This window comes from Varroa destructor, unplaced genomic scaffold, assembly GCF_002443255.2.
Source record: "Varroa destructor unplaced genomic scaffold, Vdes_3.0 BEIS01000859.1, whole genome shotgun sequence".
In the NCBI taxonomy this organism is placed as follows: Eukaryota; Metazoa; Arthropoda; class Arachnida; order Mesostigmata; family Varroidae; genus Varroa; species Varroa destructor.
The window spans coordinates 14-72,102 of record NW_019212312.1 but is presented as its reverse complement, the minus strand read 5'-3'; the positions used below and the strand labels follow the sequence as shown (position 1 = coordinate 72,102).

At 41.2% G+C, this 72,089-nt stretch overlaps 5 protein-coding genes and 1 long non-coding RNA gene across 12 annotated transcripts in view; 1 reads left to right on the top strand and 5 right to left on the bottom strand.

Annotated features, from left to right (window-relative positions):
- The window catches only part of LOC111255169 (uncharacterized), a 16,957-nt gene extending 1,010 nt beyond the window's left edge, over positions 1–15,947 (bottom strand). For 2 of the 4 annotated variants that reach the window (XM_086976439.1, XM_086976440.1), the window contains exons 1-3: positions 14,060–15,946; positions 13,230–13,697; positions 662–754 (exon numbers count right to left, since the gene is read on the bottom strand). In XM_086976439.1, the coding sequence (XP_086832565.1) occupies positions 712–754; positions 13,230–13,510 (324 nt within the window). In that variant the 5' untranslated portion in view covers positions 13,511–13,697; positions 14,060–15,946 and the 3' untranslated portion in view covers positions 662–711. Of the gene's footprint in view, positions 1–661; positions 755–5,609; positions 5,638–12,979; positions 13,698–14,059 lie in introns of those variants that run through there. The other 2 variants (XM_086976441.1, XR_015318214.1) reach the window with 2 other exon arrangements.
- An 8,954-nt stretch (positions 15,948–24,901) lies between these two features.
- Positions 24,902–31,044, bottom strand: LOC111255168 (uncharacterized). 4 transcript variants are annotated; one of them, XM_086976437.1, is made up of 4 exons: positions 30,602–31,043; positions 27,120–27,339; positions 26,668–26,918; positions 24,902–26,571 (listed from the first exon to the last, which is right to left on the bottom strand). In XM_086976437.1, the coding sequence occupies exons 3-4, from the start codon at positions 26,893–26,895 to the stop codon at positions 25,390–25,392; spliced, it is 1,410 nt and encodes a 469-aa protein (XP_086832563.1). In that variant the 5' UTR covers positions 26,896–26,918; positions 27,120–27,339; positions 30,602–31,043; the 3' UTR covers positions 24,902–25,389. The 4 variants fall into 4 exon arrangements, with proteins under 4 accessions (XP_086832563.1, XP_086832564.1, XP_022672574.1 ...); XM_086976438.1 differs by lacking the exon at positions 27,120–27,339 and having other exon boundaries at positions 30,653–31,044; XM_022816839.2 differs by having other exon boundaries at positions 26,668–27,339; positions 30,653–31,043.
- A 5,509-nt stretch (positions 31,045–36,553) lies between these two features.
- Positions 36,554–60,806, bottom strand: LOC111255167 (ATP-binding cassette sub-family C member 2-like). The gene is made up of 23 exons (XM_086976435.1): positions 60,655–60,806; positions 57,634–57,735; positions 55,588–55,778; positions 54,836–55,011; positions 53,622–53,795; positions 53,059–53,153; positions 52,512–52,718; positions 51,962–52,165; positions 51,578–51,797; positions 50,920–51,194; positions 49,738–49,853; positions 49,174–49,393; positions 48,507–48,660; positions 47,686–48,072; positions 47,153–47,345; positions 45,941–46,106; positions 45,385–45,584; positions 44,729–44,957; positions 43,920–44,031; positions 38,759–38,937; positions 38,250–38,394; positions 37,584–37,818; positions 36,554–36,707 (listed from the first exon to the last, which is right to left on the bottom strand). The coding sequence occupies exons 2-23, from the start codon at positions 57,706–57,708 to the stop codon at positions 36,596–36,598; spliced, it is 4,065 nt and encodes a 1,354-aa protein (XP_086832561.1). The 5' UTR covers positions 57,709–57,735; positions 60,655–60,806; the 3' UTR covers positions 36,554–36,595.
- On the top strand, positions 58,840–62,063 carry LOC147754110 (uncharacterized). Its single transcript, XR_015318215.1, has 2 exons — positions 58,840–59,833; positions 61,378–62,063. It is a non-coding gene; the product is annotated as an uncharacterized LOC147754110 (long non-coding RNA).
- Positions 62,064–62,741: 678 nt separating this feature from the next.
- On the bottom strand, positions 62,742–65,451 carry LOC111255170 (uncharacterized). The gene is made up of 2 exons (XM_022816840.2): positions 64,524–65,451; positions 62,742–63,602 (listed from the first exon to the last, which is right to left on the bottom strand). Exons 1-2 carry the CDS (start codon positions 64,533–64,535, stop codon positions 62,940–62,942), a joined length of 675 nt encoding a protein of 224 aa, XP_022672575.1. The 5' UTR covers positions 64,536–65,451; the 3' UTR covers positions 62,742–62,939.
- A 150-nt stretch (positions 65,452–65,601) lies between these two features.
- LOC111255166 (SH3 domain-containing protein 19-like) lies at positions 65,602–70,689 on the bottom strand (the record flags this gene model as incomplete). Its single annotated transcript, XM_022816832.2, has 5 exons — positions 65,602–67,865; positions 68,198–68,299; positions 68,437–68,598; positions 68,847–69,064; positions 70,371–70,689. Coding segments are annotated over 5 exons (897 nt in total), but the record flags the coding sequence as incomplete, so codon positions are not given.
- Positions 70,690–72,089: the final 1,400 nt, after the last annotated feature.

The window sequence follows — 72,089 nt, the reverse complement described above, 5'->3', positions numbered from 1 at the left end:
AAGGCTAACGACGATAACACCAGTTCAACTGAACATCGTGAGATTATGCTGCTTAATCAGACGTTTGAATATCTATATGGAATACAGGTCGTAATAATAAATCATTAGAATCTGTTGCAGCCCTTTTAGAACTGCTCTCCAGTCCGGTTTCGAGATACGGTTAGGTTGTTGTTTTGGTATTTGTGTATGGCAGCTCTTCGGGTAGCTAAAAAACGCAATGGCCGCTCGTATTAGCAGCACTCACGAGAAGTCTTTCGCTGCTGAAGTTCGAACTTAGAAAATTGTTCCGGTTCGTAACTGAAGAGTGCAGGACTCGCTCGATTCTCATGTCGTTATTGTTAGCCATAAACCCGAACCAAAAAGCGAGTGAGCAATTTTCTCTTCTGTACAACTAAAATGTTTGAAAGCTGCTCTCCATCAAACGAGAAACTTGATTGAGCAGAGGTTGCTTTGCCCTCAGCAAGCAATACAGTAGCAGTACAGAAAAATGATACTAGGCCCCCTGGGATTTTTTAATACGGGACAAAATGGTGACGTTTTTTGAGGGAAATATAAATGGGGCAACCTGTATTTTTTGTTTCTTTTTCTCAACATGATGAAGCGAACCAGGTTGCATGCGTGTACCGAGCACGTACATGGTCATCGGCGTCGTAAGCGGTACCTTTGTGCGAAAAAATGCCGCGATGATTACGATTTTTTCTGCTTCCTTGTTTACGTTGATTTGATATAGTGGGTACCACTACGAGCTATCCGCCTGCAAAAATACATATGCCTTATAATGTAGGTGCATCTAGAACCGTTACAGGCGCATCGTTTCTCACGCAGTCCAAATCATTGTGCTTGTATCCAGCCTTAACATTATACGATAACTTATAGTTCGTTTTATGTATATAGAAATATAGAAAATGACTGATTTGCGTAGCCCGTACAGGCAAGCATGTACGACTGTTTCATGTCGTGCTATAGCTGATTTTGTGCTAACGAAAACAAGAAGCTTTAGCTAACTGCTGGTTCATTGCCGCCAGCAGGACGTAGTGATTCACAGAACGCATTGGACATTGAAGGGAAAGCATCTGTCTATTTCCGTGCGGCGCGGCGCGACACGACACACGTCGCCTTGACGATTGCGGTAGATAGGTTAGCATCAACATCGCGTTCTGTTTAAGCAAGACGGATGTATTTAAGGAAACGAAACTACTGCGTCACCCCGCGTCAGGCGCTCCCTCCGACAGGGACAGAGAATCTTCGACGGTAGCCGGTATGCAGGCTGGCGGCCAAGCGGGAAGCTAGCCGCCGAGAAGCAAGTGGATGGCCTGCACAGTCACCAGCGCTGCCGATCGGAAACGGACGAAAAGAGACGAAGCGATGATTACACAAACGACCGAACAAAGCGGCGAGAAGAGAGAGGGAGAAAGGGAAAGAGGAAGGAATTTCAATGCGAGCGGTCGACATCAATGGAAACGCTAAGCTGCCCGAGTCACCTGCGTTGCTTTTTAGTGCAGCTCATCATTTTTCCTTGTTTAGCGTTTCATCTTTGACGCATGTGGTCGCCACGATCGTTTTCTTTTTTCTATGTTGCTACCTTTCACAGTACCCTCCCATCATACAATATTGTCCTGATTAGCTTTCTGTTTATTAATTAAAAACTCTGCTCGTAATTTAATCACGACCATCATGACGATACTTTCGCTGGACAAACGGAGTAGCTAGCCAGCCAGCCAGCCAGCCAGTGGAGCTGGCCGTCACGACATGGAATTGCTCTTTTTTACAGTTACATCTTTTCGTCCGTCGTCTATCCGTTTACTGCTACTGACGCTGCTGTTGCTGTTCGCCATATGACCAAGCACAGACGATCGTGCCTTCCTAGTAGGTATTTACCCGACTGTATGCATACGCAACGTGTGCATACGTTCAAGTAATGTACGTGATGGCCGGCTTGCCATGGTAAATCCCAGCAACTATCACCCTTGAGGAGGGACAGGAAGTTGCACTGTGGTTGCACAGTGGCAACGATAATCGATGAAGACGTGCATTTTAAAGATAAGAAGCAGAGTTTTTTTTTTTTTTAATTTGGGAAAAAATTCACTGTTCATTCAATACAGCATTTTACACTGTATTTTGCTTGGCTTTAGTACTGATAACTTAATCTGTGCATCCTTCTCCGCCAACGCTGACACATCGAAGGTTAGCGGCTCATTGAATAAGGCATGTGAAAGGACTGCAGGAGTGAGCTTTTTGCTTCGGCGACTGTCGAGACATTGTAGAACAATGCAAATATTTAAACTTTAAAACGCGCGAAACAGAGGCAGATTACTTGATGAGAGACATCCGAAGTTAGTATGTGCATATGAAACGATCCAAAGGGTACAGATTTGCATGTAATCCTCAACGCAATAAACCCGAAATTCCAGTAGAAGCAGGAACTATAATTCACTCAGCCACATCTAATGATGCAACACAGATCTTCTACGTTACCGCAAAAAATCGAAATAACGTCCGGTTCAGTCGGAGCGGCCTTCATGCCAATTGTTGGTGGCGATAAAAACCGATCGAGATCTGTTTTACAGAATCAGCTTTAGCGTAATGATGCCTACCCGATGCAAATATATCATCTATACCGCATTAATGTTTATTAGAAGCCTGTCGAACTATGTCGAGAGGGTTTTATGTCTGGAATTTGCTGATACTGCTAGGAATTAGGACCTGACTAAAACAAGTCGGTCTTTGCCTTTCTGATGAGTAAATGGTTGATAAGCCAACTCACGGAATCGGCTCGCACGCGAACGACATAGATATTACTTTGTATGTAAAATGTATTGTGCCGTTCTGGCTTTGGAGATTACATCGCGCCGTGTACGAGAGGACGAGCTCGCGTTAACCAATGAATTGCTTATGTTAAGCTTTCACAGTAAGCATCGGGGAAACGGCGAAGCGCTACGCCTTGAAACTTCATTAGACGACGATGATCGTCTACGTTAAGAGTGATATCAAGCATCAATTTCTCACAAATCACCGCACCGAGTCGTAGATTCTCAGCCGGCCTGCAAGCCGTAAGTAGCTTGTATTTGTTGGCCGGAGTGTTACAAGCAAATAGGCCCATCAATTGCTTTACAAAAACCACCTTTGATACACACGCAGATTAAAGACACATATAGATTCATTTTCTATATCGAACTGGAAATCCATATTATATTCGAAAAAAAAAAAGCCAGACTAGGTGCTCTTACAAGTCAGCTTGCGATCCGGAATTGAACACCGAACCCGGGTAGGATCGATTGCTGGTGACACAAGGATTTCGCGAGAGTACATTATGTCAACTTAATGGTGTTTACTCCCCCAAAGTTTATCTTAATCTGCCAAAACATTAACACATTTATGCAACAGAAGCCGCACACTATTGCCAAAAAGATGATGGAAAAAATCTATTAGTTAGTGTTGAATATATGTTGTTGATACCTAAATATAGCAAATTGGTCAACATAAAATGTTTGATATCTGTCTAACCGTTTGTTCTCGCTCCGTCAGCTAACAGTACAATCTCATGCAGAAAATATTTGTGCTAAGCTGATACTTAAACCCAGAGCAGTGCTATGACGAAAATCAAATATGGCTTAATCGGCCGGCATTGGCGAGACGAAGTCTTTTTGCAAAGGCTTGTTGGTGCTATTTGCTACCGCTTTGGGGCTCAATGAAAAGGAGGATAAGAGCATTGTTTTTACATTCGCCTAAAGCGATCTACCAGCACCTCCAGAATTCGGCATCGCAACAAGGTTCCGTTCGATACACAACCGAAACACACACGTATTATTGACGATGCAACTGCCCATTCTTGATCGTTCTAAGAAAGAAAAAAAAAAACACACGAAAAACTGGTACATCGAATGTTAGTTTTCAAATATCAAAATAGTGCTACGGTAGATTTATGACAAAATCCAAATATGAATTCATTGCAATTTTGTATATTTTATATTGTACGCACAAACAGCCACACAAAACTATTCTGAAGGGATTACTGAGACGTGTGCATAGATAGATAAACTCGTAATAGGATTACGAGAATAGCTCGCATAACAGCAGTGGACTTTAAGCGGACAGTCAGACCCACATTAGAAAAACGATTGTTGAAAACATTGCTGGGTGGGTAGGGATATTGAAATAAGCAGTTGACAGTTATAGTCCTGAAGATTTAGAATAAGGTGCTTCTCTTATAAAAAAGAAAAAAAAAAAAAAAAATAAGTAGGAAACAAGAATGGAAACAGATCACAACATAGTGAGGAAACAGGATTCCTCTGACGGTGTTATCAAAAGGACCAATTTCCCAGCCGCGTCAGAGGATGACAAAGCTCGGTGTACCTGTGTCTACACAGACCCTCCCACGTTGAAGCGGAAAGAGTAATTTCAGGTGTCGTAAGCCAAAAATACTTTGCTAAGCTGTACATGAAAAGTATTCACAGTTAAATAGACTAAACGGTTCCAAAGCCGGTCAGTGAAGGACCGGAAAGGGGTCTGTTTTTCAGACGAATCGCATTTTAACAGTAACGCTCAACGCGTTTACAGGATTTCTGGCGGAAGGTTCCATAAATTGTGTGTCATCGAACAGGTTAAACATCTGAGCAAGACAATGCTGTAGGTTACAGTTTCTATCTACGGCGGGATAGCTATACATTTCGGCTGTAAGATTATAGAAAAATGATAAAATTAATGTACAGTGATGTGAATAAGAATGTTGTCATCCCGTTCATGCGTAACAAGTTGCTATGGATGTCATACGGCAAAGTGCGTCTCTGGGGTGTTCATCATTAATGGCGTTGCGATTTTGGCACGATCTGAAAATGCGTCTGATCGAAAACGCATTACGCCAAAGGATGAACCAGGATCAGACAGGAAACCATGAACGTCTCACAGCTCAAACATACAGTGCTCCAAATATGAGTCTGGGACCCATGCGTGATAGAGATGCCATACCGATTTGCAGCAATCATCACAGAAGCCGGGGGGTGGGTGGACCAAATACTGGCCTCAATAAGTGCCTCCTCTTCCACCGCACTTTTAAAAATCCTCCTCTAATGTCACTACGTATGCTATCGTTGGAAAGCAGAAGGAGGAAGCCTTCGCATAAAAAACCGGGTGACATAGTTTGGACGAGGGGCTGTTTTCGATCAACGTCAGAATGTGTGAAACTCTTAGCTGGCCTTGTTGTTAGTTATCAGATGGTGACTACATATATTATACCTGTAATGTCTGTATACACGAAGGACACGATCACGATAGAAAGTCGATAAGTCATGATAGTGCAGTAATGCATGAAAGTACTTATGCGGCATAGATAATTGCTTTGTGCATCTGCGCACAATGTATACATCTACCTACATCTGGGGTAAGTATCAAAGTGAAGCTGTGTAAGCTTTATGCAGCGGTATGTATGACGCCTACCCGTTATCGGTGTTTACGTGAGAGCAAGGGCAGACGATCAGTCAGATGTCTGTCTATTCGTCTAACCGTCTTCCGAGACTGCTGTTGCTATTGAAATATTCGCCTTAGAGGTCGCTGTCGTTCTCATAACACTTGTTGTTTACCGCCTACGCGGTCAAGCGAAACCCAGTAGAGTGAAGCACGCCAGTTAGCTAGCACAGCAGCCTAGAATAAGGTAGGAGCACCAATATGTTTGCCTTAGAAGGAAATCGGGAAGACTGCTCGGATGCGGATGAAAAACATTATCTAGTATAGGCTTCGTCAAAGCTCATCACGTATCCAAAACGAAGAGCGCGGTCGGTGATAACGACAGACTTCGTTTGTATTTGTAGCGATTTGTAGAACTAGGAATGTCTGGCTCCTCGTTAACGAGTGCTTTCCTACCAAATGGATTCCACCATTTTGAGAAAAACAAATGTCACAATCCAGGTTTCTTTCTGCCCTCGCCTATGCAGACCTATTTTTGCTAGAACAAAAAGAAGCGGACGTTCAACACAGCACTCAACTTACTTCTAGTGCACATGCGTTGCTGCGACGTGGACCCCTTTTCCTCGAACCCCAGAGCTGAAACTGACTGATCTGTTAAAAGAAGGAAGCGAACTAATGCGACTCTTAAAAAGCGATTTTCGGGGCGTTATCTACGACTAAAATCGCGAAAAATATATTCAAAGCATATTAGACTGCACAGCACATATATATATATATATATTCGTATGCATTGGAGTGGTGGGACGCGAAAGGGTCGTTTATTATAATCGAAGACTAATCTTTTAGTTGAATAGGCTGTGAGAGTCTTATTATTGCCTCACAATTGAAATTTTCCGCTGTCGCAAAACGATCCCTAATATATATTATGATTCGTATTGCTTTCTGTTTAGTAATAGGCTTTTCGCCCCCGTGTTTGTTCGGTCAACGCATTTTTCATTAAATATTTTATATAGGCAAATAAATGGAAGTTTCGAAAAGCTTTTTATTGCTGAAAAATTGGCTACTCATACGCTTTACTACGGCTCGATTGCTCTCCGACTCACACTTCATATATCGTCCTGTTTTACTGGATGGCTGCCAGGGCTAAACCTCTATTGGTAAATTCGATCTACCTGACAAAGGCCAGCAAGTTTCACTAAACTGAGTTAATATAAATCTTATTTTTTGAATGCTTTTTGTACCAACCATACCTTCATTTAATTTCTTTTCTGCTATACCTACTGATAAATTCTGTCATATTTTCCCCACATTTCCCGGGGAAATCTGCATCGGACATCGAACAACTGGCATGGTTGTGTAGATTTCATAATAATAATAATAGTAATAATAATTATTCTGATTCAATTCTCTCGAATCCGGCCAGCGAGCTGCTCTACAGACTATGATGAAATGAAAGAAACACATATCCTGACTTAGGGAGACGTTGATAAGCTGTCTATCGCTGAAAGGAATGAATATTTGCTTGGACATACTAGGCCCATTTATTTACCACCTACGCTCGCACGTACGTGAGGGTGGTGACAGTGAGCCAACTTTCATCCAAATAGAAATGCGCTGTTTGATCAGAAAATCTTTATATGTCGGTTCTTTCTCAAACCAGGGAATAGGTCATCATTGCCCTTAACCTTTCAAAACTATACGATCATCATCTTGTTGGAGATGAGCTACGTCGCAAGTACACGGGGGTGCTAAAGAGGGAGTACTGTATAGACAATCTGTAAATGGTGTTATAAATTTGATTAGCTCTAGACATGGTTCGCCTACGTACGTACCTACCCTGTCACTTCATCAAACAGTCAAAACACATGGATGCGTCTGCCAACACTGACCTCACAGAACGAAGATGATTCGGATTGTCGTCTGCCACTTTGTGAGCATTTTCCAACGAATATAGACAAATTAATTGGACGCTTGAGAAAATCGAGTGTCTCGATGAAGGCCATGATTTAAGCACAAGTGCATTTTCCACTAGAGATGAACACTGTCCTACTAGAGTAACCAAGGCTGTACAAGGACAATATGTTCTTCCATTAACCGGCCGTATTAAACGGCTTCCATTAACCGTAAAGTCATTGTGCGTTCGTTTTTTAATGATGTTTTTTAATGATAGGTTATAGGTAATCGGTAGCTTGTTGAGGCTTAGAGAAATGGTGGTTCTCTTGATCAGAGTCCACTTCAATGGATTTTCATTTTGGTGTCTTCTGAACGGCAAAGTATTTGAGCGGAGATTAAAGTACATAGTTGAAGAAAATACAGGCCTATAATGTCACGCAGGCGACGGCAAGAGACGATGGATATTACTGGATATGTCTGAGTGTCGCATATTACAAGAATACTATTCTTGTAATATGTAAAGGTGAATAATTACTGGCTTACCTTTTTCTACCTGCGCTTTAGTGAGAAGTCTGTTTCTCTCGAAAAACCTAAGTTTGGTTTGCGGCTTGCGAAAACGAATTCGAATGTCATAAGGCCTACGAAAACAATACATTTCTATTCGCCAAATGGCCGAATAGTTTTGAAAAGCATTTAACGGTACGCGTATACCTGTATTGCCGCATGATGCCCATGAAAAAATGCCTTTGATCAAGCGAATTAGCCTGGATCCAACTGGTCTATCTCAGTACACTACTTGCTATATTTAGTCACACATATGAGAACAAGGCAAGGCAAAAATGTCTAGAAAACAGTATCGATTCTTTCTTTCTTTCTTTTTTTTTTTTTTTACTATATAAACTAAGTATAACAGGGGGCTACCGAGCTCGCGGCTGACCTTTCGTTGCATCTTGAACCCCCCCCCCCCCCGAAAAAAATTGAAAAAAATTTCAATAACGTCTTATATAAAATTTTAAGGGAGAAATTAACTATTCTTTATGTAAAAGAGGTGGAAAGTGGACTGGGTGTGACCCAGAGATCACGAAATGGAATGGCGTCATTGCTCCTTCAGGAGGAAAGGTGGCTTGTATCGCACCGAATACTAATGTTATTGGTACTTCAAATGTAGTAACTATGCAGCGTTTATGCAAGGATCTACCGGTAAAATAATTTGTATTTGTACATGTTGAACTTCATAAATAAATAAAAGATGAACATTATTCGTGGCAGCAGCGCAAGCTGTATGTAAAGTATCTCTATTATTTACTTTCCTCCCTTGGTCCCCACAATATCTTACATCATTTTACGCGATATGCAAATGTGATTATAGCAGGAAGTGTAAATATGACTGCTACGCGAGAAACAATAGTACTTTTGTTAGTACAAATTTATACAAGAGTAAAATCAGTGGACATTGGATTGTATACGTGCAGTCAACGAATACGTAAACGTACCATTGCTTCAAAAAACTGAAGTTAACCAGCAAGCAGTATTTTAAAATAAATCATTTAAAAACAAGGCGAACCTGCATAAAATAACGAATAAGGAAAATCTGCTGTTTACTGAGAGCGAGACTTTTCAACTATGTCTGAAGACTGTCTTAGCGGAAGGCTGCTCTGTCGCTCTAAGCTACATACAGAATACGATTTTAGGTAGGTCCTGTTACGAAAGTATCTGCTTCATGCTAGAAATTCGAATTTCTTGTTCTACTAATGCCTCTTTGTGTTAAGCTTGATATATGTTACAGATTAAAGCAAAATCTTTTTTAATTTCAATAAGTTGACTCGAACTTACTGAAAAATACACGACAGTTTTCTAGATTTACTGCAGTAGCAATTTTTCCTCGTGTCGATACCCTTTCTTAAGTTTCTCATGTTATCGAGGATTCTATGGGATACACGCAAGCAAATAACGACTCTGGTCGAGCTCGAGTAAGACGAGCAGGAACATAAGCGCAAGCATGGCTATGAGCTTCGAGCTCTCGAATTGCTGTTTATTTTACATTTGTTTCCTTGTACAGTTTCTTTAAGTTTTCGTTTTTTTTTTTCTAAATTACTCGAGCCCTTGTATAAAGGATCGAATCATTTACCCTTAGCCTGAATGCTACAGAATGTTTAAGCTAATAAATAAACGCTTAGACTTTTACGTCGAGACCTCGTAACTGGCATTTGTCGTACAACAGGCTTTGGACCAGCGTTACGTTACGTTACGTTACGTTCTCTATATTTAGCGCGCAAACACATAAGTATTGAACGTAGATTGGGATAATGGGCCGGACACGGTAAAAAAAGTCGGATATCTCTGATTAGAGATCGACGGCTCGTACTTGTTTGCGCAAGATATCTCTGAATAAATGAACCGTAATAATATAGATATGGCTAAATTGTACTTATGCAGCTGGTAATAACGATATTTTCAAAATGTACTAAATACAACGTCAGTAACAATTATAACAACAGAAAAATCTTCGTCTATGCTCCTGAGTATGACGTTTGTCTCTAATCGATGAACCAACTTGTCTCCGTGTCTCAGTAAACAAACACACAACGAACGCCCTTCTATTATCGTATATTGCTTCAAACTGTTTAAGTCGTCCATATTTTATTGGATCCCGCCGGTACTATCATGTTTGCAGCAATGGCCAGCTTCGATGGCTGCCGGTTAACCAGAAATACTTTTACTGTAGTTACATTTTGCGTGTCTCTTTTTAGGTAATAGCCGAAATAATATTTAAGACCATGCAGCTACCCATTATTGTTCGTGCTAGAAACACGATTGTCCTTTACGATCGTCTATAGAAAACCACTTGAACAACGATCAACACGATTTTTCAATGCCGTTACGTCGGACAGCGAATTACAGAGTTGCTCGACTGCACGTTATTGGACGGCTTTTGGAAGGTACGATACAAATTCTTGTGAGGAAAGGCGGAAGATCCGGGGTACGGGTTCAAATTCAAAACGCTAAAACGTTATCGAAAAGGTACAAAAAACTATACCTGATCATAGCAAAATTTACGCTGATTTTCCTTTGAGACTGCTTTGCAAGGCGCCATCGCGCCATTTTCAAGCCCTTTCGGACTCCTGGATTTTTGAAACCTTTGGTTTAACGTCAACTCAAAAACAAGTGCGCCAGCTTTTTTTTTTTTGTATGAGAGGAGTATTAATGTCCACTGTTATTATTAAGAAGTTATTTGTGACTTTTTAGGAAGGAGAATGACTTATGACCAGTTGAGGGCTCAAACTGAATTTTTGACCAAAGCAAATAGTAACCGTCAGAAACGGGTCTATGCAGAAAATGGCGCTCAAAAATCAGTTTTTATTCAAATTAACGTTATGTACAAGCGATATGAGTTTTGCCGTAATTTACACGCCACAAAAGTGCAATGATAGTTTTATTGTTTGCACATTTTGTAGTTAAGTATCTGTTCTTCTAACTGTCGCATATTGACTCAAATAGATGAGTTTGAAAGTAAAATCTGCGCCCCCACAGAGGCAAGTCATATAGTTTTAGTCAAGGACAAAATGGCTTAAAATTAGGATCTCCGCCTTCAAATACTACTTGTGTGCTTGACTCATTGCTAAATCTATTCTTGCGAACGACAATCTTTAAATGAATGCGTTCAGCCCTCAGAACAGACTGTTTACCTTATCTAGACTGCGCAGTTAGCGGCACATTTGGGTTCGCACGCACGCAATGGGATCAACTAAAAATAGTTTTCTGTCACTTTGCTTGTCGTGAATAAACAATTTTCGTTGTTAGGATCAATACTTTGTTGTTGTGGTAGCCGCTTTATTTGTTGTACTAATTTTTCCTCTAGGCACCGCTGATCACTGTTATTTTCATAGGTTCTATTGATCAGTGGCAGCTCCGAGCGGAGCCTCGAACAAATTTATCGAACGTCTTATTCTCGTATCAAAGCTTATTATGGCTCGATCGTAGCAGATCTATAGCGCAGCCTATCACATAGGTCACGATCAAATGGCTAGCAGCTCGACGGACCTCGGTACGACAAATATTATCATGCGCAACGTTATTCTGCTACGGCGTTTCTGATTAATTAGTCTTTGTGCGATCGGTCGCAGCACCGCTGCTCATATATGGCGCCATTATTATGTGTAGTAAAACTAGCAAAACCAAGGGTCTGCACCCATTATATAGCGCCCGTTCGAAAACGGTGAAGTGTTCATTGCGCTAGCCTCATTCTGCCATCGCCTGCAGCCTTGTCTCGTCATGATAACAACAACAATAATCTTCGTCAAGATGGCTATCAAAGACAGTGTAGCGCACTGCGTACGTTGAATGAGCCGTTAGCTACTTCAAAAACGGTCCACAAATAAGAAGACGAAAAACAAGGGCGTGACAATGTAAGTCAAATCGTTTGTATGCTTGTCTAGTAAAGCTAACATCTACTGGCAGTAAAAATAATAATGATAATGGGACGGATACAAACGAGAAGATCTATGAAGACACACATTAACTAAGATTCCACTAATAGCTGACTGACGTGACGATCGCGGAATATGCGCTACATAGTAGAGATGTACACATCTCGGAAAGGCTAAATGATGAAATCAAAGTCAGCCAGCCCTGTTGTTAAGCGAGCGCCTTATTTAAAAAACGTCACACTTGTACAGTATAGCTGCTGTTATAGGTGTAGTAGTGGTAGAAGTAGGTATTTGTTCGTTTATGTAGAATGAGTAAACATTCGTTGCGACACTGCTTGAGCCCAACGCATCGGCGCCCAGATTCAGCCGCTAGCAATTTCACTTGATCAATATAGACAGAGTAAATTACACCGATTACTGCTGCTGCATTCTAATCAGTACAATGTCTAGCCCCTTGTTAACGGCAATATAGCCTACAGCAACAGCTGATCGGAGACTGCTAGAGGGGTTCGACTATTACATGCAGCAAAAGAAAACGTTTGATCCGGCTTGAAGATCAGAGTGCCATCAGCATTGGCGCGTCATTCCGATATGCTTCCACCATATGACTGGCTCTTTCATTCCAGTACACAGGCCATTTCACGTATCTTGACTCTTAAGGCCTTTCATTTTACTACACTAGCTGTACGGTGGTGACGTTGAGCAGAAAAAGGTATCCAGCGGGTATCAGCCGCCTGTCCTGCCCCGGTAGGCCACGAACTATCGATACGACCGCCCGCAGCAGATTATATTTGTTGCAGTCGTTTGCTCACAGTTATTATTGATATGTTCGAGTGGCTAATGTTATCTGCTCGTATAACAGCTTAGGTACGTTGTTGTTTATAACAGCACAAAGCCCTCAGTCTTTTTAGCACCACGGTAACACTTTTTTCGGTGACAACTTTCCTACGACGTTCGCAACAGGGAGAGTAGATCTCGATTATGAATTTAAGAACTAGTCGTTTCGTAATAAGTACCGCATTTTGCAAAAGATAGTTTTGCGGCCCGTTTTTTCTCCGTAGTGCTTACATACTGGGACTAAGCGAGTAAAGCGAATATTAAGGGTAACGAACGGTGCCGACTAGTAGCTTCCCATTAAGACACACACATATAAGCCCTATAAAATCGATCAATTCCACTCAGCAGAGATGTTCACTATGAATTTTTTGACCTTAAGATTATCGAAAAGATCACTCCATAAAAGAAAATGCAAACAGCGCTTTCATTTTTGGCTATCCGTTGCTTATGTTCACTTTATTCGTTTATTGGGGCGGAACGATGGGGTATGCCGATATTCTTGGTTGCCCCCAAGCCATGAGCCAATTGTAGATTAACGTTCAAAGAGTCTGTCAGTGGCATATCCTAGCGCGAACGCAAACTTAGCAAATTATTATATGATTGTTGCAGATATTATGTTAACTAAAAATGTGCTCGTACCTAAAAATGAGGTAAACTCAGATATAAACTCACACTGCCGCTGGTGATGGTTCATTGCGACGTCGAGGATCGACGCCGGTGCAGTCGGGTCGTCGAGAGATAATAATGCCAAGTTTAACTTCTTTCGTTCGAAGTCTATTCGAAGGTTGTTGAAGTTTGGGGCTTCGGAGCGACTGCTGCAGCTGCTGCTGGCGGTTCAGCCTCAGCTGTTTTTTCGGATATCTATGAATATAATGATAATTACTGTCGTGTTGCTGGTTATGGTGGGGAATAATATGGCGTAAAAGAGGGGTGTAATCCAGCCTTTTATCCATCGCTGCAGCAGTTCATGTCACCCGACGGCGTCGGTCGAACGCCGCTTTCGTCGCGTTTGTATTCCGATCCGCTAATCGTCTCCTGGCTACTTTTCTACAGTTTCCGAGGATGTACCGTGTACATACTAGGCCTTCAGATGCTGAAAAAACGCCCGTAGGGAAAGTCGATTGGAGACGGATCCCATTTCTGTTTCCGGAGACCAACGCACAGCCAACGAATCGATGATTTGTCCGGGCGTATCATACAAACAAACAAACAAACAAACATCTTTAGCGATAGTGTGACTTTCGCCTAATGGCTTAATGAACAATTTAACTTGTCGCCGTTTCCGCTCTCTTTCCAAATTTCAGTCAGTTCATCGCCGTTGTCCTTTTCATGATTTTAAAGAAAACAAACTACTAAGTATCCTATGGCGCAGTTCTGATCGAGTTACACGTCTATGTCAATATCAATTTAGAAAAGCGTCTCCATGCTAGATAATTATTCATTTTGAGATGATTTTGTTTAGAATAGGCGTAGCTACGCCTACAAAGGCAAAAGGAAATTACTTTCAGACGGACCACTTCGCCATCCCGACCAGAGTCCCTACTTCGCCAATCCGATACAATGACGTTGTTACGTCGCTGTTTAGCTCGATCTCTGTGCCAACCTTATCACGGTTTTTTTCGGTTGGCTTTTTGTTTTGCGGATACGTAGGACAATTTGTTAACGCCAGTCTAAGCTAGGCAAGCACTGCGGTTCGTACGGCCATGAGAGTGACTTGGCGGCGGATTTGGCCGACGATTCTCTTCTTGGACATTTTATTGTCCGCTATCTTAAACGCTTCCTCGTTTTGTTTCAGATCAATCGGACACTTGCAAAAATATTCACTAGCTCACAGAAGGCGTGACGCGGCACTCAGATAACGCCGCCCCCGCTGTCACACGTCGCTTGTCAGTGGCTGCATAATAATTATAATATCGTTGTCACGTTGTTGCATTATTATCACTAGGGCAACTCACGCATTTACCCAAGACGCAGCTGAGCTTGCAGGCGCTGTTAAGTTCGTATGAGCGTAAACTTAATCGTTGACACCACTTTGCAATGCACGCGATCCGAACTTGAAGACCCGAAGATCTCACAGTGTCGTCGTTTACGCGAATTCCTGATTATACGTACACAAAGACGTCATCCACCTGCACGCGAATCAAGGCGCGTCCGATGATGCTTACCATATTCCCTGTTGTAATACTGAATCAAACGAAATTGTTGCCATTATTGGAAACGTGGTCGATGGACACGCACGCACGCACGCACGCACGCACCCAGACACACACCCCCAAACACACAAAAAACGTGCCAGACGACGACGACGATGACGCCTGTTTTCACGCCGGCACAACGCTGGTCACCCCGGCCGTTTTTATTGTCGGAGTTGTTACTCGTTCGAATGCTGGTGTTACTGTTGCAGGTGTTGTTAACGTTATTGTTGCTAATACTGCTGGCCTGACCGCCTTGTAACAATTTTGGGCCTGACTGTGGCGAGTCAGGATACTCTAGTGAAATTGTGTGTGCGTTGTAGTCAACTAAAGGTATCACAATGTATGCTTGCGCACGCAGCTAATAAGCAGAATGTGTATTTTCGAAGAAGGTGTTTTCTGCCTAGCTTGTTCGCTAATTAACGAATCAATAAAGCTGCTCGCTCAATAACGAGTATTAAACGTGAGGCCAACACATAATTTTAAGTGTTCAGTTTTCATAGGTGGCCGCCATTGTGAGTTGTCACAGATTGCTAGAACACGGAAAGATATGACATAAGTTCACCTTAAATGGGATCCTTGACTCACTCAGCACTTCTCTACCTCACTCCTCGGAGCGTCCCACAGCTGTCGGCTGTATAAAGTTTCGTCGGTCCTTCTGCTGTCGCGGACGCACTACTTCGACAGGCGTGCCAACATTAATACAATCTCGTTATTAGGAACTGTTATTAAAGACGAGTAACACTTCCCATGGCAGCAGTGCACAGAGAGCAGCACCTAGGTGTCGTCTGTCCTAGGCAGATTAGGTTGACGTACGCGGTGAGTACGTGCGATGTGACGATCGGCTATGAAATAGCTGCCGCGTGACTGGGGCACGCGTCGGTGTTCAATCAGTTCTAGTTTGTTGAAGCGTAATTCTGGCGCTTATTAATAGCGATCCGCTGTGGCTGTTCGTTCATACAGGCGCTTGAGCGCTATACCTGAAAGCTACTTTAAGCTAAACTAATTTGACTGGAGAGTTTTGCTATGAACGATGCTGCCTAAGTTTCGTGAGTATCGCCGATGTGGTCATTAGCGTTAGTTTATGCTGATGATTACTATCAATATAACGTCAATAGTGTGATTTGATGTTGTTGTTGTACTTAATGGCGCTGGGATATGTCTGTCAGTGTCACATCTCGTCTGGTAACTAGACCGTCTTACTTGGCGAGATTGCACGCCCCAGGGAAAGGGAAGCACCATTACTATTAGCGGCACTCGCGCGTCAGGGCGGAGGGTGAGGGTAGCAATACCAGGCACCCGACGACTAACGGAAAGGGCTACCGGCGGAAAGGGCCTCGACAATTAACAGTTTCTGCCCGTCGTTCATATAATAGTTCGTTGTTAGTAAAGTATGTCGCTGCAAAACAATATACTTTCAAGTAAAAAAAAACCGCATGCATCTGTGTGTTCCCTGTGAGATTATAAACGGGGAGCTTTAAATCGGTGGCGCAAAATATTGAGTAGTATTACAAGCTAAGCTGACATATCGATAAGATGGCTTTCACTTGCGCCGACCCGAATGTGCGAAAGAGCCCTTATGTACTGGGTAGGCTATTTTAAGCCTCATTTAACGGGGATGGCAAATAGTGAGGATAAGCTATTGCTACGCATATTCCACAGGTGTTTGAATGTCGGGGAGTTAGCGCACTCGGACAGGACGAAAAGTGCCAATGAGAGTACTACAAAACTTCAGCAGGTGAAATATTTTGAAGGCTATAAATTCTCTTTACCTAGATATTTCAAACACGTTCTAGAGACACCTTCTCGACCGGCGACCACTAAGTGAAATAGACCTTGCTTTTCTTACACCTATAATGCAAATTGTTGCATCTATCTTATAATAATACTCCAGCGATCAATCAAACTACAGCTTTAACGAGAAAATAAACTACACGGGGTAGGTACACGTTTAAAATAGGTGAGAATACGTATTTGGAACAACTAAATTGGTTCGTACGTCCAGCTGTCCTCCAGGTCATCATAGTTGCCGACATCAAAGGCAGCTTCATATACATTCTGCTTGCTGATACGTAACGTATGAAAAATAGCATGAAATACGCGGAAAAGATACACACGGCCCCTCCATGCGGCCACGTGGCTCGGTCTATTTGTTTTTCTAATGACACAAACGATTCGCTAGCGAGCTTAATCCCAATGAGTTTTTGATCTGAAAATTTATTTCACGAAGGAAAGCTTCAAATTCGGTTTTCAGCGACATTGCACGCACCACACATGTAAAAATCTTTCGTTATTATTGAAGATTTAGATTGCAACAGGGTTATTAAAGCCATTTGGTAGGCTGTCAGCGGTTAAGCAGAACCGACTAGGAGGGAAGACAGCCGACAGCGGTTTGTCAACTGTGCGGAAAAAACTAACTACATAGATCTATGGAATTTATTGGAAAAAAACAAAGTAACACAGCTTTTCATTGCGTCTCAAAGTCTTGCCCCGCTCTGTGCCATACGTGGCAGTGTTAACGGCCTTCACAGAATTGCTACCAATGACGAGAAATGGTGTCCTGACGTCGATGCAAAGCAGAGGGACTAATGAGTCGGTCCGAACCATATGGACCGCCATCCCAAAAAGAGAATGCGTTTGCTGGGATCGGATGGGTCTTATACATTGGGAAATGATTGAAAAGAACAAGGCAGTTTACAGGGACATTGTATATGGACTAACCATACCGGGCTAATGAGGCTATTCAACAGGACAAGCCAGAGTTATTCTTCGTCACGATAACACTAGACCGTGTATGGCAAGGGCTGTGAAAGTAGCCCCGCAAAAAGGCAGGTGAGGAGCTCATCTGCACTCGCCATAATCTTGACATAATAATTTCAATATTAGGTAACCTGAATCTCACGGGCACATCTCGTCTATCAGTTGAAGGTTCAATACGTAATCATTTGACGCGGTGCTGGACTCACACGTTGTAAGCGTCGAAATGCTCATAAATTTCGTGGTCTTCGAACCCCGCCTGTGCGTAGCACTGGAAAACGATTCCTACCATTTACGTAGTGTGCTTTCATGTGTTTAGATATACTATGGATTCCGTTAGGTTTGGATCCCCGTGGTGGCTTAGTGGGCAACATGTTTGCCCCGTACGTATCTTAGGGACGCGCTGTAATCTATGGATCTTTGAATCCAGCCATAGACAGACTTCATTTCGTGTTGGGAATCAACCATCTAATAGAATGCTTGACGGCGACACCATATGTACAACTCGAAAGGTAGAAGTTTGGGTAGCTATATCTTTTACTTTTCGTTGAAATTTGTCAAGATGCATTTTGTAACGGTTACCTAAACGTAATACTGGCGATGGCTACCTATCTTCGTTGCCAAACAAGTACTGTTTATTTTCGGCCAAAAGTCGAGCTTGTCTCATACGTCATACGAGTCGAGCAAAGTGAAATTTAGTGAGATTTCCGAAAATGAACATTTAGAAAATTGCAATCCTGGGCTAAGTGAATTCATTAAATGACGCATCATAACCTAGACACTGTTAGCCAGACCGCCTTTGTCCTACTTCAGTTTCTGCCTCGACAGTCAACGAGTTATCCCAATGCAAAGAAGTTAACATTAGCTAACTTTCCGTAATATAAAATAGCAGTATTATATAACTCCTATACCAAGTTGGACCTCCGAACTATGAACCTTTTCAATACAGATTCCTCTAGGCGCAACTTTCTTTTTCCTAAAAAGCTCTTCGCACATAGAAGGAAATTTTGTCCCAGTTCGCTTTCAGCTGGTTCCTTCTAATAGGCAAAATAACAATTTTCCCATAAGAGTTTCTGCGTTCGCACAAACTTTTTGCCGGGATTAAGTCCAATGTAGCTATTAACATACACTGACGTAAAAAATTCGAGCTATATATAGGGTTCGACGCGACAATGTAATATCATTACCGCGACAGCGAGCCCGGCGGCCCAATCGCCAGATAAAAGCAAGATAAGAAATGCTATTATAAATCGCTTGAATGCAGCCATAGTCAGCGGTTCCTCAAGAACAGATGCTGGAAAGTGTAGGGCTATACGCTTATTACTATTATCGAAAATTACCGGTGCTACTGGAAACGTTTGTCAAAGCCCCATCCGTTTTATAGGCTAATTATATGGGTTATCATTCATTCAATATAGCCAATGAGCTACTAGCTGATCTCTAAGGCAGCGATAATAAAAATGCAAGTTTATAAATAAATAAATAAATAATTAATAGAGAATATAGATAAAAAAAGAGTAAGGGTCCGTTCAATGTCTGGCTGTATTTAAAGGTTAAGTTTGAGTTTACGGTGTACAATATGTAAAACTATAATGCAAACATGACAGTTTTACATGTTACATACATCGTACATAAAGTCAACAAAGTAAGTTTAACCAATATTTACTGTTTCTATTTGAAAATTACTTGTAGATGTAGGCGCCTCATGTCGATGTGTTCATCTATTCAATCATTTTACAGTAGCTAGAGTATAGACACCTTTACCTATGAGTTTTAAATGTGCATCGACCAATGTGTAGTTGACGATCGTCTCTTTCTACTTGGGATATGCGTGTGATTTTTTTTGTTGATACACAGGTTCACCGAAAAGATAGAATTTCTTTCTATCTTTCGGTAAGCTATATTCGACTAGAGGATTGAATCGTTTAAAATTTTAATAGCACTATCTAAAATCTTGCCAGATGGCTAACGCCTACCTTTCTGAGATTATCAGTCAGGCGAAGATTTTTCCATATTTTCACCTCCTTCACTACAAATAAATAAAAACAAAAAACTATCGTCGCATTGACAAATAGCAAAAGTGCTAACTCGTACAACGTCCATTGATTACTTCACTCGAACAGGATAACACGTAAACTTCGACTCGTAGAACTCGTACGATGACTGATTAATTTGTCACAGTTGTAGAGTATTTACAAAGTGGATGTCTGCTGACACTATGACAGCGCCCAAAGGAAACCTTTGGAGAAACATCGTTAAAACTCAGGAATCGGCCGTGACTGCTGCACAAACACATACGTATTATTATTATTATTCGGGTCTGTCCAGTTTTTGACTAGAAGAAGAAATGCGTTCAGGCCTCTCCATCACAAACAATCACAACGAAGCCACTAGCCGATATAAGGTTTTTCACTTTTTTTATATATGTGTATGTGTGTATATATATATATACATATATATACACACATATATATACACACATATATATATGATATATTCTCTGTGATTTACATTGAATACGCATACAAAACCTCTCCTGTTGCTTTCGCAGATCTAGCTCGCTTAGTTCTTTGAATTTGTCTGCAAAATTAGCATTGGCAATAGTCGCTCTCATGCATGCTCGAACTGCAGTGGCTCCTATAGCCCCACGTCACCCTAACTCATATGGCTTTCAAGGTGATCATATGATATCTATTCAATTTGCCTTCGTTTGTCGCCTTTAAAATGTAGCTTGAGAATACCCCGAGCGCGATGTTATTTCTCTTTTCCATTGTCCAAACGTTAGTCTTCCTTTAAATTGGCGTACATCTAAATGAAAGTTGGTATTAGCGTTCTATTTCTAGATAAAACACCGCCCGTTTCAATCCGCCATATTTTTTCCCCTATACGCACCAATAGAGAGGCACACACGTATGGAGCTACTTTTTAAGCCTTCTGCACGAAGTTAAAATGGCGACAAGTTGTCCCTACGTAAAGGTATAAAAAGAGTAGAAAAATAAAATTACGGTTATTAAATATAGCAACACTGACATATCTCTATTTGGTTATAATTTTAGGTCTTGCGCAGAACAGGGTATAATGCGATGTCTAGCATAGAGTTAGGTAACTTTGCTACAATCTTTCAGTTTATCCGAAGGCACTGCAGGCTGATATTTAATTCGTTATATTGCTTGAGTAGTTATGACGATTTCCTTGAGTTTGCGATCAAGATGGATAGCTGTTTCCGTTGAGAAGTTATGAGAGGATTACGAGTGGAGCAAGGCCCCATAAATATGTGCCTTTGATGCATTTCCTCTATACGCTTATGTCCATCCGGCCAATAAATATAATAGTCATAATAAGCGGATGCAAATAAACACTGACTGTTGTCGTATTTCTGCTGAGATTTTAAGAGTTGTAGCCGACTTTAAACGATCAACATCTCCGGCGCAGTTTTTTAGGACGATACCGTATTCGTGGCCTATAATAGTATAGAGAGGAGAAACGATGGATAAAACACGTGCTGCCGAGAGTGTGACAGCCTTCGTTCAATTACCTCTCAATCAAATGAATGTTGACTAATGGCACGGTAACAACAACACGTAGAGAACACGTGTGCTGATGCCCGTAGCTCCATGTGTGTGCGCGCGCGCGAAGGCGGGGGCTAACGTAGGTTTGCCGACCTTTACACACACGTAACCAGTTTACTCGCGCCACGCGCGTTTCAGCGAGCCGCGGACATGAGAAAATTGCCCTAAACCAAACTGTTCCTTCTCATAAAGAACGGGTACATTTATGATCACGTTGATATTTACTCGTTATCGGCAAGCTCTTTTTGTCATGGTTTGAGAATGATACCTGACATGAACATATACTAAATCTGTACAGATGCGTTTTAAATGTTCTCGTCAACTATCATCTAATTACATATTCATGGGCTGACTTGGTGCGCTCATATCATCATCAGATGGGTGGTGATCTCATCGGGGACAGACTTTGTTTTCCTTAGCACCGTCCTGGTTGTCTGGTTAAGCCAAGGTAGGCTCATTCGCTACTGTCACTGATGAGTTAATATCGGATGTATTTCTCCGCATCGCCACGGCACTTGATGGCCATTCAAAGTTGGAAATTTGACAGACATTAGCAAATATCGAATCTACACATGTGCGGAATAGCCTAAATGGTACTAGATAAACGAGTGTTTACTTTTTTTTAAAACAAAAAATCTGCATCAGTCCCTTGGGTCATCGTTCATTGCGTGCGTCATATTTGTGATTATGCTCTAAACAGGTTATGTTAAATAAAGCCAGTTATTTTAGCCTTACGTCCTAAACGGCCATGAGGCAGGCATTCGGATGGCTAGGTTGCAGCTGACGACAGCAAACTGAACGCCATATACAATCGTCTACGCTCTCCATAGGTCGTCCGAAAATCATGTGGACTTCATTTTATATATATATATATATATATATATATATATATATATATACGACCGTTAGGTCATAGGAGATTTGTCAGCCACTCTAACCAATTGCACATCTGGTGTACGGACTCGAAACAGATGTGTCATTTGTGCCGCGACAGTTTACTAGTAGCTGCTGGCTGGCCGATATCGCCCGATGGCAACAGGCCGTCGAGCTCAGCGGTGTCCTTCATAGAAGTTTCGCACACTGGAAAGCCGGACGAATGAGGATCTTTTGCTTGCTTATCGTTGGGTAAGTCGCCACGCGGCGAACACCACATGAACTGCGGACGTATTCGACTTTGGCGGAAAACACGAACTGGAAACTGATAGGTCAGAGCTGCCTGGCACCAGCAACCTGTATTAACCTGCGGTTTAGTGGCCCTCGAACACTGAACGAAGGATTGCTAACCTACCTATGATTAGTGCAGGATGAATAGCACACTCGCTTTCTACTTCGCCGTTTCAATGAGCGAGCCATCCGAGAATCTAGCAAATAATAAATATCGACAGCGCTTGTATGAAAATGATGTAAAACACCGGTTCTAACTATATCATATATATATATATAATCTAACTATATCATATATATATAATATCAATGTAATATTTCAATGCGTTGCTTCCGTTTAACTGTCAGATTAATGAAGTCCTGTCTTTATACCCAAATAGGTCAGAGGATTTGACTGCGTCAAAATAAATATCATCTGAACATTTCACAGAAACCTAAATATGAATGAATAATTATATTGCTTGCTACGAGGTAAGGTATGGTACATAAACGGGTTAAACCGATAGGAGTTTTTAGCCATGCGTTACCTAATGTCCTGACCCCGTACTCTCCAATGACGCTGACCTATTTTATTTTATGGAGTAGTTTAGAAGGGTCGAACAGATCTACTGAATTACCTGGCAGTCTCGAATATTGTCGATAACACAGTGGGAACACAGTTTCGGTGTTGCTATGTAAGGAAAAAATTAAACAAGAGAAAAAAAACAGAGCTTTCAGAAACCAGCGAGCTTATTTTGCCTTGAACTTACTTCTACGATGATAATCTTGTATCAATAGACTCTATGGAGCAGCGAACATGTAGATCTAGCAAATCAGTCATAGAAGCAATGAGTAACTTGTTCCTGAGCTATTTGTTTCAAATATATGAATAAGTATCGAAGCAATACGTAGCTGTTTCATCGTTGATCGGACATTAGTCTTAGCGTCGAGAGGCGACAGATTGAAGGATCTTCGAACTTGGCCCTGGGGCCTGGGGTATCCGACGAGTAAGGTCTGTAGGAACTGAAAATTGAATTTTCACGGATATGTACCGCTAATATTATCGAGACGTAAATTTGGACCACTAACATTCTGATAGGTGTTTAGCTAACTGTGTTGTTACACGGCATGCCCCGTCGTTTCATTGAACTAAACTTCGCAAGCTGAGAGGTAAGTATAGAATAGTTTTCTAGATATCCTTGTGCGCTTCGAAACTACTATAATTCAATATGTTTATGTGACGCCAACAGTCTGTGCAAGGTCCCTGTCAGCGTGAAGGGGTTCCTATGACAAGAGCAATCCGCAGCATTACGACACAGCGAAACAGGAAAAGATATCTGAAAATACACACTGATATACACAATGACGCGTCCGCTTACGACGGTGTCATGTTGAATGTTTGAAAACGTCTTTTGGTTCGGCAGGTCATCGACGTTTGCCAGTAAAGAACGGGATGCGACAGTACAGGTCACATGCATAGAAATATTGACAGTCACCAACTTATCGCTTCGTCGCTCAAATTACACAACGTCGTTTATACAACGTTAGACATGTAAATGTGACAGTAATCTACATGCTAACTATACTAACTAACTAACTAACTAAATATTCATGTCATGCCCCCACATGTCATCTATTACTTAATAATCATTTTTATGTAACAATAATAAGATTATGACACATTCGTGATTACCTTCAGAAGCAAGAACGCTGGGCTGTTAGTTGTCAACTGGGTTATGCTGTTAACAAAACAGGGTCAAATTCCGCAGGCTCTCGTGATAATAAATGTTCATGTCCTTAACAAGCTCACACATGGCCTGGCATACTACTCATTATCAAACACCCTTCTCGTCAGATTTTTGCTGAGACTTAGCCGTCTAGCTCAATTACAGTCGACTTGAATCAGACAAGTCCTAATGCCTGAGATGGATAATATGACCCACTTTTGCTACAAGGATCTGCTTGCGCATGAGGGGCCGTTTTGTGATTAAGACCAATGTTTTGTGACCAATAACTACATCGAAACCGAGCGGATGTAGGAGCTGTCCCACTGTTTCCTGCTGCGCTAGTGCCTATACGGAGCCGAATGGTCAGTTGCTGCTGCTGCTGCTGTAAAACATGTATCGTATCAAAAGATTGGTGATCATAAGCCTCATCTAAATCAGCTGAATTCTAGCGAACGGACGCTCATGTCTGCTCTAACCTTCAACAATGTCGCATAAACACTTCTCGTTTTCTGCGAGTATTTCTTCACTATGCACTCCGGCCAAACTATTCGTTTTATAAAAGGAGTCGACTTTTTGTGCCTTTTACTTATTAAGCATATATATATATGCGCGACGTCCCATTGGAGATGCTTACGTCACGTTCTGCCGGCCTTTAAGGCCACTACAGCCTGTGTCCAAGAAGATGAATGACCGCACTTCTCATTGGTAATAAATATATACGATGATATTTACAAATACTTTCCACAGCTATGAATTTGACAGCTGACAGGTCCGATATACATAAACGATTTAATAGTATATAACGTTATGTGGATTTCATTGACACATGGCTCCGTATATATATCGCTTGGCTAAACAAAGGAGAGTAATATCTGAATTCAGTTAAGGTATAACTAATTCAATAGGTGCTGTAAGTGCAAGTATGGAATCGGTTGTAACAAACAGGATACAAACAGTACAACTGAGAAATCTGTTCTATTTATTCTCTAGTTCTAAATTATGTTAAAAACAAATTAACAACGTCTCAGATCTTAAAAGTTAGCAACTGATACCATGTCCACAGATCACGCCAAAAACCACTATCTGGTAATGCTCGTATCACCATTGGTATTAGTATTAAAGACCCTCGATAGACGCTTGGCTGCTAGACCCTGCTACTGTTCAGGAAGCTGCGTCTACAAGAAGTTACCGTGACATTTTCTCGAACGTATTTCTAACACTGCTGGAATCACTGCCGATAACAACCTGTTCGGTTGCATGTGAACCAAATGTATACTAACTGAAAGCTTCTCGAAGAGCTGACGCTTTGATGAATCACAATTAGAGATATAATGATTAATATAATATATTATCTATAAATGCATGGAGCGCTACTAAAAGACTTGTAAGACAGACCGATACACATCCTGCTCGACTGCACCGATGCTAATTTCTCCTTAGACCGTTAGTCCAGCCATGAAGCCGCTATGTAGGTACTTAGTACATCGCCCTGCTGTTTCATTTTCTTCAGTTGTTCAGTGAGTTTTAGCTCATTGAGGAAGGTGCAAAGAGCCGCACGTTGTTCCGGCGTGGCAACGATACGCGAGATGTTCACCAAGAACCTCATCAGAATTTGTCCTGCGGCGTCGGCAATACTGGATCTTTGGTAGTATATTATTGAGTCTGCGAGTCCTGGTAATATATCTTGCTGGAAGCGTAGCGCTGTCGGATAGTCGCTACAAGTGCAACTAAGGTCGTTGATGGCAATGGCCGCCTCGTTTTGAACATTTAGATCTTCGGTTTGAAAGGTCTTTACGATAAGCGCTACCCAGCCTCGATCGAGGACGATCTGGAGCCTTTCTGTATTACCGGCCACAATGTACCTGAATATACGAGTGGCCAGCACGATGGCGTCGGCTGGAAGCTTAAGATGGTCGTTTAGTACAAGCAGTCGCCTAAGTGCTGATAAGGCATCGTGATCAATAGCCGCTTGACTCTGAAAGACAGCTATCGCCTCAAGAACATAGAGGGCGCCGAGGAGGGTGCCATATCTGTTATCTTTCAGTGTGTTGACTATTGCCACCAGCCTATCGACAACGCGCAACTTCTTTAATTGGCTAATTGTAATCACACCCGTAAATATTAGCTTTCTAAGTAGTAGGCAAGCGTCATACATTACAGTGTTGTACGGATCCATTAGCAGTTGTTGAATCTCTGCTAGACACACCGTTGACAATGCCAGCGAAGACGAATGACCATTGGCAAGAAGGTTCGATATGCACAAAAATACCTTTGACTTAAACGTGATATCTTCGGAAACATCTCGACCTATCAGGCAAATGAGCTGCTGCACGATACCCAGTTCAATGACCACTTCACGGTACGTTCTGTTGTCTGTGACGGTCTTCAGTGCCCAAACCGCGTTACTAGCTACTTTCCTGCTGTCGGATGCTAAAAGTTTAATAAAAATAGGACACGCCTTGGCGTCCACAACGCGCTTCTTGCCCTCATTGCTGGCCTGCATTACTACAGTTAGGAGCTTAAGAATTCGACACTGAACCTCTACACGGTGGTCCGTTTCGAGGCAGTCCACAAGTTGAGGAATTACGTCGAACGCTGTCAAGTCGTCGAGTGCACCACGATGACCCTGGCAAAGCGAAACATTAGATTAGACGCTTAAATAAGTAAGTTCACAGCCGCTGGTTAGCGAGCGAATCGATCGAACCTCGAAAAATCTGATTACCTTCTTCTGGAAGCAACATGGTTGACTTAGCGCTCTTGACCTTCCGTCTTCACCAAAATCACCAGTTGTATGTTCAGCTTCAGTATGGGTATCTAGCAGCAGAGTTCGTGATGCGGGCCGGCCATGGCCCATTGCACTAGAGTTTCGATTAGAGTAACTAATACAGTTCAGGGAATCAGCTGTTTTCCCGCCGGCATGGTGCAGGGAGTAGATGGCAGAGTTCCCCATCGTTCTCAGTCGTCATGCGATATCTGTAGCTCGCAAAATACGATCCTTATTGCCATCTTATACTCATGCACACACTTTAGGGAATGAGCACGAAAAATTTGCTGGGAACAACAACAACAGTAACTAATCAGCACATCGGTTATATATCTGCTATTGCTATAAAATCACAGCCTGGCATTTTGTTAGCAGATTTGAAGCTACACTGACACTCGGTATTAACTGACCCGCTCTTCATTGTTGTGCCACACCATACAGACACCGAACTTCGATTGATAACGCTACGTGACTTTTATACTTCGCTTCCGAACGTGTACTTGTTGTTTTTGAATCTTGCCTGCAGTTTGTTGTGTAAACGTCAGCTTCTATCCGACTGCTCTTGCCGCTGAATTTGTATGTAACACAATCTTGTGTATAAGTTCACGCTAGTGCCACGTTTATGTTCACCTAAAAGATATCAGCTTGGGTTAAGCTATCTAGCCAGGGTGTGCATATATATATATATATATATATATATATATATATATATATATATATATCATATTATTGAATGTTCCATGAAAGTATCAAATACAAATAGGACGATGCACACACAAATGTGTCTATATGAGTGAAATTTAATGTTGATTGTCGGTGGTCGTATAATTATAATACACGATATTTAGAAGAAAGCAAAAAGGTAAAGCTTCGAGAAAATAGTGCGTGAGCTGGTTTTGGTTGTAGCCAGATCAAATCCAACCGTCGGCCTCGAGACCGGCAGTCTACATTAAGTGTCCATACATCATTCGCTTGTAGCCGTGTGCGTGCGTCAGCGTCTTAATTTCAGCTCCATCGAAAAAAAAAAAAAACAATGGCTCCATTAAAGTGAATTATAATAGTTTTGTAGGTTAATAGGTTTGGATCGCGTACCTAGTAACATTTTTTGATCGTAAACCAGATCGCTCTTTCTGTATTATACCTGAACTACGTCTATATTATTGAGCCGCTCGTACCAGTTAAAAAGCTCGAGTTCAGTTCTACTTAATGTAACGTTTAATAGGTGAATTCCTGTTTCCTTTACACGTTCCTTCGGGCTATACTATTCTATTGCGAGTTCTATTGCGTTGAGGGGAAGTGCGCGCGCTAAATTTGTGAACCTCCTTTTCGCAGTTAGCTTGAATAGTATCCATCTGATCTAATATTGAACAACGCCTTTCCTAAGGTCCAAACGCTTGACACGATACGCTAAACCACTCAAAAGTGTCTTGCCTAGAAGGATCGCTAGCACAAGGACGGAGTAGTTAAACAACATAAAAGCAGGCATAGAAGTGCAATATTATTGAATAGGTAATCATTATGTCTGAGAGTATACTTGTGCCCTTACGCCGAACGGGAGCCATAACGCTTCTACGTGTGTGCAGTAGTTGTTACTTGAGTCGAGGGAATGTTAGGCAACAGGGCGATATCGCGTACATTCAACCATCCAAGTATAAAGCGCCTTTTTCTTTTATCATTTTGTGATACTGTCCCAGTTTTTCTAATGATTTTGGGTTAAGACGATCTATATATTTGCACATAAATGAATATCAAAGTGTATATACGTGGGGAAAAACGTACACACCAGTTGAAACTTTTGTCGGTTTATCGGTCGTTTGTCAAATCCTTACCTCTTCGTCTCACGAGCTCCTTTGGGCGTTTGGAAAACTGAAATATGGCAAGGTGCTGTCCACGAGTGAACCGTTTCTCCCCATCTTTTTTTAGACTGGCCTTGCTTTTGGTGTAGGCAGATGCACAGCTGAACCTATACAGACTGTCATTGGACCGAAGTGGCAACGTTGGCTGTATCCAAAGTTTCATGGTCACGACGATTGGGTCGCCGATTTTAAAATAGGAGACAAATGATTTCCGCCACTATGCTAATACAAACGGATAGACAATCGGTACCATCCGTAAAAACGGCATCGAAAATAAGAAGTATTTCGCACAAAAGGTACATTCTAAGCTAACGTGCTTGTTAGACTAGATAACTAACTAACATCTTTTCTTCGTGACTGGTCGTGCTAATACGGGTCCCTCTTCTGTCATTGTTCGCTAGTGCCACTTTTTAGATGCTCTTTCTATTGACCTATTGCAACAGCGTTTTACTTTCGTCCTACTTATATTACAAATAAGATAATACGGGAGCTATTCCACCCTCGCAGTAAAGCATCCCCTTACATGTTGCAGCTGAAACAGACGATCATTGACAGATCAACTTCACCCATTTATGATTTTTGTATAAAGCGTTCTGTCAAATAGGTTCTGGTGCCGTTTCTCCCTGACAATCTAATCGATACGATGAACCATTGAGCAAAGCAAATGAACACCCATTGGTCCCGACGTCTGTGTCCTCCCAGCTAGATTTTGCGAAATTTCCACAGAGTATGAGTATTTTTACTTTTTGACTCGTTGGCTTATTTCGTTCTAGGCAGATTGATTCTTGGATGCGGTCCGTTTTACCTCACCTGACTTCAACAATTATGAGAGCCATCTTTCACTGTGTACATTTTTCTCACAGTATCACGGTCAGTGAGCTAATTCCTGAAACGCAGCTCGCCGTTATTCTAATAGAAAACAATCTAGATTAGCCAAAATAGGCTCTGCTCGCAAATGCGAACGACAACCGTAAACAGACTGATGGATAACGAAGCGCATCCATCGACAATGGAACAAGGCCGCACAACTGCGAAATGCGGCGGAAATGAAAGAGGGACGCCAATTCCCTTCCTTAGTTGAAGCATCACTGAACCGTTCCTCTAACCTTGTCAACCGTTCGTTCTCGAATAATATTGTTCACATTTTCCTATTCAGTGTCTTCACAGGGCCAGTGATAGGATCAATTCGATGTCTAGCATCTAAATGTAAAAACAGCAAAGAAGGGTGCGAACAAACACAATGAAGAGTTGTCTGAAAAAATAGCTGTTTGCTACTTTGTACTGCATGTCATAATCCAAACAGTCAGTTACCTGAAAAGGACAATATTAAAGTAGCTCTTCTGATAGCATCGCATGGATGTTTTTTGCATTCATGTAATATCGCTCATGATAAACACTGATAAGGAATAAATGCGTACGGCGCTTGAAAAATCATTGCCGGCCGGCCGACCGACCGACCGATCGGTCAGCCCATTTTGAACCTGTATGATCTGCCCGTATCCGGATAGGTCTGTGTTCCTCAGCAATAGGCGCATGGCTAGACAGTTCACGGCTAATCCAATCGATGGCACAGGCCACAAGAGTTACTAGAATCTATTATCGATTTTTGCCTCAAGTGCACTATGGAACAGCAGCACAAGCAGCTACGAAAGATAGCCCTCCATGCTTAGCGAATAATTTTTATTGGCCATCTCGAATATTGAAAGCTTCGACCACTACGCTTGTCTGGTTTACAAAGTCAAAATACCATTCATAGTATATTATTCAGAAAGTAAGATGCATACAATACGAATTTTAACACGCACCCGCATAACAAACACGTAAACGGCTAACGCCAAGGAGCTAGATAAATATTCAATCCACAATGTAATAGGCAAGCAAGTTATGAATAGACGCTAAGAAGCTTTTTACCTTCGTCGCATGCAGCTGGCTCGGACCCAAGCAAAGTTCCTCGACAAAACGACTTACCTAAGCGCTATTCAATCAGATGTGTTGGGTGGTAGGATATTTTCATACTAGTTGCGTGCCATAAGTACCTGATTATAGTCTTCCACAGCCGTAATGGTACCGGCATGGCAAGGACTCACCATAGCATGCGTGATGAGTCTGCTGTAAAGGATTCCTAACAGCCAATATTTGTACTAGCAACTGATTGACTAATTTCATTATGACGGTACACATTGCACTATAGTTTGACCAGTGGCCTCGACATCGCACAATGCACACGAAGGCCACGAATTGTGATCGAGTCCAGTTTGGCCCTTCCAAGCGTATAATAGCCTGAGACGATATTGCTGCTAACAGAGGTAAGATCGTGTGTACTTTCTTTATAATCATAACAAAACCACTCAACGTTGTCTATTAGAATCGAAAGATTTGCTGATCGGTTGCAGAAACACTCGATGGCCAGTGATATGAAACAATGCGAAGCACAGGACCGATGAGCGTGTTCATATGACACAATGTGCTGCGTTCTGGTTGGGCAGCCCAATATTGAAATGTAGTCAACATCGTGGCTTTCTAATGCTGTAAAATATGTCCAACTTTTACGAGGGTACAAATTGGAGGTGGCAATCTTACACAGCGCAGTTGGCCTTTTGAAAATAGTTCGTTGATTTATTGGCTGCTTAGATACAATGATAATGCTGACAGCTCGTTCCAAACTTGACGTTTTTACAATATTTCGATTAAATGTGTAGAAGCTACATTGCTTAGCATAGCCTGGTAGACAGTATTTGCACCTAGTATAGACCTATGTATACACTTGATCGACGTCAGCTTAGTGCTGCCGCTGCTAATTCAATGAACTCCGACCAACAAGAAGCTCAGACATAACCACGTCGGCCTATGGACAGCACACTCAGAGCATGACTATTGGCCTGAAACTCATTTTTACCCACACTAGGTCCATTCTCTGAATCGAGACAAAAAGATAGCGGCCGTTTTTTCGCTAGATTTTTGCAAGAACGAAAATAAATATTTTCTCTCGTCAAAGAAGGACGGGAACCTGATGTTTCTCTCTTAAGAGAATCGAGAAGAAAACGAAATTAACCAAATAGCTTTATTGTCCTTAGCGAGCACCTGTCGGACACACGAAAGCGAGTTTTTTCCTCAGGGCCTTATCCTACGCAAGGAAATTGAATAATGCCTGCCCTCTTATCAAAGCACTGCTTCCCGCCATAATTGTAGGTTTGTTTACATCGTCCCCTTTTTTTTCTTTTTCATTTCTGTCATGGGACCGAAATTTGCGCGTTGCAGGGCAATTCTTGCAGATTTTTTTAACAAAATCTTCACCTGGCTGTTAATACGTGCAGCAGAACGAAAAACTTGGTATTGAGATAACCAACTTCGAAAAAATGAACGAGTATAAGGATATCACTTAGTGCTAACATTTTACGTGTCGTAGTGTAGAAAATAACCACGATGAAGCGGAGATTGTTTTTTTCGTCCGGTGCGCTCATACGAGACGTCTATTAGCTATTACAATGGAAGCACATGCACATTTCAAAACTATTCGGTCGCACTGATGTCGTCTGTTAAATGGATCTTTAGGACCAACACAGTTCTTTCTATTTTGCACTTACAGAGATGTATAAAAGTCTGTTTCAGTGTATGGACGAACGCAGGCAGCACATGCTGGACCCCTCGCTTGTCCTGCGACTTTTTTGTCTGGTTAGCGCCAAAAAGAAAGGCTCCCTTTAATCTCACAGCCATTACAATCAATAATCTAACATGTGTGGCCGGCCGGGAGCCAACATAGGTCTCGCTCTAGCGATACGCGTTACTCGCTTCGAATCATGAAAATAACTTTGTCTGGTCTTCGTCGTCGTATTTACGCTCTTTTTTTCACGAACTTCGTCACCTTCATTAGTCCGCAAGCAGTTTCTCCTGCTGCCGTTGTTTCCCTGTCGCGCTCAAACCTATACGGTCATTATCATCATTGGGAACATCTGCAAATGTTCGTTTTCGCGGTCGCGAGACTACAGTTAAGACTATGCAGCAGCTGCCTGTTTTATAGAAAAGTTGAAGAACGATGAGCTGTACAATGCAAGCCCTTAGGGCTGACTTAGCCGATGCACAACGCACTAAGGGTGTGAAAACTAATTGTCTGCGTATTAAAAAGGAGGCTGGACGAGGCGTATAGATAACAAGGCGCTAGATTACGAAAAGAAAACTTATCTAGCCATTTGACATTGTTATTAATCGTTATTAATTATTATTTGTTATTAATCGTACACATTATTTGATTAAAAATACCAACCTGTACTTGTACTTCATTCTGGTTATTACCACCGTTGTTGTTTGTTCTACGTCGTCTTTACCGCTATCGTTCGTCTTTATCCCTACCGTCTTGTTGCTGATCTACTATATATTATATTTATTAGCTAGCGTCTTTGTCGTCCTTTGAAGATTTTTCGGAACTTTTTAGGCATCCCTATAGCAAAACTAAGCTCCTGGAATTAGCCGTATTTTAGCGGAATCGTTCGTCCGACACTTGTTCCCGTGCCCAATATTTCAATCCTACAATTTGTTTTACGCACTTTCATAAATGCATGTGTTTGAATGTGTACTGAATCTCGCGATTCGGTTGTTGGGGTATATTTTTTTTTGGCTATTTATATTTATTATAACTGAATAACTTCAGTACTCGGCTATCCTACGACCGTGCCAACGGTACTTTATGTCCCTTGTAACTTCCTGTTAACGCTTTGCGCGACCCACGTTTTAGCACTAAATTTTGCTTTGCTAGCTAAGACTAGACAGATAGTTCGCCAAAACGTGAAATGTCCACAAGCTGCCGCTGCATTTTCAGGCTAAGTATTTTAGTTGCCGCACAGTGTCATACCAGATGATGAGCCCAGTCACGGTGATATGCTACCGGTGTTGACGAATGTCGTTCTAGTGACAGGGAAAAAAAAGCCTTTGTCGCAAGACCGTTGGTCTTGCGACAAAAGCATGATCCTACAGGAAAGGTCACAGCAATAGGGCCAATATGGTTCTGTTCCAAAACCATAACTTCTACAAAATTTAGTCAGAGCTTTATGTATCCTGTCTACAATTATCTGTTACTGAGCAGCTTCAGCAGAACATAAGAAGCCGACTCCATTTTATCTTGCCGATACCTTGAACCGCATCTACATCTTATCGATGTCGGGAGTTTTAGCCTGAGGTATTACTACACATATATTGACACCAAGGCCTCACACGCCATTAAAGTCCGCGGGGCAAGCTTTCATTCCGAAGGCCTTAAATCATTCCACAACTGCTTGCTTCGACTTACGTCTAAAAGGCTTAGCATGGCCATATGTAGAATGATGTTTAATGAAAATAGGCGACAATGCATCTTCATGGACCAAACTCCGTCATTAGCATAATATCCGCACCTAACAACATATAGTTCTATTCATACGCGCGGCTCAGTGATCACTCCATGATCGTGTCCGGCGTCAGCAGACATAGTTGATGGTGGTAGCATAGGCCGTTGCGTGAATGTCGTACGAGTTCACAGAGACATATGGAATTGTTAGCGTACGCCTACCTAGTTCAACTGGTGGTGGAATCTATATTTTGTCGAGTCGGTCATCGGTAGCGACGTAAGACTACACGTCCTTTTTAACCGGCTATCATTAGGTGATTTAAATTTATCACTGACCTTCCGTTGGCATTAAAAGTTCTGACATCTCGAGCTACCGATGGATCCGAAGTGGTTAAAATGTGTGTTTTTTTCGTACTTGAGATGGCCTCATATCTATAGTTACTATAGAAACGTAATTAAAGAGGCGCTACTTAGACTGTGTCGTTCTCTTTGTTACGTACGCTGTGTCTGAACTTCTTTAGTAAGACAACGCACACGGACACTTATTCGATCGGGAAGAAATGCTGCGGTGTTCAAAAGCTTATATGATTTTTCAAGTTATAACGATTGAGCTCTACTCACTTTAAAACGAGCTGAAGTATTCCAGTTAATCGTTATGCTAACTATTTTAATTCTCACGTTTTTCTCGGGTAGTGCCTAGCACCGACTGACCACTAATTCGTCGTTAGATGATGGGCAATTGAAGTCTCTCAATAATATCCTTCTAAGAAAATTATCGACTCTCATCATAAACATTGATACGTAATCGAACTAGAGTTACCAAACATATAATTATGACAGCTTCTGTGTATTGCACAGCCGCTAAAATGTAGATATATATGAGCAGTTTTTTTTACTACCAAAGACAGATTCATACCAAAATGTTTGTCAATGATGTAACCCTTGATGTGCAGTGGAAGTAGTGCGTGCTCCAAAGTAAAACTCAGTTGTGTTCACAGAAACGTTTTTCCTTAGAGGCGATCAACGCACTCCCAGTCTTAGCTTTATAACGTGATTTAAATTATTTATATATATATGTATATATAAATTTATTACCGATCTATAACCTGACTTTCTCTGCTTCTCATTATGTTCTAATGGAGAAAATGCTGAAATATGGCACAAGTAGTGCCCCAACGCGACGAACTACGATAAACTACCTAATGACAATAACTTTTCAATGTCTGATAATCTAACATAGGTAGAAAATTTAGTCGAACATAGCAGTACAGTTTCTATTTATTTGGCTTGGTAAACAGTTGTTCAACAGCTGTGGCCCCCCTCAAGAATCTAGAAGCCAAGTCTCGTATGTGTTTTGTGTAATGCGTTACATATGTGGACGTTTGCCGTAAGGCCGCTCGCGAGTATTCGCAGATTTGTAAAATGTTACTTTTCTAATGGACAACCGCTAATTGTAACAATCATAACACAGTATGGAAACATTGTTCATTACCTGTGTAAACGTATGACTAGGAGTTGTCGATGACACTGCGCCCATGTATCCGTATGCGTTAAGATTTTGCTCGACTCCATTGCTAATGCTACATGTATTACACTATAGGCTAATAAGCTAAAACATCGGTTCTATAGTTCATGGTGTCTTGCGTCGTATTGAAAAATCGATGGTGTTTTTAACTAAACGCCGTTGATCTATGGTTCTGCCGCAGTCTATGCAGAAACTTCACTACACTTCTCTGTCCCGGATATGAACCGTGGTTTTATTGCGGGGGTCATTTAGGAAAGCGACCAGGGCATATCTGTGGCATTTAATTCCCCCCCCCCCCCCCCGTTTTAGCCCCGGCGTGAAGTATTATGTGCCATAAATTGGCTATTCAGTCTTACTCGAACAGACCCGTGAGACGGTACGGTAGCAATACGCTATAACAGCCATTCTCTAGCGCTATAGACCCATAGTCATGTTTTCCGTGGCAGCGCATTGACAGAAACGCGCATTACCCATACAGACTACACAGCTTCTTGCCCTGTGAATTTGGCAAAGCCAAACATAGACGCACCTCGTTTGATGCTAAAAGCGGGCCGTCTGAAGTGAATACTTTACGGCAACGCTTTTTGAGACATTTATGGCTTCAGAGTTAGCTTTTGGCACCCTGAAAGGCTAGAAATCTAAACGAGCCTGCAGATTTGTAAAACTATTGTGAATTATTTGGGAGATGTTCCCCCGCTTCGCGGTTCCACCTTGTCATCGTCGTCGTCGTCGTCGTCATCATCACCATCGCCATAGATATACGCGCAAAAGCAGTGCGTCCGTTAAAATTGCCAAGTGCTTATGTCAATGTTCAATTTTTGCCTGCGTGTTGCCCGTAAAATGAGCTGTAAGTTTTTTAGGCCTTTTTTTTTAATTTCGTAATTCATTTCAATGTCTTTATCTAAAATTGTGACCGTTTTCACTCCCAAAGTGTTATGATGTTTAGTTTTTAAGGTAGAAAACATAAACATCTCTTGTAAAGCCTAAACTTACGATACGATTTTGCAAGCCGGACAAGTAAAGTGAAGAGTAAACGCTAGCAGCACTTAGCCTTCGACAAACTACATATTAGAAAACGCAATCATTAGGGCACAAATCAACCTGGAGTGACCAAACTTAACCTAAGTAATGATGACAAAATGTTAATTACTAAAAAAAGAATAGTAATAATTAATTACTAAATTTTTTTTATTTCTTCTTGTATTCATTATAGATTGTGAAAAGAAGAGATGAGCGATTTGCAAGAAGCTTCTTGGGCTCGTCAAACTCACGGACCTCTCCTTTGTCCAGCACTAGAATTCTGAAAAAATGAAAGAAGTGTAACACCTAGCTCAATGTACAAATTTTCTTATTTATCATCCATAAAAAACGCTTTCGACTCTTGAGGACTTTCGACACATAGCAATCTAACCCCTTTTAAACACAATTTTGTAATTTTTCAAAGCATATACATAGCAAATATACTAGTCAATGTCCCATAGTTATTTTGTTTAGAAGCAAAGCGGCTAGTAACCGTGTGTACTTGGCATACATCGCGTATGCGTGAGCACGTGCATACACACAGGCCCGTTCAATAGCAACAACAAGAACAACATTGAGAATCAAGCACTTGCGAGCTCATAGTTTTGTACACTCCCTGAAAAAAGACGAACGTATCAAACGGCACCACTTTATTCCCGATCTTACTCTGGATCCGGCTTATTCTCTGGCACCGCTAAGTGTGACCGACTTTAAGAGAACCGAAATTCTCTTGACGTAACTACCCAGTTATCCTGTTTGACATAACTTGAGTCATTAGCTAAACTTGCTACAGTAATCCAATTAGATCGTGGTATTGTTTTACTACTCTCGTCGTCTACCTTAGATCAGACGGATATTCTCGTTTGAAATTTTTTTTAAATTTCAAAAAAAAACTTTATATAGCAAGATAGAGTAAATTCTCATTTACTAATATCGGGCGTAAATTCGATATGTTCAGGCTCAATTTCTGTTCTCGATTCCGCGGATTCACAGTGTTGCATCTCGTTCTAATTAGCTCTACGTGTATGACAATTCGAATAGCTGTAACCATAAGCAACAGTACTAATTACCACGTCACACCATGCAAATCTATGTGTAGATAGCTAGTACTAATACGATGATTATCTATATGGATATAATATTCGTGGGATCTCACCTATCGTAAGTAACGACAGTATGAAGCCTGTGGGCTATCGCTATGATAGTGCTGCCGACGAACTCCTCTCTGACCGCCTCCTGGATACGGCGATCTGTTTCGTCATCGATGGAGGCTGTCGCTTCATCGAAAATGACAACCTTCGATCGACGGAGCAGAGCCCTTGCCAAGCAAACCAGTTGACGTTGGCCCACGGATAAATTTCCACCCCCCTCACTTATCGCCATATCAAGTCCTGTAGGGAAGTCAATCGCGTGCGGTAGTCACGTTCGAGAGAGAACGTTTTTGTCTATTTGCGCAAGCCTACCACAGCTGAACTCAGGAAATGGTTTGAACTTCTGCAGATAACTAAGTTAGCCAACATAGAGAGCTAAACTCAACTGTGGCAAAAAATATTGCTATTACTATTGTTCTCTTCATGACCTCGTCGAACCGAGTAAGTTCAGTCCTATCCTTCAGGAGGTTGTGATTGTGCAATGTGTATTAGGAGGCATACTGAATTATATAGACGTCAAATATGCATTATCCACTCTGACTCTGGATAGTTAGTCGAACGGTTTCTAGCATTGTGCCTGCTCTCAGAAAAAGAGCTCTACCTAGTCTTAGGTCTAAAAAGCTAAATAAAGGTACCGAATTTCGAGCTCGGTTTTACCTAGCAGAATTTACCTAAAGGACTTTTTAGTACGAAGTCTTCTAAGTGAGATTTTTCAAGGGTGTTCCACAGGTCGTCGTTGGAATAATGTCCAAACGGATCGAGGTTGAGGCGGAGCGATCCCGAAAACAGAACTGGATCTTGCGGAATGATAGAAATCTGAAAATGATTAAATCAGGTGTACCCTACGTTTAGCCTTCCACGATAATTTAACTTGGCCCTATTATATAAAATGCCGTGTGTAAATATCGTTTTGTAACGTAATCTAACAGATTTTTTCGAATCGCAGTCTTAGCTCAATATATACAATAACAATACGGAATATAACTGTGAGCACCAAGAAAGACAATCTCTTCTGACGTAAACGTAAGCGAAGGATGTCATAGAATAAGACAAGTTCACCGAGTACAATAAATTATCGTTTGTCCTTCTGCTAAGTTGAATACACGTACTAAATGAGAGAGTATCGTATATGCTCTCTCATACGTTAACCTTGATAAAAAAATCGTTGAGCTGTACTTACTTTTTTCCTCAGAGTGTGTAACCCAAGCGAGGCAATATCTACCCCGTCGATTGTAATTCGCCCCTCGACAGCCTCGAGGGCTCGAAGTAGCGCCAGAGCAAGTGAGCTCTTGCCTGCTCCAGTCCTTCCAACAACTCCTATTCGAAGGCCAGCCTCGGCACGAAACGAAATGCTTCGCACTTTGTAAAAGAACATCATCAAACGTAACACTTGTTAACATCTTGTATAGATGGTGTTTTATTAGGCGTGCGTAAATATGGTTTGGTAAAAAGAGAACGCGCAAAGATGCATTGCGCGACCAACTTAGGATAGGACACAGGTCTCCAAGTTTGAAGTCTCACTAATGAATTCGTGCCAATTGCACCTCTATATATAACGATATAATTATCCTAAGTAAGATTAATGCTTGAAGAAAAAGAGATATGGCACAAAGTGGTCAAGTCGACATTTGGTAATGTTTTTAAATGTATGTTAACTTTTACAGTATATTAAAATATAATATTGACTTGAGAAAATTTGCAACAAAAGCAGCCAGTGTTTGTCGAACGGGAAGGCAAACATAAGTTAAGTATAAATTTTCAAATTGAATGGAAATGAAAAAGCAGGATTTGCCGAACTATACCTAGACGTCGAAACATTTAAGCTACCCTTTAATTGCCCTAAAAAAGCAAAACTGAAGACTTCTAATATGCCCAATGCTAAACTTGAACCTGAACAGTTTTCCAACAATCGCCATTGAAAACTCGTTCCAATCATGGCGGACCGAAAAGGAGCTATAATTCAACCCCTTGATGCTGGTTGCATGCCCACCATGGTTAAACACTATTTGTTTCTATTATCCTAAACACTATTTGTGGCAGCTTCCATCGGTAAGGTTTAATCCAAGAAAAATCTCAAAAATCCATCAACACACTAAAAAAGCCATAAGTCTAGGTTTTTGACACCGGATTTTTCTACTATTTTTAGAGTATCTATTGCCAATTGGATGGTTAAGATGAGGACTAAACTTTTGGCGTTCGGGACCGTCAGCAGTTTTTCTGTACAATTCCTTGAGGTACAGCTTGAGCCCACGTTTACCAATATCGCTTGATATACAGCGACTGTTGTAGCTTGAGGACAGACTATTTTAAAAAGGGCTATTGAATGACCTAACTCCCAAATCGAAAATATTGCCACGGAGAACCGGGATAATATCGAATGAATACGCTCGTTAGGAATGACTTTCTTAGCACATATCGTTGAAACCGTTCATAAAAAAAGTCCTTTATCTTTCAGAAAAAACCGTTGGTTGAGAATTAAAACTCATTACACTTTTGTAGCCTGTACGCCTGAAACCCCGATATCCACAATCATAGTTTTCAAGGTCGTAACTTGGCGAACCCGTGCTCCATTTCAACAGATTAAACTGTGTTAAAAAGCCAAATTCAAACGAACCATATAGCTCCAATCCGTAGAAACTAACCTTAAAGCCGCAAAAGCTACTTTGAAATATCTGAAAGGCGGCTGACTGCTCAGAAGAACAGTAAATGAAAAAAACCAATCACCAACATAAGGAATTAGAAGGAAGAAGGAAAAAGTGATCACAAAATATAAGTAATTGTTGTTATAAATTCATTTATACGGCTATGCGGTTATATATTACGGCCTATGCTCGAAAAGTATCAATATGGTAACCACAAATGGCCCTTTTTTCTCATTTTGCGATTTCCTATTTCTAGGTCCTATTATACAGTAAATATATATCCCTAAAAACTTCCCTTTCTTCAAACGTCCCCTTGAAAAGGTTCCTCGCGCAAGGCTAACAGCCCTTGTAATGATAAATTCTAACGTTGTATGACATCGTAAGTTGCTTCTATGCTGTTTTCTTTCAATATAGCATGATGGACTCGCCACCAGCAGCTCAGAGAGTACCGCCCGGCTGATCTTATATTTGTTTTTAGACTGGACGCGGAGCAGCTAAGCACTATTTTGCGGCCGGCTTCAAGGTAAAGGCGCCCGCGAACGCCATCGGAATGACAATGAGTGCGATGATGATACTGCCGCAATTCACGTAAAAAAACTAACGTTACTCTACAGAAAAACTTTCAATGAAAGTCCGGAAAAGAAATAATATACTGCTATATATCAATAAAATTACTCAAAGAATTGCCAGTAGCAACTTACTGCGCAAAAACAATGGCAGTTTTAAGGAAAAAATTTTAAGGTGAGTTGTGCATCTCATTTCTCCCATTTCTATGAGTGACAATTCAACTGTTGCTTCAGAAGAGAGGTACTGCGAAAGCAGTTCAACAATTATAATACTATTACTACTATACTTTATATATTATCATAATAAAGTCGACTAACTTAGCAAACAAAAAGTTTTACTTAATAGCTCTTGTATGATACATCTTCATCATCGATAGTTTGGATATATATATGACTAGAACACTTTTTCCTAAAGTGTTTTTAAAAAGTTTTTCCTAAACTTTTAAGTCCAGGTCTTAGTGTGTTTTACCTAATTTTTTTTTTTATACTACTCAAACTCGAGTATTTAGTTGCATTAATGATTATTTGAAAAATATTCTTTTGAATATGTTTGCAGCCTCACGCCTATATGATTAATCATCAGCAGATTGCTCTTATGTGGAAAAATGGGTAAGATAAAATGTGTGGGAAAAATCTACGAAACAAAGATGAATGCCCCAATGCGTTGCTCTACGACATTACTATGGCATCAAACTTTGCGCTCTAGGTTAACAATCATAAATAACTCAGTTATATACTTTTTCGCGACCTCCTTTAAAATAACAAAAGAACAACGATTCTTTTCGCTCGTCTGCTCATAAACCTAATGATACTATTTTATGTGGCTTTCGTCTCAAGCCTTTGGGTATTTGGCATTTTTACCCGATTATCAACCCGAATTGCACTTAATTTCTATATGTACCGTATTTGAGTTATACTCAAACGAGTTTACACCCACTACATCGTTTAACGCACGATTACTACGGGAAAAAGCCACCTAGAGGCTAAAGAAAGAATGCATTAAAAATGATAAGTTAGCAGTTTACATCTCGAAGATGTAAGACAAGTGGATAACGGTTATATTAAATATATACTTCTAGGATATTCTAGGAGCATTAGAATCAATGCATAAGAAAAATCCTCAATCGACAATAGATGGGCCACCTGCTATTCCACACCCTCGTATTGAAAAGTGCCAAATGTATAGTACTCAATGCGTTAGCCTTTCATTCAGCCATTACGGCGATCGTTCGCTTTGTAGTTCTTCTGAACGGATCCAAGTTTCTTCAATAAGAAATTCGCTCGAGTTTGACTGAATGACTCATAAGTCGCCGCCAAAATCGATAAGACTGCAAATAGTTGTGGGAAACTGTAAATATCCCCTGAACGCACAAAGATTTTACGTTGGTTGTATCGTTGCGTAAAACTAGTCAACAAAAGAAAAATAGAGTTTTCGATAGTTCCTATTCGGTTAGCTCCGAGTTTAGGGGCTGGTGGAGAAATGAAAAAAAAAAAAACCTGTAAGAATATTCCAGTATGTTGCCACAGTTCCTTGAAATGAGAAATAATGTAAAAAGGTGTGAAAATGTTATGTCCTAAGCCTTTCCAGTCGGCAATCTCGTATAGCATGGGTACATGATGTTTCCGATATGGAGTCACTTATCAATAAGACCTTTGACAAAGTGCGCCATTTACTATTATATAAATATTGTTATATAAATAGATTAAATTCAAAATACTGATAATTACACACTCGCATGAATTACAAATTACCTAAAAGATAAGTGGTCTCAGGCAAAATTCATTGATCGAAGTAGTATGTTTGGGACTGTTCTATTTTGTTTTGTATACCTTTCTTTGGCCTGAAATGAAAACTGCCGCCAGTTACGAGCTGTACGCGGACAATTTGAAACTATACGAATCTCAAATAAAATTAAAGAAAACACAGCATTCAATCAATGAAGCATAAGTGTCCAAGCACGCTGAATTATGCTTAAGGGATTAACACACTTTAATTAATGAGATTATACCAATTATAACCCCTCTTGAAGATCTGGGGGTTAACTATAACCCTACAATTACATTTAGGCAGACGCTGTAATCCCCAGTGCTCGTTAGCTAGGCAATTGTTGAATTTGAATTGAATACTCCAGGATTCTATAGTTACGAATCCCAATTTGTATGGTTATGTATTAGCCGTGATCTTGCAGGCAGACTCGTTCGAGTAACGACGTACAAGACCATTAGATAAAGTTCGGTAAATTTTTAACGATCATTTAAGAGAATAATGAATCTGAAGATAAAAATATTATTTAGTGCTCAGTGAGCAAACCAGAGCCTGGATGGTGAGTTATCTGTCAACCCAATATGTAATACATTGGAGCACGTGCTGCTAGAAAATCGTCAGACAAAGTATGGTTTAAAGCAGAAGACAGAACGACATCGGTACCGCTAGACAAACTTTCGCTTAAGCTAACATTCATACTAGTAGTGGACATTGTTATTTGTTATTACGAGACTTTCTCTGCAAAGAAAACAGTTAACATTGCTAAAAAAATATCGAATTCCTGAAAAGCCTCTATGCGGTATAAAATACTGACGATGAACGACACGTTTACTTAGCGATAACGTACGGCTTCACACACACCCTTTAGTCATGCTTGTATCGAAGAGCTATATTACTATTAAGCTTAAGAAACTTTGGCCCCATAATCTTCAGACGTGAGCCCACTCGTTTTGCGCCTTCATGAAGACGATAGGTGACGTAACATGTAATACCATCGACCTTCGCAAGCCGGTTAGGTGTGATAGTTAGCAAATAACGTTCCTCGAAACGTAGTCTGACTGAGCTAGTAAGCAATACATGGGAGTACTGAAATATCCATGTTACTGGCATTTCATAACTAATAGCGAAAAACAACATCGTCCGCGCCCCTTGATTAAAAATGATTTCGCTCTAATGGTATCATTGTAGATACGAATCAGTAATACCATTTTGCGAATCCTTGATAAGTGGTGCAACAGAATTGACTCACTTTCCAATGGCCCAGTTTCGACTCGACAATGTCTTACTTACTGGGCGCGTACGCTATTGCAGTACATATTTATGCCGTGCACGGGACTATCTAATTCTTTATCCGGATCTACTGCTCACCGACAAGAGGTAGCTGGGGTCTATAGCGAGTGGAATAGCTATGGAACTCGACCGTCCCCGTCAAAGGCCAATTCTCCGGAACTGATGCATCAGACTCCTCTTCCCAATTTGCCTAGAAAAGCAGCCAAAAATGCTTTCATTTTTTAATGCGAAATCACCTTTTCTTTATGATGTACGATCATATTAAAACCAAAAAAAGGCCATTATTTTGTTATTTTTTGTGTGTAAATAAATGCCATATTCCTAGTAATCTTCGTTGCTTAGACCTGACCTGGTAGAGGTCGTGTTCTTTGAAAATTGCGACATTGATGCCATTATGAGATTGCCATTATGAGACAAAATTGTAGATAATGTGTGTTAGCAGAAAAATCATTCAATACAATTTTTAACTATTAACGACGTTCCACTAACTTCAACACCTGATCAGAACTCTATCCTTAGTGTTCGGACAACCTATGCTCCCACATCCATCGTCGCACTTCTATCCTACCATTTGAAAACCATCCGGGCGATATTTTTCATCAATACCCCGGCGGTTTGGCGTGACTCGGCAACTAAACGAATTTGATTGCTTTCAGTGGTGCACAGCAACGACGATACTTTGAATATGACTTCTAATCGTTCATAAACGGATCAGAGAAGTTCATCAGTGAAAAAAGAAACAACATAAATAATACACTATTCGAACGACCTCCGCCGACAATTCCAAAATTACCTTCCTCCGCCGGCAATCTGGCCAAGTGACAAGTGCCTGCGCTGTAGCTTATATGCATGTACGTCTTACGCATGAGAGCAACACTATAACTTACCTCGCCAGGTAAGTACAAGTACTGAAGAAGCCGATTGAGACTTAGCAAGGCTACGGTGACAGATGCTGTCACACGGACAAGGACGCCAAAGGTACCAGCAAGCCGAAGCGCCTGCGAAAGACAGAGTCCTGCAGCGCCCGGCGTTATTAGGTTTCCGCCGAATAATATTAATAATGCTGTACCAAAGAGGACGAACGTTGTGAGGCTCTCCAAGCGGACCCCCAACCATCTGAAAACAAATAAGCTTAGTCTTATATAATAGCGAATCGATACGGACCGCACACAAACTACGAAATATAAAAATAGTATATAACTTTTCGTCGTACTGAAAAAAAAAACGCTAGCAATACACGAAAGACTACTGTTTCTTTACTTTGGTAGAGAAATATCAACGTCCAACTAATTTAGCATTAATAGGCGTATAATAATGAGAATAGTAAACGAAATGATTTATTTTACCTTAAGTTCTTTTTGCAAGCAGTGTATTAAAACGATGTTGCAAACGTCAGAGTTGTACCGCTTAGTTATTCCATGAAAAAACTAATCAATTATAGTCAATCAAACTAATTAACGAGGGCACACATCGAGGAAGATTTCATTCGGGCCAGAATTATCAACAGTCAACAAACGCTATAGGTGCACTCCATTGTTCTTACCTGTTAGCACAGAGATATGGGTAATAGCATCTATTGTTTTCATCAACGAGATAGCGTATCTGCTTTGTACACATATCTTGAGCCCTAAAAGCGCGAATCACCGTAACCCCTTGTATGGTCTCACTAAGGTGGGTTAAAATTGGAGTTCGTGTACTGATTTCCAAGTTACGCAATCGCGACGACGTGGGCAAATAGGTACGCTATTAAAATTAACAATGAAAAAATAAAGGACGCTTTTTACTTCGTTTCGCAAGCAAACAAAATATAAGGGAAGCAACATGTCGACTGTCCTACTTTGTGCATATCGTTTCCCACTTGCGTATTCTTTGGATACCATGCAGTATATCATGCAGCAATTGATAATACTGCCATAGAGGACGGCGTATCACTAACGGTATACATGATCTTCCTGAACCAGTTTCACGCAACTGCAGAGCTGATGGCAGTACTCAACAGCCATAAAATACATAGAGAACTTTTGTGCTTATACTTCGAGTAGAGGAATCGTAGCAAATCTAGTGGCCGTCTGCGATAACGATTCGGGGGCAACACCTACCTGTATTCTGTAGTATACAATACCGAGCGGGATTATCAGAATACCGAACAGGGGAACCTTGATGCATATGACGGTGAAAATCACTAACAACTGTAGAAAGCATTGCAACCATTCGCGTAAACACTGGAACAACGATAGTTCTACATCTTCCAAATCACCAGCAAACCTGAAAGCGCGTGATCGACATTTCATATCAGAAGCGATGAATCTGGCCACGTTATATACGTTCATTAGGACACAATTATCGACGAGATCGGTACCTGAGAACTGAACACCTGAATAGCCTCGTTACTGTATAAGGTGGATCCTGAGTTCAACATAACTATTCTTTTTTAGCAAGCGTACTTACATATGGTTCCTGAAGTAATTAAGAGAGAAAACCTATAACTAACAACTGTGCATGCGGTTTTATTTGTTTTTCTGCTTGGTTAAGTGTATGCAATATTTTGTGTGACATATATTCTTGTTCTAGATACACACACTACCTCTGTACAAATTAAAGGTGTTTTCAATTCAAAGTCATTTAGCCGTTTAGCGACACTGCTTAACTTGCGGCTGACTCTCAGTCTCTATGCCTTGTAAAAGCCTTAAATCACTTCACTTTTGTCATTCGTGACATGTTATTACGGGGGGTTATCCAGGCTTACGGTATAGCTGAGCCTTCATCAGTCCCCCGTCGAAACTTGCGCGGAACAGGCTCACGTTGCGGAACGATAAATCGCTTATTGGTTATTTGGCCTTTTGCGTCAGTGGCCTGTAAACCTACGAAACCTTTGTGTGTACCTTATGAACGCAGAAACGCGCAAGACGTGCTGTTATTATGCTCGCCGCCATCCGGTGCACGTGTTGTTTCATACATTCTTTCAACACGATTATCATTGCTGACATTTCCGCACCCAGCGGAATAAGAAAGTTGCGACATTCTTATACGAAAAACCGTTTTTGCTTTGAGCTCAATTTAAACTCTTTATTAAATAGACACAGTTGATAGAACGTCGCTCGTCGGTATACAGCCGTAATGCACACTGTATTAATAATAAGCAGACAAGTTAAGTTAGTATTACGATTTTAAGGTTTCCATTCCGACTTTCCTTGCTAGGACATTAATCAGGTTGTTTTTTTGTCGGGTTCGGTTAAATGTACCACTTGTATTCCTACAACAGGCTGAACATTGTGTAATGTTAATACATAGGTGTTATTCGCATAACATACCTGCTTAGCACCCGGCAGGCAGGAGTGACATCGAAAAAATAAAATGGGGCATGCAGGACCTTATGGAGAATGCTATCATGTAACGTTCGGGCTGCGCGAAGACCCGACTTGGCAATGAACTTCGTTCCCAAATTGAGACAAACTCCTTGTAGCGCTCCCAGGAGTGAATAGCCGGCTAAGCGCAGGGTCCAACCTGCAAGTTTCAAGTGGGGACAGTTCAGTCAAAGCCGCAATTAACAAACACAAGCAAAAACACTAAGTTTTCGACAATGTCTAACTCGTAGTAACCCGCACAAACACACACTGCGTTAAAGCCAATCAAAAAACCAAGAAGATCTGGCTACTCACTTTGTCAAAAATAAAGCAACCATATGTCAGATATGCTGTTCGCTCAAGTAGTAATGACGACCTGTTTCAAATACTTGCGGGTGATGCTGCAAACGCAACAGTTCTTAGTTTGTTTGGCCTATTCCAATAAAGGAGCCAGGTAAACTTGCAGGACAAAGTTGAAGCACAAAAAAAAAAGTTATTACCCGACTGTTGTAAATAGGGACGATTGTTCCAATTTGATATCCAGGAAGTGGACCCCATCTCAAATGCGGCGGACGCCACCAAAGCTAGTACTGCCCAAACAAAGGGTGCGCTCCCGGTGTGGGCTAGGTATTCCCTGATGATATGCGGACGCTCTTTAATCTGAACGCACTCTCGAGTTGTCAGCCTCGTCGTCGAATCCAAAGCGATAAACTCACTCAGCACACGTATGTTCGCGTCTGGATCATTCTCATCGCTTGTTATCGACAATCGCGGATCGAGTGGAACGACAATTTTTTTAGGCGAGGAAAACTTTTCTTCTAACAACTGTATCTCCCTTTCTCGCTCGCCCTGTTCGCTAATTCGCCTCAACAGAGCCCGAAATCGCGCTGGAATATTAGAGGCAAACAGGTCCTTCCTAAGGTACTATTATGTGGGACTATGTAGTGTGTGGCCCAGCTGCCCCGAGACCGATGCTACAGCACAAATATTCACGAACAGATGACGATTTGCACAGGGACCGCTAGTTCTGATCCCGCTAAGTGAAACATATCCTAATAAGAGGATATGTACGTACTATTTTGCACAGAACAAAAGTTTTAGTCACCTAGTTACTCGAACCCTACAAACGAACACAGACCCGAAGTGTTTTCTTTTTTGTAACTTAGCAAACTACTGCCTATGCTAGTCGATTTCAAATCACACACTGATGTATCAGGCGCACTTTACGGAAAGGCCATTTGGCTTATAAACGATAATCAACGCGCACTTCAGGGTAATGAATACTACCTTTGAGCCTTTCGAGTATTGTTATAAGCAATACCTTCACGATTAGCGAGAAGTTCCGCGTAAGGTCCATGCTGAATGATTTGACCGCCATCGATAACAGCAACTTTGTGCATTCGTGAGAGAAACTGGACCGCTTGCGTGACAATTACCCGAGTAGAACCAGCGAGAATGCCCTTATCACTAATCACCTTTATTCGAATAAGGCATAAATATTAATACTCAGCTATGAAGAAACATGTTCGAACATACGCTTCCTCAAACGCATGCAAGTACGAACGATGTATAATCATCTGGGAGGAGGAATACATAGTGCACCATACGAAGTTATTCGAAATTAATCTGTCTTTCATTTTCGAAATAAAGGTTCTACTTCTGGAAATGAGCTTGTTTGTAGAAGGTGCGAACAGAGTAAAGCTTAGAACAAGGGACTGCTAAACGCAACAAGGGTCTTCGTAGCGTCTGTGACTGTACAAAGACTTAATAGTCTCGCAATACTACTAGACACCTGGCTTAAAGTTAACTTGTAACAGAGCGGAAATTGTTGCTAGCTTCAAGATCTACATATACTCTACAAAGAGAAGATTTACAATAATACGGGCGTAGTATGCAGCAAGCAGATCCTACTCACTTCCAATACCCACAATAATATATGTAAGGTTGACAAGCGTACTGCTATTGCAGCAGAATCAAATCACACTTACATGCTCGAAAATGTGTTTACCAACTTGAGGATCAACTGCTGCTAACGGATCGTCAAACAAGTAAATCTCAGCTCCTGCGTAGATAGCTCGGGCCAATGATATTCGCTGTTTTTGGCCACCGGATAAGCCAATGCCCGCATTACCTAAATATGTCATGTCTCCAGCGGGTAAAACCTTCAGGTCTTCTAACAAAGCACATCTACGCAGCACATCCCGGTACCTATAACATTTGGTGTAAAAATACGCATACAGCGGTTAAACTGTGAACGGGGTGTCGTAGTACTTGTTGCTGTTTGAATTGCAAGAGATTAATAGTAACAGATCTGTTTGTCACTGACTTGACCTTTGACAGTCGAAGTGTTTCGAAGTTTTAATGGGACCTGGCCTTGTACGGCCGTACTATTCGACGTAATCGACCAAAAAAACTGACAGAGTAAGTATTATTTTCTTCCTCAAGCTTAAATGAAAATACCATGACTAAAAATGAAAACCACTTTTACTTCATTTATTCAGTGACTAGTATATATGAATGCAATAGCTTGCTTTATGACGTCTAATACATACCTGGTTTCATTGAGCGGTTTCCCAAACAGAATGTTATCTTTAAGGGTGCCACTGCGTAACCACGCCGCTTGCGGTACAAACGCCACTCGGCCGGATACATTTACCTTGCCCGATAGCTGCGTCGTTATTAATTAAAAGTTTACTTCACTAGCAGTACGTTATGCAATATGAATGTTTCTCTTGTTTCGAACCGTCATAAGCTATTGTTTTCGTGTTTGGATACGTAGACGCACAGCCATAATGCATGTATTGCCAATACTGATAATAAGACGACTACTACGACCAGCGCCATCGCTGCTACGGAACAGTGTTGCGTTCAACCGCGGTTCGTCAGTCAGGAAGATTTAGGCAGTCCAGTGCTAGATCGTGCAGATATCAGCTAGGGCTCATGTGTAGATTTTTTAAGAGATTTCATAGATTCGATACACGTTTGGCTATATCCGGCAACTTTTGGAGGCAGTGTTGTTGTTTTTTGCCATGCTTTTTTTATGTTGAATTCGTCAAGAAATTATCCACTGTATAGCACGCCCAGTGGGCTCGAGATGGATATTCAGCACGTTGTTCCTGAAGTTCAGGACGTCTGAAATGTCTGTCACCGAGGCCCCTCTCTTGCAGCCCCCCTATTATAACTGATAAGCTTAGTTTGTTTTCTTTATTCAAATCTTGCTGTCATATAAACATTTTGCGTACATAACAGTCGCTCTGGAATACGGCTGAGGACATAAAACTGTCAAAAAATAACGCTTCTACGATATATCGTATTGTGGAAAATAGTTTTTTTTTTTTTCATTAAAATATACGTCAGAGATAGCAGAATATACGAGAATATCTCGAGAGCTATTCATGGACTGTACTTAGTGTCTGTAGCACCGTGCTTAGAGAGCCGAAACGTTTTTGTGGGTTTTTCGTTCGAGTAAATCTTGTTTCGCAGTATCATTAATCGGTACAAACAATTAACAGTATTGGCTAACTAAGCACAGGGACAAGGCACACCCAGTTGTGTATAATTTGATATAAGAATCAGAATGTAACTACAATATTAGTTATATCAATTTAAAACAATAGAACATATCTCATAAAATTCTTGTTGCGTTGAAAGTTATTGCGCGTAGGAAAGGACTAACAGCTCAGGACGTGTCGACGTAGGTAAAATCGCATCACGCAATGGCGCTGTTCACTAACCTTTTGTAGCTCCCCGAGTAGGGCAGCCAAAAGGGAGCTCTTTCCCTGGGCTACGCGACCGACGATTGCCAATAGCTCACCGTGAGGAACATTGAAGTTAAAGGGTCCTAGAGTCACAACGTTCTGTTGGGTCTCAATAGTTCCCTTAACTTCCCCTCTGCTGGATCTTATATTCAGGCGTTTTAATTCTGCTGCCGTATCTCGTTTTGCTGGTGGAGGGCTACCCCAATGAAATGTCGCGTTCTCAAAACGAATCGCAGCGTTCGGATCGTCATCTGTTAATTATTTTGCACATGCGACAAGTATCAATCGCACAACTTTTTCTTCATAAATATTCAGCATAATCTAGTATAACTTAGTATACGGACCATCGTTCTTGTGCGTTTACTTAATAGGCTATGTGGAATAAACGAACCTTTACGATGCACACTTTTGTACGCTCTCTCTCTCTCTCTCTCTCTCTCTCTCTCTCTCTCTCTCTCTCATATATATATATATATAACGAACAATTCATCAATTCGGCTTAATGTTTTTGTCACAAATTTGACTGCGCAATAAGCAAAAATAAGTAAATTTTTATGAAGCGGCATCGTCTGGATATAACCCTCTCACTAGTTAACGAGTTCCTATCACGTTTATCGAGTCAGTAAAGGCATACCATTTGAGATGTAATCCTCAATTTCTTCTGCGGTGAAAAACATGTCGAGTCTCCTAATCGATACCGAAACCTGCCCGAGCGACGATAGAACTTGCGGAAGTTGTTGGAGAGGGGCACGTAACTGCTGGATGAGCGCTAGGCACATGAGGGCCTGCTCGAGTCCAAGAGACTCTTTGGATGGCCGCATCAGCGCGTAGGCTGTGAACGTCACTAGGGAAACCTTCACGCGCGGCAATAGCGGCATGACAATGAGCTAGCATTTAACTGCTCAGAAATGTGCTATCTTTGAATCCATATTTCTTTAATTTTGTGTTAAATACATTATCTGATACTATAAATACATATATGTATATCTATAAAAAGCGTTTTATGGTCTTAACATACCATAAACGGTGCGATGAACCACACGAGCGTTAAATACGATTCGAATTCAGCGAGCTTCGATAACTTTTCTAGTTCACGATCGCGAATGTTGCTTACGACATTTTTAAATCCCAGCTCCCATCCGTGTAGTTTAAGGACCTTTATGCCGCCAATGATTTCAGACATCACCTTGATCCGGCTATCCCTTGTGATCATCTGAGAAGCCTGTTCCCACCGAGAGAAAGAACGATCCGTATAAACGCGTGACCATATACATAAAAGGACCTAGCTTATTTTTGATTAGCATATTCTACCGAAGGAAATGATCCGTGGTAACAAGAGGCGTCGGCAAATGCTTTCGAAAAATTTGAAGTACATCAAACACCAACTGTATGTCACATCGATATGGATGTGCTATTAGTTGGGCTTTTACTTAGGCACATCTAATTCATAGGCAAGTACGTAACTGACCTACATATATTCGATTATTTTATTGAAAAGGAACAGGTGTAGAGCTTCAGATAAATTAAAGCACAGTGAAACTTTGAATTGACAACAAAATGATACATGCCTGGGTGGCCTTTTGAAGGGCAGCAAGCCACGAGCTTAACGGAATCAGGGCGGCCATGGCTATAAGGCCGGCGCAGGCAGCTGATGGCCCGGCCTCTGCTCTGATTAGAATAAAGGCCACTACAACCTGCAGAGGTACCGACCACAGCAGCGGCACCGTGCGCGTAACGACCATGAGGCTACGCGCATCTGATGACGCAAGGCTTACCTGTATTCATAGTCGTTCGTTTTGATTCATCGAAAACGCACAAACAGTCGCGAAAAATTGAGTCACGGTTACGAATCATAAATTTACGCTTTAGCTTCATAACGTATTAATATAAGTGACTCTTGCCGCCAGTGGACTAGATCGCTTTAGTTATTATAGGCTATAGGTTTATAGTACCTGTGCGGTGTGTACTAAAGACGACATTCACAGCAGTCATTTTTATAATTTACTTATTGATTAATTATTTTCGATCACTGCTGGCATCAAATGGCTCCAAGTCCGAAAGTGACAATCAATCATTTTACCAGAATTCATAAAGAAAGGGAATACTGATACGAACCATCTCGCCAGCGCTGAAGCGTTGTCGTGAAGCTGCTGAGAGCCGTAACGACTTTCGGTAAACTGCAGAAATAATCGCCGTTCGCACACGCATCGCTGCAATATTCAGGATGGGCATTTTAGCCCGCGTTTCAGTACCGACGACACACAAAAAACTTTAGATGAACATGCCTACACGTTCCTGAAGACACTTGCATGATATAGATTTACCCACTTGTAGATTTTTAATTGATAGATCAATGGATGTATACGTGTTGAAGACCCATGGATTCCTCACGTATGTATAACACGCTGAGTAGAATCTAGTCCACTTCGAGTTACTATTCAGACTCAAGTCGCCTGCTTAATTAGTGCGTTAAATGATCTCATTTACCCCCTATAGGCAAGCGAAACCTGGGCCAAAATTTGTTTAAGTTACCTGTACAGCAAATTCCTTTAATCCAATTCTCCAAGCAGATTTTACGTACCCGTGGCAAAAGCAAGTAGGCTGCTGTCGATTATAACTTAAATTATTATCACGAAGTAATTGCAAAGGTAATAAAGGTATGTTGAAATGTTACTTACCTAATGAGTGTAGAAGATGATAGTGCATTTGACTTGTAAATACGTAAGCCAATTGTGTGCCTAATAAACTAAACGCATAAAATCCCCCTAAATGTAGTCGGTTTTGGGCATCGTACGCCGTTCGACCCACATTTTGGCGCAACACTCCGATGAACTTCTTCAGCAACACGGGACCTGAATAACAATAATAAATAAAAACAAACCGCAAATTCTTTAGTACTATATATAATAGAATAAATGGACAATTTAGCTACCAATTAGGAGCCTTTATATGGTTTGGGGTCTTCAACCCACTGGGAATGGGAGATCAAAGGCTTAGATCAAAGTGCAGGCACTGGTCTATGCACACTGTATAATTAAATTTAAAGCTGTTTGCATTTAAGAAAAAACTGTTATGTATTTAAGAAAAACTACGCTGTTAGCAAAAGCAGCATTATGATATAATAGTAGTAGTAGTAGTACTAAATAATAATAATAATAACCGTAATATTGAAAATCAATACCGACGTTCGGGATGACAGAAACAGCTGTGCGAATTCAGAGGGGTACTACACGGGGCCACGAACAAGGCATCTCAGTTTTTTTTTGTGATTTGTTCTTATGCCGTTCGTTTCATATCAGAATGTTTTGTGTTATATTAATGAAGAGCAATGCTTTAAACATTGGTGTCTCCTGGTTGAACAATTACGATTATCGACTGTGTAGGATGCTACAGTTGTAGATAGCCCTTTTTCTGAGGTAGATAGAGGAACGGCGCTTTTTCCTATATTGAGTTATTAAGACAATCACCAATTACAGGTACCATGAATCACATTCCAGTCTTCAAAACACAAGAAAAAGCGCCTTAGGAGCCGCAGAGTTCTCGAAAAGTGACGAAGGCGTTTATTTTACCGATAAAATTCATAAAATTTAAGGCAACGTGAATGCAGATCTTACTGGATATAGAACACACGCAAGATTAATAGTTAAAAAGTAGATAACATTAACCTAAACTTAATGAATTTTAAGCATAATACTTTTCTCATCTTCCGTTGTTTACGTGCTTCACTGATTGCCCTGGAAAAAGACGACAGCAAACAAAATCTAGCTCGACGCCACGTACAACAGAAAAAGTAAGAATAATTTAAGTTCGATGCGTTTTTGGGCGACACTGACAATACGTTGCTGTTCCTGTTCAAGCAAACGTAAACAGCGTAAACATTCCTAGTTCTCACCGAGGGAACCCAACAAGTCCGCAGCAAAAAGACAGATTGAACCTAGAGCAAATGTGGTCCAGAATGTGGCGAATAAAGCTTGACCCACAAGGCCACCAAACCCAGTTTTATAGGCCTCTCTCTGACCCGCCTCTGTACTGCCGTTACTCGGTACTGCCACCTTGTCGACACTTTCCCTGCAAAATTACAACAACAAATACGACACCCAGAAAAATTCCGCTAAGACACGCGTACAAAACAACATGTATAATTACAGAATTGCAATCAATCACCGTAATCATCACTTATAGTAGTTTTTCTTTTTTATAAAATAATCATACAGTATGGAACTTGTTTACTTTTGAGACGCATTATCAGAGCCTATTTCTAGATGGAACAAAGACATCCGTAGCAACCGCTAGGGAATGAAATAAATTCTCGGGAAGAAAAGAAGATACAGTGATTTAAATGTATCTAAAGTACTACAAAATACGTTTGATTTGTAAGGAATTAAGATACCACATAGTCTTCTTCTTAGCATGTACCTCATGAAAGCCCATGTGATATTGGCCATGAACCATTTCTAGGCTAGAAAACGAAATTCTTATTGTGCCTTTTATTACCTACCGTGTCACTAGTTTCTGGCAATTATCAATAATTTCCTCAGAACTTTAACATAAAACTGCAGTATAACTAACAAATGAAACATACTGAATCATTAGAAATTTCGTATCAAGTATTATACGGAAATCGAATTTTGAAGTATTACTTACTTTTTAATGTCAGCGAGTTTTTTATTAAGGTGCAGCTGAAAAGCTGTTTCAATAGGAAGAGTTTGATTTTGCTGTTGAAGGTCCCAAAGGGACTCGAGCGTCAATTGTTGACTAACACCTTTTTCCATAATAGAATTTGTCCAGCTGAAGGACAGAAGCGACCACCACGAGGCTCGCTGCTCTGGACAGGCCTAAAGATGGACTCCACGAGGAATAGCATAGACAGATAGAGGCGGCAAACACGCACCAATTTGTAAATATTTAAATTTATTGATCGTTTCTTAACCAGGTTTCCCAAAATACAACTAACCGCATATATGTGTATTCAAGGGACTCTTTACGTTATTAAGGTAAACTATAAATCTAATTAGAAAATTCTGCGCCGAACAAAACTTACCGCATGTTAAAGCTGTTTTGTTTTAACATGCGATAAGTTTTGTTACACGCACGGATGAATCAACTTGCGGCTTTTTCGATGTCTATCAATAACTATTCTATAACTGCTAATGATCATTGACTCAGCGGCTATTGGCCAGGCGAAGAATAAACTAGGTCGGTTTTTTTCAAATTTATTTCCCTTTAAGCTAAACATAAGTTACTAGCGTACAACTTGTACAACGTAATTTTAACAACTTGTACGCTATGTGCTGTCAGCGAGACTCATACTTATATATACACACATACAGACTGGGGCATATATATATGGATACTTCTTTTGAGTCCTTTCCAAGCGTGTTCTAAACGAAAACAGGTATTTGAATGCTTTCTAATGGTTTTGTTTATTTAATACAACTGCTGCCTAGCTAGATTCTAGACGTAACCCGTCAATTGGCCATTTTCAAAATATTCCATGTCCTTAACGTGCAAATAACTTTTAATGGTGACCGTGTGTCGAGCGATATTAATAAGTGTCCCCTCTTTAAAATGTCGCTCATACATGCTGCATATAAAAAAAAAAAAGTTAAATTTTGGACTGATAGCAAGTCAGCAGAGTCCTAAAAATACAAAGGCCCAAACGGCCAAAATGCTATAAAGGTACAAAAAGGCCTAAAATGTCGAAAAAAAAAAAGCTATGAGTTGGAACTCCTTGAGACAATCTAATTGGCAGTTGATATTCTCTATCTATAAAATGGCCGTTCAAAAACCTACTAAAACCTATCTGTATTGGCAATGGCTCTTTAAGCTATTTCAAGCCTTTCAAATCTTAACCTTATTGACCATTTTTTGGTTGTCTCATGAAAGCATTTTCCATATTTTTCAGACGCCACATAAAGGCTAGCACTGACGTACTCTGTCGTTTTCGGTAATTTTGGCAGGGATTTATCCAGGGGGTGGGATTGGATCATCGCTCAAACTCCGTATACGACACATCGATTTTTGCCATAATAGGCTTGTTGTTTTTTTTTTTCTAGAAAAAAACTGACTTTTTTCGGATACGAAGAAAAACAGAGGAACGAACGTCTGCTACAATGGACAACTAGGCAAAGTTTGTTTCAACTAGCCGTTTCGTAACTAGCATACTACCTGTTTCGACTATTATTATTATTTCACATGTCTTTCCATATGATTACACTCTATGAAAATAGTTGTGAATCGGTGCACTTGATACTTGTTCATATAAAATCCCTTTGTTCAGCGGGATCTGAATATATAACTGGTATGAGTCAGTCTCTGAAATCTCTTGATCCGAAGTGCCTGTTTTTTTACCCGTTTTTCAGCTTGAATGGTTAAACAAGAAAATTAGTTGGTATCATAACCCCTCTGGCTGTTTGGGGCTACACTTATCGTCAGTACATTTTCTCAAACGGTCTGACTTTTCAACATCGATACTTCAGCCATAGGCTATAATGGCTGGGCTATGGTGTACTAAGGCTGATATCATGATCAAACGTGTTTAATCGAAAAAGAGAGAGTGGGGGGGGGGGGGGAAGGTAACAATTGCCCATGTCGAAAGCACATATAATTCATCCTCCATTTAGAAGGTAGGGGAAAGCAGCACGAAAAAATGTCGGCCTGTCACCAAGACAGTCAATGTTTAGTACTTACTTGTGAATTTAATGGTACTTCGCCTTGTTTTAACGCGCTGCGGGACGGAAGCTCCTCCATAGGCCCGCTATACATTTTTACTCGTTTCAAATTTTTGAAGTCCTGCAATTTGTTTTTATATTTTTATCGTCATATTTCTTGTTATGGTGTAGCGAGTTTCTTGAATCGTTCTGCGTATGAAATACTTAGAGAGCACTCGACTCGAATGAAGTCGATGACGCAATTGAAAACTTTTCCCCGATAGTCAATGTAATATATAAAGCATCACAAGTTTCTGTAGGTTAATTAATCTAGAAAATTATAACAGAGTGTTAATTTGTATCATTGTGACCCAGCGGCCACGTATGGGCTTGCTTTACGGGAGAAGTACAGAGCGACCAAGCTTTGTAATCTAACGAAACCGTCTGATGAAATGCTCAATGCCATTTCTAAGTGAAACTTTAATTCAGAGTAAATAATTAGAATCTAAACAGCATGTTCACCTATCAGCTACTATACAGAGTTAAAATAGCAGAGGCTTAATTAGGTTTGCCATTAAGCTCGGCAATTGTTGGACTCTTGCGCGCATAAGCACACCCGAAATTGCTTTCACCGTTCCGTAATATTGCTGTCAAGATCGCCGTTTGCGATGTATCACGACGGAGGCTGCGGTAAGCCAGGATCGTGGTAACAATATGTATCGGTTGTAGTAGGGGTAGCTGCTACCTAACGGGTGCTAACGGGGCTTAAGAGTGCTAACGGGTGGACAGGCTTAAGAGGAAAATATGTCGCCTATTATTTAGGACCTTGGCCCACCCATGATAGTAATTCATTTATCAGCTACACGACCGTCAGAAGTCAATCAGGGCATATGAAATAGAGTGCTGTTATTAAAATTCGCAAAACGTGTTCAGCATCATTTTCTTTAAGTGACAGTTACCCATGAAACCACTGTATATAGATCGACGTATCACGAAAAGCAAGTAATAACTAAACAGCTATCCGTCTAACAGCCGCGTATTTTGTTGCCGCCGTACTGTGATCGTCTCAGGAGATCCTGTCAAATATCCTCATCATTCCCTATGGATTATTACGTACCTTATTTTGTTTGCTGAAATCGATGAGAAAAGGTCTACACGTCGTATCCGTTCGAAAATCACATCACTGCGACCATAAAAACATTATATCAAATACTAAACTACGCACTCAAAAATTCCCGCCAACAATTTGCCATTGAAGCAATAGCTTTACGCTCGCAATGAAATTAGAAAGGCAAAACATCACTTTGGCCAAAGTAAAGCGTTAGAAAGGCGGTACGGTGTCGTTCTTTCTGCCAAAAGTCATCTCGATCACTAGCGAAAGGCAGCACTTCGTTCGCCTGTTGAAGTGCTGTAGAGCGGAAATCCTCAGGTTTGCGTTGTGTGAAGCCACTGTGCAGCTGCTAGACATCAAAAAAACTGTGTCCTTTCAATACATGCATAGGTGTCAATGAATCGATTGAGCTTACTCAAACAGTATGGTTATGTAAATCCTACGAGATGGCTATAGAACTGTGACGATAGGGGCTGGTCGCTCGTTTGCACTTTCATTGAGTCTACACTTATAGTGATATGTGATATAGGATAGTGAATGATTAACGATAGCTGACGAAACGTAACTACGCCATGCACTAAGAGTATTAGAACGTCAATTGGTTTAAAGAAAACGTTGCACCTGACAATGGTCGCAGCCCAACGCACTTAGACTCTCTCAAAGTCCGTGCATCAGGAACTTGAACCGAGGAGTACCGTGGTGCAAATATTTCTGCGAAAATATTTTTAATACATGCCTTCGTTATATAGGACAATAGGTTAACTATTGGTCGCTTTTGTTCCAGCCGTTTGACAATAAATTGCTACTTCATGTATAGTAAGAGGTAGCGCGCTATTTTTCGGACTCGCTACTTCCTGAAATGCTTATTAATCTCAAATAGTTGACGAGTGTCCACAGAATTTGGTGCGGTTGGAAAGAGCAAGCCTCAGAGAGGTAGCAACAAAGGACACTCGATATAATCCTAGAGAACGGACAGCTCGCTATGGCCTCGGATGTTTATGAAAAGTAGAAACGTGGCAAGGTTAGACCACTTCACATGATTTGCAAGCAGACGTTTGGGCTGCATCATTACCCCGGAACAAACAGGCCGAGTTCTGCAAGGCGATATGTCACATGGTGGGCCAAAAAGGTAAACGCCAACCCTCACCTTCTTCACCACCGAGTGGCACAACAAACACCATTAACTGTACCACCATACTATCTAAATTGTAGTTTGCGCTTTCTTTTAGCGATGTTTTGAAAAACAATCAATTTTGTCCTGGTTCAGATTTCCGGGCTAAGTACGAAACTTATCCAGATGTGTTTTAGGGCGCCTTCGATGTATGGAATAGGGGGTATATATGCTGTATCGACAAAAGTTAAACCTTTCATAGCTAGTGGCTGAAGTTCAGCCACTAGCTATGAAATGAAAAAGAAAAAAGTGCTATACTTTAGCGCGTAACTTTATCACCTAACTAAAAAGACAAGCATGTATGCAATGACAAGCGACAACGATGTTTACTAACAAGCACCTAGAAATTTTCTATTTGTATATACATTTAGAAAAATCATCTGCTACCTTTATCCTCTTCATGCAGAGTACACTTAAAAAAAATGTGCACGTATAAAAAACAGTTGTCTTATTAACCTTAGTGTCTGTGTACTAGTTGAAAGCAATATAGCTATTGTGCATGGATTCGTGCATACATAGCTACTAGGCTCGTAACACACGATTCAATACCGTTTGAACCGGGGCCGTTTGGCTAAAAGAGGCATTGCGAAAGGAAGAGTACAGTCTTTGCTTCCGCTGGAACAACAGTAGAATAAGTGATTTACACAAACCGTTGAGTTAAGCATTCGTTCTGTGAAGCTCGCTTTAAGCTAATTGCGATCATAAGGTTAGCTGATCTTAACGACACTGCCGCGTCCAAGGTGACCTATTCACTTTTATAAGGACTGTAGCAGCGTTACCTGTATAGCTACTGCTGATGTTGACCGACAAACAGACGCCCAAGCGTGGTGCGATGGAAGTTCTTCTTTCGAGTAATTTGGACGAAATGCGCTTCGTTCGGGCACTAGTGAAGAAAGACGGTCAGATGCCGGAAAAAGCCATACTGAATCTTTTTGTTATGATGGTAACAGTGGCAGGGGCAGTATGCCGCAGCCAATGCAGCTGCGTCGAAATAGCGTTCATCTTGTCGACGATGGCAATGATGAGCGCTTATAGGTGGTTCCGTGCGCCGCTAAAACGGTGCGGGCATATATTGTGTTGATGTTGGTCAAAGTTATTTACCTTTTTATGAGACGATCGCTCATTGCCGACACATACACGTCTGGGAAAAGAACTTTTTGCGATTTTTTTCGCTGTCAGTGCCACTATCTTACTTTCGTACCATTTGAATTGATTCAAAGATGAAAAGTCTCAAACAGTCGAGAAATCTTTGCCCCACCCTATGGGTAGTACATGCCGGTGACGGCCACGACGAAAAGTTACAAGAGTACATTATCAGCTTCGCAACATTTCCGATTGGTTATGGTTCAATAGAGCATAACGTAACAAAGCTTGTTTCGGAAGTACGGCTCAATTCTACACCTACAGAGTCGACAGTCGTCGGAAGACAAGTTTGGATTAATATTAAAAATAGGGTGGTTATCCTCAAATTTGGGTCCTCAAATTTTAAAATTATCCTCCAGGTAAACGCAACGTTGACCGTCCTGTTTGTCATATTGAGACAGCAGTAGAACTGGGTTCGCAACGTCTTTCTCCGAACCCCTCTGTATCTAAACAGGCGACTGCCATCGGTGCCCCCGCCCCCGTCGCCGTCGCCGCAATCTCCGCCACTCCCACCGCCACCAGCAACGCAACGCCGCCTTCCCCGCCCCCGTCCCCGTCATCGTCAATAAATTAACTGTCGGAAAATCGACAATCGGCGGAAGCTCACTCACTAACCATCTCATCTAGTTCTTCAATGATATTGTTACCCTAATGCGAAACTTAGCCCCACAAAGAATATGCGAATGAAAATCGTAAACCTGTACAGGTAACTCATCGGAACTATCCGAACGCACTAAATCTCAATCAGGCCTCATAAAAACTTAAAAAAAAAATTAAAGTCACGTCATTACAGTCGATGCATAGACTAGGTTGCACGAAGATTTCAGACTTGATCTTAGAGAATTTAGAAGGAATCAAGGAATTTAGAAGGAAGGTTGCCTTTACATTCTCTCTGCGGGGCGGGTTCTTCTTTTTGAAAGGTGTTTTAAACGAATAAGTAAGTAGTGCTCAAATGCCTCGGAACATAAGTTTATTTTAACAACTGGATGAGACGTTGCGTGCTTTACTGCCAATATAAAAATAAACCATACAGCTGTGGAATGGATCTATTCCAGCAATTTTGTTTGTCACTTAGATTGATGAAGGATAGAAAAAGATTTTATTCACAAACGGGTACGCATCATCAGAGAATCTTAATGATACAAGAAGAAGAAGAAGAAGCTTGTTTAGATGCTGAAGGTTTAGCACGCGCTAATAAAATAAACATTTTTTTTTTTTTGCAACATTTGCTGCACACCAATACGAAGCCACTCCTCTTTCGCGTGCATGCTACAATAGACTCTGGAACATACAACATTTATCTTGATCGAAAATTTGCTTCCATTCACAACAGGCACATTTGCTGGATTGTTTCTGCCCTTGAGTTTTGTATTGACAGCGCGAAACATTTTTCGTAGCAAGAAGACCCAGAGCTAAGAACAAACAACGTAGAGAAGGTTTTTCAGCTTGGAAATCATCTACCTTTCATCACGTGCCTACCTAAGATCATCCGTAACAGGCTAGTCATGTCGAAGATAAAATTTCTTAAAATAGACTTATAAGCGGCGTCGATCAACTTTAGAATTCGCATGACTTTCGCCTGCCGCAGATCGTAAGAAGGACGAACTCTCTTCTTCAGCCTACCGCACCTTCCTTTGAAAGGTACCTCACAGCCGATAAGTATTTTCAATCCCACGCGCACGCACATTAATGGAACCTATGTATGTTAAATTAATAGCACTGCTTAGGTCATGGCTTCCACCTGTTTCCTTTATTTTACTTCGACCCAAATCTTCAGTACGACATTTACATCAGACAATATAAACGTATATTTAGTTCGTGATATGAATTTGCAAGGAAGTTCCATAATAAGGCCAATATATCAAATCCCCTTTCCGTAGGGTTTGATCACTGTATCACTGTTTCCTAACGGACACGTTTGTCAATAATATTCACCGGCAGCGGTGGCGCTGTGATGGTTGCGCTGATGCGAAACCGCAGTCGGAAGCCTCACATAACCGGTCATCCGTTGGAAAGGCGGACGGCCGCCGACAGCAGCATTTTCGCTTGGGGTGGTGGCCGCCCCTGTCAGTGTGGCAGGGGACACCGCACGATACCCCGCCGGCGTCCGTTTCCCGTTTAAACGGCCGCCTCCGCCGTTGCTGTTGCTGTCACTAACTATTATTAAATCGTGCTTCAGACCCACTGGAGAAGAGCCTACAGCTATTCTTTTTTGAGTTGCTAGCGGCAGCTGCTGATAGGAACTAACTGTGCTTCTGGGCACCGAAGGCACAGGCAGTAACGGGAACGATGCCACACTGGAGGATAGTTGCTGGTTGCGGTGTCGCCCAGCTGTTGTTACTCTGTGGGGATTGGTGCAAGCATAAGTTCGATGGGCGGTAGGTGACGCAAGGGTTACCAGACCCGGCAGATAGACTCGACTAGAACGCACCGGAGTAGGCAGCACTGGAGCCTGAAAGGCCGCCATGCGCGAACTGCGTCTGTCTCCATAGTAATCTCCGCTGTCTCCGGCTGTTCGCGCTCCGTTTGCGAAAACTAACAAGGATTTCTCTGCTGAAACCACGAAAACGATTGTTTGCAACACCTGCAAGGAGGTTCGTATAACGCCGTTCGACTATATTAACTGGACAATTTAATGCTGATCCACTTAAACAAACGAAACAATATTCAAGATTAGAGGTTGTGCTGAATTTTTTATTGGTAAAAACTCGCAAGTGATACGACGAAGAAGCCGATGCAGTGAGACGTACAGGTACGAAAAAAAAAAAACTCTCGAAAAAACATATTTAGTACGTTGCATGTGCACGTTGTCAATTTCTGTATCGCCGAATATGGTTTTCTTTCTCTCTTTATCAATAGATATACACATAGCGATTTGTGCGTGTGTGTGTATCATACTCGATACCTGACAGTACCTGAGTATCCATCTCAATATAAAGTAATTAACAGATGAAAAAGCCCTGTGACAGCAAGCTCACACGTACGGTCGTGCGATATAGTTTTTAACACAAGCTCAATTAAAAAATAGGGGGGATTAGTCACAATGTAACAGTATCAGCAGCTGCTCTAATGGTCAGCCATGATGCATCAGAAAATTTCAGAGTCATGGAGGATTGGTAGCAGGATGCGTGGTGCTGATCGTTTTTAAATTGTTTTCCAATAACACTCAGGGCTTCAAAACAATTCTATAATATCCGCCACTTCATAACAGAACTGCGAAAATGCGGTTGGCGTTTTCTTCTGATCTGCGTGCTTTTAGCCTCGATTATCAAAATTAGCTATTGCTACTTTTTGGGATCCGACCCTAGCTAACTAGAGATCCTGCCTACAGAATGGTGTATAACGGCACCCGCCGAAGCTAACGTGAAACGCGCTATTATTGAGAGTGCTACCCGACCTTCGTCCTTAGCGCTGAAATTTAACCTAGCAAACGATAGGTAAAACTTTTTTTTTTTTAAAAAGATTTGAACGCTAGAAATGTGTATTGTGTGACCTAAACACTTACCATAAGCTTCATTGTGGCGGCCTGAGCCTTACACAAGTGGAGTTCCCACAAAATTTTAATAAATAAATAGAAGATGTCGGATGTTCCCGGAACGGAAAGGGCACCGTCATTCGGCCCTTTCCATCGGCATCTTATATCGCAGCAATAGCCGGTGCAGCATCGGGCTGCAGTAATAACTCTACATATATTTCAAAAAACAAAAAAAATGTCTTTAATAATTAACGTAACCAATAATTAGGTTGTTTTGCATCAGCTACATTTCAACAAATCTAAATAGAACTTTGTGCGAAAAAGGCTGGCCTGACACAAAGCGCAGACCGCTGGTAAGCGTTAAGTGTTAACATTACCTACTAGGGCTACAAGGGAGGTCTATTCGCCTATTGGACAGAAGCAGCGTCTAACGGTCCGCGGATGTACGCGATCGTTCGGCTCGTTTAAGTATCTAATTGAGCGATTGACGAGGAAATCTACAGGATGCCTTCGAGTTATTTAGGCCGGTAATATACACCGCAAGCAGAGGGATTGCCTTGATTTACATTTCACCTAGCATCCCTACCTTTAATTCTATCGAAAACTCAAATAGAGACGTTGCGAATAGGACGGTCTTCGCCGTCCGTTTATTCGCTTTTCTTAACAAGTATTACGTTCGAGAGGGACTTTATCACTATCAAATAAATTCACGGCGGCTAGACAATTGCTGGCAAATTAATCAGTATCACGAACCGCAATAGAATACATCACGCATACTTCAAGGCGGGCTCAAAAGGCCGTGTTCTGTTTAATCCCAACAGGGGATGATTTAGATAATGAATGAGGATTAGAAAAGTTTCACATGAAAAAGATAGAGATGATGGTAAATAGATGAACCTCCCAATACAAACGATGTCGAACGAGCTCTCAGAGGAGCAGCCTTTACGAAGCGCTCGAATGCTAACGCAATTTCTCCAGAAGTTCATGTCATTTCATATCGTCATCGAAAATTACGCGACATCAGACACGATTGTGCTAAAAATATAACTCTACTGAAGTATATATTATACTGAAGTATTAAAAATAAGCAATTAGCACGCTGCGTGCGTTTATAATTTCACTAGGAGCAAAAATTTTTATTTGGAAAATCTACTCACTGACATTGACAGTACGGTAGTGCGGGGTCTTATCCATATATCTGCAGTTCATCGCACGCTATGATAAACTGACGCTTAATTTTTTCGGTCTCGTTTTCATAATAGGTTTTCTTGTTCATCTGCTCATTTTCTCCTCTACGCCTTCGAAAGGAACTGGATCATAAGCACCAGCTTCTCTATCTTATTCACACAATACTACTTTGTTACTAAACGAGGTGTATAAGCGCACAAGAATATATATATCATTGTATCCCTGAAGTTTGTACCTATCTATCCGCCCGCTACACCCGAAATATACAAAGCGTACACCGACCTGCTGCACCTAATGCATGTTATGACTTAGTCTCGTCGTTATACTTTTCGTCACCACCGTCGCCGTTGTTTCCATAAAATCCGTTTTTTTTCGCTCGGTGGCGGCAGTGTTCAAAATGATACATACACGTTCTTCTTTTCTGATTAACCTTTACTATAGCATAGCCCTCCTGTCATTATCCGCCCCATTACTACTTCCACTTGTGCTTTGCCCTCTGGCGAGCTACTTTTCTACCACACTGCGCAGAAATCTTTTTCTCAGGAGTGCAACGTGATATCCTTTGCGATTACTTTCCTCCCTGCTGCAAAGGATAACCATTATATAGATATAGCAGATTATTACAGCCATGCCAACATGGCATCCTGCTGTTGCTATCGTTGACGGTACATCGACTTCATTATTTTTATAGCGTTGTGTTCTTCGTTTCTATAGATGCTTATCACGTAGTCTTGCCAATAGCTTCAATCCGATTTTGTCCGCTTTTCAAAACGTAATCACTAGGCAGCGACACCTTTATGTATAGCTAAACACATAACCAACCACGCAACAACAAAAATTCCCTGCGTTCTCACCCGCATCGACTCATGCTGAACACACGCTCAGTTTCACAAGGTATCAAAGACAAACGGGCTTAGGAAAGTTCTTTCGAAGATTCAGTACGTTTTCTCCAATATTGAACGGTTATCTAATACTGCCCCATTATTCGAATCGGATAAGACCTAGATGGGCGTCTACATCATTGATGAACGGGTGTGTGTGGTAGCAACGATCAGATCCAGTTGTGTGCTACGAAAACCTACATCGAAACCAGAATTCGGTCTAAACGCAGACTATGTGACCATAGAAGTAATTCTATCTATCTACAAATCTAATGCACATTCAGTACACGCATAAGGATTTTTCAAAAGAGTCCCCATCGAAATACAAGCAAACATTATTTTCATTTCTCTCAATATTCCCTTCAAAACATAAATAGTTAATAAGGGGTGCGATAGGGGAATACATACATTTTGCTCGTTTCGTCTTTGTATGGGGGATGACAATGTTTTACAACAGTGTAGTTTTTCTATGCTTTGCGGGCAATAACACCAAATGCCTTTAATTCTGCTAAAAGTCTACCCCTACAGTTACCATACTACATGACCGCTAACAGAGCTAATAATACTCGTTACATTGTTTGTGTATTACTACGTTCACACTAGATCATCTCATGGCTCTTCCCTGTCGTTCATTCCATGCTGACATTTTTGAAATCACGCCTAGCACACACGAACCAGCATTCGTTAATTTCCAGATTCGCTTACCTCAGAACGTACAGAGACATTGGCTTTATTTGCATCTGCTACATATATAAGTACAACAACATATGACGCCTATTTGCTAAGACAGTCATCACACGTACGTTGTGGGAATGCCCGCTAGCACGCGATAATAGGCAACATGTTCTGACCGTCTATGCATGTAGCCAGTCAAATCCAACAAGCAATATTCTACGGAGAAGATGATAAATACAGAGGCAGGATAAAGGGTCCTATCACATCACGCATTTGTCCACGGTTACCTAGTAAATATCGCTACCTAGTCGCTGCTGATTATAAAAAGAATGTAGGTGAGCATAGTCCGTGCAAGAGGCACAAAATTGGAACGTCCGGAAGCTATTGGATGGATGGGTCACGCACTCGTACCGGCGCTGTCTACCTTGATCGCGTGCTTCATACTGCCGTTGGATTACGGAAATCAATTCGTTGCTGCACATTCACGCTAAAATCGTCCATCTAGTTGGCAATGCCAGACGCGGTGTTTAGGTTATAGAGGTTTTACGAAGGTCGCAGGAAAAATTCCCTCTTGCTGATTTCCAAGGATACGGCCTTGCCACCATTCTTCGGATACCATCTTAGTCACCTAAACCATCAACAAAGGAAGCACATTTAAGAGAGTAGTATGTATAAAGTACTTGAAAGTTGATAATAACATGAACACTCTTGGAACAGAGCTTTTGGACATTGTCTGGCTTTTTTTAATTAGCAAGCATCGCTTTCGTTGTGACCTACTGGCCAAGACATTATCGATAAGTTTTGCCTCTTAGCTTTCCTCTTGCTCTACTGCTTCGTTACGCCATGTTATTCCGAAATAGTGTGATATTATCACGTACACATTATTTTGCACGCTGTAGTGAGCAGCTTTCATATGTACTAGTCGTAATTAATAATCCATCAAGCATTTGAAGCGTCTACCTGAATCTTGTCACCGAAATGAATGGTTAGATCGTCATCCTGTTGAGCCTCGAAATCATATAAGCATACGTAGACGCCAGCGTCCTTTGCAGGTGTTGACTGCTGAAAGGCAAAATAGTGTCTTTACATTCACAGGATTCACTTTTTCCCTGTAGAAAAGGTAGTTCGAAAGCAAATTAAGCAAAAATCAAAAGCTGCCCCATCGAGGTACGTAAGTTGCAGTGTGAGCTATAGTATACCTTGTTGTGGCCATCAATACCACTGATTTCCATGGTGGTCGCACTGGATTCTCTTTCAGGTTGTACAAAGCTGGCGGGGAATTGACCTTCTTTACCACGTTTGTTACGCCCTTGTAGCCAGTCCTTATTGATGCGCGAAAGGACGTACACCGTCTCACCTTCCTAAATATCGGGAGAAATATAGTGAACTTCGTTAGTGATTCTAGCTCTATAAGCTTACAATCGTTACGGATTACAGTCGAAAAACCCATAGTTGCGCGGTTAAGAAGCTTCACAGATCAGAAACATCGAAAGGTAATATATGCATTAGCTAGTTGTTGATGAATCACGAAGTGCTCTTTAAGAATTCTGCTTTATTTTGAAGATACACGGGTCAAAATAAAAAATTCTGCTTATGTGTGGTCACTCACCTCAAAACCAAGATCGCCTTCTTGTTCGGCCATAAAAGTGTACAATGCGACAGCCGGTCTTCCCGTAACACTGATGCTGCCGGATGAAACTTCAACAGCCGGTGGGGAAATGAGCTCCGCCGCTTTCGAGTTGATGCTGTCGGTCTCTTTCAGAGACTCAGTCTCCGAATCATTTTCGAGCTGTACGAATGCCGCAGGGAAAAGACCACATCGAGAATCTGCAAATAAAGAAAAACATATTACTATAAGACTTCGTAACAGTCAACTGAATGAACAAGATAGCCGTATTTAAATGTTGCCTTAAAGCCTAGGTCACATAAAGGCATATCTTTCATAATTTTTGGGAACTTTCTAAGTAATTTGCTAATATGCACGCAAAGTGAATGAGACTTACTTACAGGTGGTCCTTGCGAACACATTGGTTTGTCTGTCTGTAACAATATGATGTTACATATATGTGGACACTATGCTATTTTAAACATACATAAAAATGCCTATATACATACAGTGGCTTGTAGATCATGCTGGAAGCGATTGAGCTTTTGAAACTCTCTACCTTACCAATCCATTGAATCTATGATATTTGAATATTTCAAACTGAAACATCGCATAATTACACACCATCCATAGCTATATTCCTTTACTCTGGCAACTTCAAAAAAACTTTTGATGCATAGTGGTAACTTCCATGGGGAACGTACTGCAATATTTTAAAGTTAAATTTACACAATAAATAAAATATACCTACATTGTAGTTAAATGGTGCAGGCATGTTAAGGCCAGAACGTTAATGTGCCAAACGTTATACCAATACACTCCCTATTGGCAAGATCCAGTTCACTAATATAGCATGTTTCGGTTTGTGGCATATGCCGACACATGCAAATGGAGCTGTTATTGCAATCATACAAGCTATGACGGCGACTCCAATGCACATAGTTGGTTCAATGCTTCCCATGTAACGCGAACTGCGCGAAATACGGGGTTGAGCAACGAAGCCTTGTAGTCATTCTTATATATATATATATATATATAGATGAAGCTGTAAAAGTAAGATCAGTAACCCCGTCGCAGGGTTCGCATTAATACTAGTCTGTGGGGCCCGGGGCACGCCGACAAGTCATTGTGACAGCAATAACAGGAACACGTAGCTTAACTGTGATACAGGTGCGTGCGAGAGCGACTACGAAGAACTACATGGTCACGTCCCGCCTCAACAGCGATCGTTCGTCGCGTGTAAGGCATCGATTGTTTCGCATACGTTTTAAATAGGAATAAGAGCGGCGGACGCCGGACATTTCGCCATTAGTTGTCAGTACGCGCCGCATTTTCGCATATAGTAGGATTTTTAGTCTTTTTACTAGTAAAAAGCATAAAGTCAACTGGACTGCCCCCTGTGTGACGATGCATTAATCGAAACAGGTAAACGACGGAGCCCGCATCCTATCTCTGCATTGATTCCTTAGACATCACTTATCAACATGTACACTATGTACGCGGTAAAGTTTTATTGTGAATATTCACCTTTAACGGTGCATCCGTAAAGCCAATCATGGTCAAATCGACATTCGACGAGTAGCTTTTCACCGGCGGCGAATCCCAACTCGTCACCCCGTTGAGCCTCAAAGTCGTACAGCGCGACAGCCCATTCAAAGCCCTCGGGCGGAGCATGTGAATGGGGCGCTGGGGACACGCTCACAGGGTTAACACTTCGTTCCTCAGAAGACGTGACCGCAATATCAGTAACAGGCAGTGGAGATACCGAAGCCACCGGTTTCGCAGACCACGATGATTGCGATGAAGGGTCACGAGTACTGCACCGTTCCGGTTCGGGTTTGTCATCCTATAACACGGAGACAGTCTCGTTAGAATATTGATCGTGGAAACAACCGAAGCAATAATATTATCAATGGGTTGCTAACTGCAAAAAAAACGTCCAACCAAGATAACTGAAGTTTGAAATCTTTAGAGAGCAAATGTCAGCGCCCGTATCCTCGAACAGCGTCAATAATTATAATTACATTTCTTTTGTAAGAAGTTAAATGTGTGCTTTTTATTGCATGAAACTCATATCTTGTTACGTATTACAATACGCAATAACTCCCTGTCGTCATGCGTTAGAGGGCGTAATTGACATGGAATGATAGGAAACCAAAACCTACGAAGGATCAGTCACATTTTTGTACAGCTTTGTTTTAGGCCACCGAATTCATGTTTGTGGATAACAGCAGCGAGAACCAGAAACTTTATAGAACTACATGAAACGTCATGACATTTCAGGTTCGACATTCGTCCCTCAGTCAATACCACGATAGATATCAACTAGTCGGGCAAAACGTTCAATCAACAGATGCAGCAAGAACCGTTGACGTCATTGTGTGGGTGCCATCGATGCCGGCAAATGAATACGCAATAGCGTTTTTAAAACCCCGAAACAGAAATTTTTAACTAATAGACTTAAACCACCGCCAAAATGGTGGTGGCCGGCACAAGAGAATCGTAATGGCAGAGGCTCGCCATCTTTGATGACGGCTTGCTGCCTGTCTGTCTTGTTGGCTGTTTGGCTGACTATTTAGACTGAACGAATCCTTTTTCTGGGTAGAGCATCGTAAGTGTGTGCCTCCACTCGGAAAATGTATTCGGCGCTCGCATCCGATCGATCAGCCACCTGCTGTCTTCGCTTCCCTACAAACGGGCACGGCCTTTTGCAGTAATTTCCATTCATAAAATCGGCTGATACCGATAGAATAACGCTAAACTGACGAGACTGTCGGTGTTATTTCCTCTGTTTCCAATCAATCCCGTGATTAAATAGCTCGCACTATGCCTCAAAATATTCAGTTCCAAGAATAGAATATATCAACATACTGCCGCAGTTAGAAAGCATTGAAAAATATGAGAAAACATTTTTGATATGCGCCCAGAACCCAATCAATTATGTTCTAACAAAGAAATAGTTTCATCGTTGATTCCTTCTCATAGGGACTTAATGAACAGAGCAGCAAAAGTGCCTTCGGTCCTAGATATATTTTATTTCTTTAGCTATTACATGCATAGGAAATAAGGCTCATTCACTATACTTATCATTATTATATGCAACGCCCAAGCTATCACGTTTTTCAGCGATACTGAAGGAGTGATGTCGGCTACAATATGGCACCGTATGAAAAGTGAACTATTCCTCAGTATATTATGGTCCGTTGATAAAGATTTTGCACAGGTATCGAACAAAAGGTCTCAAAT

Coding starts and splice junctions, on each gene's coding strand:
- LOC111255167 (XM_086976435.1), bottom strand. CDS start 57,708: ATGTATAGCGGGCCTATGGAGGAGCTTCCGTCCCGCAGCGCGTTAAAA. Junction 51,195..51,577: donor TGAGGATTACATCTCAAATG/GTATGCCTTTAC, acceptor AATAATTAACAG/ATGACGATCCGAACGCTGCG. Junction 48,661..49,173: donor GTAAACACATTTTCGAGCAT/GTAAGTGTGATT, acceptor ATTCGAATAAAG/GTGATTAGTGATAAGGGCAT.
- LOC111255168 (XM_086976438.1), bottom strand. CDS start 26,895: ATGGGGAACTCTGCCATCTACTCCCTGCACCATGCCGGCGGGAAAACA. Junction 26,572..26,667: donor CATGTTGCTTCCAGAAGAAG/GTAATCAGATTT, acceptor TCGCTTTGCCAG/GGTCATCGTGGTGCACTCGA.